This window comes from Molothrus aeneus, chromosome 1 (assembly GCF_037042795.1).
Source record: "Molothrus aeneus isolate 106 chromosome 1, BPBGC_Maene_1.0, whole genome shotgun sequence".
Classification (NCBI taxonomy): Eukaryota; Metazoa; Chordata; class Aves; order Passeriformes; family Icteridae; genus Molothrus; species Molothrus aeneus.
This window is the reverse complement of record NC_089646.1, coordinates 1,193,461-1,262,893: the sequence shown is the minus strand read 5'-3', so window position 1 is coordinate 1,262,893 and position 69,433 is coordinate 1,193,461. Positions and strand designations below refer to the sequence as shown.

Here is a 69,433-nt window from a genome sequence, read left to right as displayed (position 1 = left end):
AATTCCCTGGATTTTACAGCTCCCGTGGTGTCGCGGTGTTGGATTTCATAAATCGTGCATCACCTCGGTTCGTATTCCTGGATTTCAGAGTGATTCACAGTCCCAGGAGCGGGAGTTCAGCAGAATCCGGGAGGATGCTGACAGGACCACTCAGAGCCTGAGCCCCGCTGAGGTTGTTCCCAAATTATCTGGGGGATCTCCTGTCCTGCTGGAGATGAGATCCAGCAGGAATGTGCACCTGGAATGTCCTCACGGCACCAGGAGGCTGAGAACGTGCAGTTGTTGCACTCGAGCTGGGCCAGAGGAGTTTTGGCTGGATTTTGGGAAAATTTCTTCCTGGAAAGAAGAATTCCAGCCCAGGGGCAGCAATGGAGGCCCCATTCCTGGAGGGATTTAAATCCATGTGGAGGTGGCACTTGGGGACATGGTCAGTGGTGGCCTTGGCAGTGCTGGGGACAGCTGGATTTGATGTTGGAGCTCTTTTCCAGACTTAAGGATCCCGTGATTCTATCAAGGATCCAAAGTTCTCCACCCCAAGAGAGGGGGGAGGTGGATCCTGGTTGGTGCTCCCAGCCTGGATCTTGGGCGTGGCCCCTGAGCATCCTGAGAGCCCCAATCCAAGGTCCTGCCATGGAGAACATCTGGACACTCAGACTGGGAAAGGAGGAACATTTAACATCTCATCCCAAAGCTGATCCCTGCCTCACAGCCAGAGGGGATCACACAGGGATTCCCTTCCCAAATGCGGGATGTGACCCCCTCCAGCTCTCCCAGCCCTTCCCAAGGGGCCGAGCTGGCACTTGGAGCTCGTCACCTTCCCCCTGCTCCTCCCCAGCACCCAAAGCCACCGACTGAAAGGAGCAAAGGCCGAGCAAGGGAAGCAGAAGAATCCTGGGATGGTTCTGATCCACGGAGAATCCCAAAGGAAAAAAAGAAAGTTGGAAGGGAGATAGCAATAAAAAAGAATAGTGATAATGATACTGATACTGATACTGGTAATGATAATGATAATAATAATGATAATGATAATGATAATGATAATGATAATGATAATGATAATGATAATGAAAATGAAGCATTTCTTCGATCCCTGTGTAGATGTTTTTTTAAAGCACAGCCAAACCAACCATCAAAGATTTGCAGAGCCAGTTTTCTTTTGAAAAGAAAACTCAAAGGCACAGAAATACAGAAGAAAAATATTTCAATGGCAAATCCTGGGAATTCATTCTGGCCAAAGGACTCTCCTGGTGGGTCCCTCTTATCCAAGCAATGTCGAAAGAATAATAAGGGATGAGGACTTCTCCATGAAGAGTCTGATTACACAGAGGGACAGGACACAGGGAATGGCTCCCACTGCCAGAGGGCAGGAATGGATGGGATTTGGGAAGGAATTCCTGGCTGGGAGGGTGGGGAGGGGCTGGGATGGAATTCCCAGAGCAGCTGTGGCTGCCCCTGGATCCCTGGCAGTGCCCAAGGCCAGACTGGAGCAGCCTGGGACAGTGGGAGGTTTCCCTGCCCATGGCAGGGGTGGCACTGGGATGATCCCTAAATTCCCTTCCAACCCAAACCATTCCATCTACAAACCCACCCATCCCACTCAAGACCTTGGATTTCCTGCAGCTGAGCATCCACCAATGAAACCCAAGAAAAATGACCCCAAAGTTGGGCCAGAATCAAAAAAAAACATTTGAAGCTCATGAGTCCCTGTCATCCTGAACGTTACAAGAAACAGAAATCAGCTTGGTTTTATTCCTCTGACAGCAGGAATTTTTTCCAAATGGATGAGTTTTAAGCAGCTGTCGCAAGCCCAAATTAGCTCCCAATGCGTGATCCGTAGAAGTGGGCAGATAAATCATCCAGGAATGCCAGCTCTCAATGGGAAGAGAAATGGATCCACAGTGTTTTTTCAGGGATGAGTTCTGCAGTTTGGTGAGAGGAGGTGTCGACAAAAAAAACACTGCCTTGACAGCTCTGGAAACTAATTGTTCCTTTTCCAGTCACAAAACTCAGCTGAGGTTTTGTTTCCCTTCATAACCTCCTCCATTCACCCCAAAAAGTCTCTGCCAACCAGGGAAATGTTGTGCAGAGCCCAAATCCTGCCTGGATTTGAAAGAGACCCAAAATTAGAATCATTTACAATGTTCTGGAAGGAATCGCACGGAGCAAAGTGAAAAGAATTTGTGAACGGGACTTTGCTGCTTTTAGGAGCGTGGAGCTGACGGGAGGATGGAATGCTGTGGATCTTCTCCTGCTCCTCAGTCACTCCGGGATGGAGGTGATGCGGGGATGGGATGGGAGGTTCCAGTTTTGGTTGCCTCAGGATCCCTTCCAAGGCCTCTCCCAGTTGGCAGGCTGGGCTGAGGGGGGGTTTGGTGCCTCCCAGACTGGTCTCCCTGAGCAGGTGAGTCACAGCCACAGAAATCCCGGTGGCCAAACTCACTCCTGGCTGTGTTTGTTCCTGTCTCGGCAGGAGGAGAAGTTGAAATATTGGATTTTTCCACCCCAAAATTTCTGCCAAGACGTCAGAGGTTTAAGGGGAAAAGCAGAATTACCTGGATCAGCCTGACCTCCTGGTGGGAAGGAGGGGCCTCACACTTCCCAAATCCTGGGAGCTGTTGATTCCCGCAAGGACAAGAGAGGTCAGGTTGAGCTGGTTTGGCTTTTTGTCATCGTCACTCCAGCCATGAATCCTGAGCTCTCATCCAGGGAAGCGGACACAGTCCATCCCTGATGGGATCGTGGAGCCAGGGCCCATCCAAGAGAACACGGGATGAGCCATGGGAGTGACAGCTCCAAAAGGGATCGGTGCAAATGGACCCAAAAAATGTATCCCAGAAAGGATTTGGGAAAGGAAAAGGGAATTTTGGGAAAACAGTGTTTTATCCAAGTCTGTTTGGACAGGAAATCTCTGGTGTTTGTGTATAACGGGAAATATCCAGGAAATCCCAGGACTGTCCCAGTGCCAGGCACTTGTCCCAGTGTTGGGATGAGATCTCTATCACTCCCTGCCTGTTGGAGGCCAATCCAAGCAGAGCTCCAGAGCTTTGGTTCTGATATTCCCAAAAATCTGGGCCAACGATCAAATCCATCCCTGGTCACTTCACTGTTCTATGGAAAAATCAGATGGAAATTTAGCGGGGAGCAGGAAAACCTCTGGGTTGTGGAATGGTTTGGGTGGGAAGGGATCCCAAGGATCATCCCATTCCATGGGCAGGGACGCCTCCCACTGTCCCAGGCCGCTCCCAGCCCTGTCCAGCCTGGCCTTGGGCACTGCCAGGGATCCAGGGGCAGCCCCAGCTGCTCTGGGCGCCCTGTGCTGGTGTTCCATCACCTTCCTCCTTATCTACACGTCTTTTCTGCTGCCCAGGAATTTTCCAGAACTCCACCTCAGCTGGAGCATCAAGCCAAGGAGTTGGTGGTCATGGTTCCCAAATGTGGACCTCAAAGTGCTTTATTTAGCTTTGGGATCCACCTCCAAACTTTTGGGAGCATGAAACGAGGAGCAGTCACTTTGCAAAGCTCCAGAAACTCCCTCAGGATTCGTGTGGAACCATCAGTGGCTCCCAAGAGAGACCAAATTAAGGCTGGACCTAATTAAACACGGTCATGGAATCTTAAATTCATGGAGTGGTGGGGTTGGAAGGAGCTTTAGGATCATCTGCTCCCAACCCCTCTGCCGTGGGCAGAAATCCCATTGTCCAGCCAGGCTGGAGCAGGGCCTGGGGTCCTGCAGGAAGGGAGAGGTCACAGCAATGGAACATCCACAATCCCCATCCAAGGCCTTGGGAGGCTGCTGACATTCCCTCCAGCCACGGCAGCATCTCTTTGGGCACTTTTCTGTCCCAAAATACTCAGGAAAGTGAGGGACAGGGAAGAGCTTTGCTCATCTTCCACTGATTTATGGCAGGAACGTCAGGACCACGTGGAATTCCTTGTCATTCCTGCAGGGGAACCGCTCCTGGCAGGGAGATTCCCTACAAAGGGACCAACCTCCCTGTGCTTCCCATTCCTTCCTGCCAGCACCAATTGCAGGGAATAGGAGAGGGAACAAATTTTGGAGCATCTGAACTCCCAAGATTTGGTGTCCTGCTCCAGCGGGATCCCTCTGCTCATCCCAGGGACCGAGCAAACAGAGCTCCTCAATCCCGACTGGGAATGCAGGGTGGGAGGGAAGCTGAAGGAAAATAAATAATTTCTGGCTGCTCTGAATCAAAGCCTGTTACAATCAAAACAGTTCCCCGCTGCAGCAGGGCCCTGGGGCCTCGTTCCCAAAAATTATGTGTGTGCTGGAAGCCACAGGGAAAAACTCTCTGACAGAGGAGACCTTCCCGCTGTCCGAGGGAGCCAGGGAATACTTTCAATCCAATATCTCTGTCCAGGCTCTCCCGGAGCTTGTGCAGCCTCTTTGTCCAGAGTCCAAGCCAGAGTGGGTTAATCCTGCAGCTCCTGCCCCTGGGAATGCCCTGAGGGAAAAACGGGAAAGGAAATGAGGATTTGGGGGCTAAATTGAAATGGGAAGTGGACAAGAGAGCACTGAAGGAGTTTGGAGGGGAAAACCCTCGGCACAAATGGCAGCAAGGAGCCCTGAGCCTGGTTTGTCCAAGAGTGTCACTGATTTCATGGGAAATATTCCTGATTTGCAGAAATTATTCCTGATTTTCAGGAATTGCATGTGGATTTATACACGAGGATGCAGCAGTTATTCAGAAATCTCATTGTGAGGGATCTCATGAGGTTCAGCAAGGGCAAGGTCCTGGATCCAGGTGGGAGCAATCCCAAGGACAGTCATGGGCTGGGTGGAGAATGGATGGGGAACCCTGCCGGGAAGGATTTGGGATGATCATGGATGAGGAGCTGGATGTGCCCAGGCCAGAGACCCCTCCTGCCCCAAGGCTGATCCCAAGGGTGGGACACAGGATTAGGGAGGGGATTCTGCCCCTCTGCCCCCTCAGGGGAGACCCCACTGCAGAGCTGCCCCAGATCCACCAGCACAGGCACCTGGAGCTGCTGCAGGGCTGGAGCCAGGCTGGGAGAGCTGGGAATGTTCCCCTGGAGAGGAGAAGGCTCCAGGGAGAGCTCAGAGCCCCTGGCAGGGCCTGGAGGGGCTCCAGGAGAGCTGGAGAGGGACTGGGGACAAGGCATGGAGGGACAGGACACAGGGAATGGCTCCCAGTGCCAGAGGGCAGGGATGGATGGGACATTGGGAATTGGGAATTCCTGGCTGGGATGGAATTCCCAGAGCAGCTGGGGCTGCCCCTGGATCCCTGGCAGTGCCCAAGGCCAGGCTGGATCACCCTGGGGCAGTGGGAGGTGTCCCTGCCATGGCAGGGGTGGAATGGACCATCCTTAAGATCCCACCCAAAGCACCTTGGGATTCTGTGAGAGGATTAAATTTCTGGGATTACACCCCTAAGAGCCACTGATTGATGCTGAATGTCCAGAACCTTTCCCTTTTTCCAAGATAAAGGGTGGAAGCTCCACTTTTCCTCCGAGTCCTTCAGCAGCTCCAGGTTCTTCCCCCGTCCCGGAGTTCCAAAATGACACCAGAGCTTGTCACAGGGAGGGGACTTGGAGCAAAACCTGGATCCTGCTGCTCCAGAGGATCCCAAGAGCAGATCCCACCCCACCAAATTCCAGGCTGTGGGGAATCCAGATGAAAAATCACCAGCAGGATAAAGCAGCAATTCTCCTGATTCCGGAGAACCCCAAGTGCAGCTGGCTCTCCAGAAGTTCCAGGTAAACTTCCTTGGCACCTTGGATTTCCTGAGAGGATGGAGGGGAGAGAAAACAGGGATCAAACTCAGCCACTTGGGGTCCCAATTTCCCTTTTTTCCCTCTCATTGTGCCACTATGAAGACAGAATTCCTTTCATCCTGGATATATTCCAGGTCCTTTTTGTGGATACAGTTTGTTCTCCCTCCATGACCTGTTGGATTGGGCAGTTCTTGTGTTTTTTAACCACAAAAAGAGATGGGAATTCATTCAGATCCCAAATTCTGATGGAGACATCACTGAAAGCAAAGAATTGGGATCCAAGGATATCCAGAGGTGCCTTCCAAGCCCAGTGACTCCGATCTTCCAGCACGAATCCACAAAAGAAGGGCAGAATCCCTCCAGAAAAAAGAAAAAATAAAAATAAAGTGACCAAACCTCATTTTCTGTTGGATTCTCCAGCAACAAGGACATTCCAACGGAGTGGAAATGGAACGAAAGGAGAAGGTGGGAACAAGGAAGGTGGGAATTGGGGCTGAATAACCTCGGAGCAGTTACAATGGATCCTTGTCCTGCCGCTGGAACGTGGCCAGGAGGTGCTGAACAAGGAGCTGCTCATTCCCTTGGTGACAGATAGGATTTCATGGCTTGGTTTTATGGGATGTGGTCATAAATCCATGGATTCTGCACGCCTGGAATGGGCTGGGCTCCTGCTTATTCTTCACTGGCTTGAAACAACTGGTGCAGGGTGAGGAACCAGCTGTGGGCAGATGTGGCACCTTCCAGGGAAGAGACAAACGCCAAGGATGATCCAGCATGGAATTCTCATAGGACAGAGCTTTCCATGGATTACAGAGAAACCCTGGAGCCGTTCTTGATTAAAATGATGAGCTGGACTTAAAACAGGACAAGAAGTTTGGGCCAGCTTTGCCTCAAGCCCATCCTGAAAAATCCAGCTTGTCCTGCCTTGCCCAGTCCTGAGAGCAGGGAAAATTCCTTGGAAAACAAGGAAGGAATTGGGATTTTTCAGCCTGGAAAATTCCAATAGTAAAAATTAAAATGTTGTTGTTGTTGTTGTTGTTGTTGTTGCTGTTGTTATAACTGGAGGGTGCTGTGGAGGATTCAGGTTCTTTGAAATGCCCCCACACTGATTTTCCTGGGATCTCCAAGCTTGGCAGAAATCCCGTTAGGAGAGGTTGGAAAAACAGAATACATTGGGATGAAACCACATTCCCACCTGGAAAGACTTTGGGATTGGCGTGAGGAATAATTGTGAGGCAACTCCCCACAGCTCCTAAATCCAGTCAGAGCTGGAAGTGACTTAGCAGAGCTGCTGATCCAGCTTTTCCCTGAAACACAGGGATTTGGGGCAGTTCCTGCCAGGGATGGATAAAAGGGCATGGGCTGGAGACCGTCCCAGTTTCCACAAGTTTTATGGATGCTGCTGAGGAAAAGAAAGGGCAGAGAGGAGCCTGGATTGGGATGGGGACACCAGAGGGCTCCTACAGGTCCTTGGAACTGGATTTAAGAAGGAATTGAGGGGGGAAATGATCCCAGAGCACAAAGGTTGGATCCATGACTTTTGAGAGGTTTTCCTCATTTTTTATGATGGATTACTTGGCCTCTTGAGGATGGATTGAAACAAATCCAGTGGGAATCTGGTCTGGAAGTCAAAGGAATTGTCAGAGAGACCTTGGCCTTCCAAGCCTTGCTTGGTGCCCCCTCACCAAGCTCAGCTTTCATTCCCTGCCTTTATTCCCTTTTCCCCACTCAGTTTGTAGTGGATTGTAGGAACACAGCCCCCATCCTTTTGGAGCTCCTCCTGCCAGCTGGAATTCCAGGGAGGCAGAGAAATCCTTCCAAGAATATCCTAGAAGGTGAGACGTGGTTATACACGACCCCATTATTCCAAAAATAACCGCTTCCCTGCCAGTGGGACGGGGCCAAAATGTTGGATTTGGGGTTTCCCCCAGGATTTCAAGCATACCTGAGCCACCCTGGGCCTTCAGCTGAGCAAATCCCAGATTTTCTCCTCACCAAGCGGAGCTGGCACAACGCCTCGAGCTCAGCATCCTTTTGTCCTGAAGGAATCGTTCCTGGCAGAGCTTTGTGGAGCTCTGCCTTCCCTTTCCCGCTTTTCCAAGTGAAATTCAATCTCCAGGCTCCCGTGCTCCTGGCAGGAGGTGATTTGGTGGAGGTGATTCCCAACCTTCGTTTGGGATAGGATTGAGCAGCTGAGCCTAAAGGCAGGAAAAGCCACAATAGAAATTCCAACGAGCAGTTTTACCAAGCTTGGAGCAAACCCAGGGATTTTAAGGAAAACCACTGGGTGTTCCCGCAGCTTCCCAGCCACCAGGAACAGCCACATTTTTCCATAGGATTGGGAAGAGCAAAATGTCCTTCAGGAGCTTCAAAGCCTCCAAGGGGCAGGAGGATTTCCAGCCTTTCCTTGGATTTCCCAGCTCCTGACTCATCCCAGAAAGTTGGGAGGTTAAACTTTGTAGTCAGGGATGATCTTTGGATTCTTCCCACTCTCCTCGCTGGGAGCCAGAGCTGTTTCCTTGGTGTCCCTCTGCTTTTCCTTGCCCTGACATTCCATGTCTGCAGCTCTGGAAAAGGCGTTTGAATAAGTCTGACAACAGGAACAATCCAGCAGGAGCCGAAGATCCATTTTGAGGAAAATCCAAGTGGTTTTCCTCAGAGTTTCTTGGGAATACCCCATGTCCTGGCAGTCTGTGACCCCACTGGAATTTGTTTTGTGCTACCTGTGTAAAAGAGGCGCTGCACAATCCTGGAATTCCAGAATTTGGGTTGGGAGGGATCTGAAGGATGATCCCATTCCCACCCCTGCCATGGCAGGGCCATCTCCCACTGTCCCAGGCTGCTCCAACCTGGCCTTGGACACTTCCAGACACTTCCAGCTTCTCTGGGAATTCCATCCCAGCCCCTCCCCACCCTCCCAGCCAGGAATTCCCAGTCTCCCATCCATCCCTGCCCTCTGGCACTGGGAGCCATTCCCTGTGTCCTGTCCCTCCATCCCTTGTCCCCAGTCCCTCTCCAGCCCGGAGTTTTCCCTGGATCCTTCTCTTCTCCAGGCTGAACATTCCCAGCATTTCCAATTCTTCTATTTAATGACTCCACCAGCAAAATCCTGGTTCTGTTTTTCCTGAACTTCTGCCAGCAGGAACAGGAATTTCTGGGGGAAACCAAGGTTTGATCCAGCTGTGGTATTGTGAGGATGGGAATGGGATCAGTCCTGGAGGAAAACTGGTTTTATTGGGAATTCTCAGTCTCTTGGCCAAGGAAGTCCCTTCCCAAGTGGGGGCTGCACCCTCAGCCCAAACCCAGAGTTAGTGAGAATTCCCAAAAATAGGAGGGGAGAGACGAAGCTGGGAAATGAAAAAATTCCATTGGGAATTATCAGAATCCCTGGATGTCAAAACGCCCGATGAATAAAAAAGAAATAATTAAATAAACCTCCCCAGAATTCCCAAACTGGAGCCAAACCAAAGTAACAGCAACAACTCTCCTGCTCCTGCTGAGTCTCATTTTTTTGGGACAAGGATGGATGAAATCCCTCTTATCCTTGGAAGGGCCTTCCCGAGCTCTGAGGAGCTCCTGCTAAATTCAATCCCTGCTGTGCTTTGGATAATGGGTCATAAAAACACAACAAAACCCCACAAATGTCTGGTTTTCCCAAAAAAGCCCTGCCCAGGACATTCCCTGCTCCGAGGGGAAGTGAGGCAGGGAAAAGAATTCCATCTTTTCCAGAGGGTTTCCCAAGGTTTTTGGGAAGGGCCTGAAGGTTTAAGGGATCTGAGCTCCAGCCCCGGGATGCTCCACAGGAATGGCAGAGATGCCCTCTCATGGGAGATCATGGAATTATCCCTCTAAAATCCCCTTTTCCCACATTTTAAAGGCTGCTGTGTCCATGGAAGTGGGAATCCATATTTCTCAACTCTCCTTTTAGGGTTTTGGGAAGGAAAAGCCACCCTGGAGCACCATTGCCCAGTCAAAAGCTGCAAATCCCAGTTTTCCTCTCAATCCTTTTGCTGGGAAAGCCTCTTTGGAAGGAAAAAGAAGGGAAAGATTGAGCCTATGGAATGATAAAGGTCCTGGGAGGGGTGGGAATTGTCCTTGTCCTTTAATAAATCATGGAATGAGTCCTGGAGGTGCCACCCATCCCAGGCAAGGCTGATCCCAAACGTGGAATACCTGATCCCAGTGAAACGAGGGAGGGTTTTCCATGGGGATGGAAACAGTGGGAAGTGTGAGCTTCCTTCTGCTGCTTGGGACTGGGACATGCTCCACAGAGGAGGAATTTTGTACCTGAAATATTTGGGGATATTAAACCACACAAAGGGGATTCATGGTCCAGGAGGATTTGGCTTCCCAAAAATTCCTCCAGGCTGGGAGGAATAGGAGGAATAGGGACACAGGAGTAGGAGAATTCCAGATTTAGGACCTTCATGGCTGGAAGGGATTGGATCTAAGCTGAAGGAAAGCAGGGAGAGATGGGATATTGGAAAGGAATTCCTGGCAGGGAGGGTGGGGAGGGGTGGGGATGGATTTCCTGGAGAAGCTGGGGGTTAATAATGGATTAATGTTTAATAATGGATTAATAAGTAATGATAGGAAAGAAATGGAACAACCTGGAGGAAAAATCTGGAGGGAAAAAAAAATCAGCTTGGACTTGGGTGGAGGATTAGGAAAAGTTTCTGCTCAGTGGCTGAATCCCAGAACCCTGGAATGGCTTGGGAGGGAAGGGGCTGAAAGCTCATCCCATTCCCACCTCCCACTGTCCCGGGCTGCTCCCAGCCCTGTCCAGCCTGGCCTTGGGCACTGCCAGGGATCCAGGGGCAGCCACAGCTGCTCTGGGAATTCCATCCCAGCCAGGAATTCCCAGTTCCCAATCTCCCATCCATCCCTGCCCTCTGGCACTGGGAGCCATTCCCTGTGTCCTGTCCCTCCATGCCTTGTCCCCAGTCCCTCTCCAGCTCTCCTGGAGCCCCTCCAGGCCCTGCCAGGGGCTCTGAGCTCTCCCTTGGTTCTCCAGGCTGAAGGGACAAGGAAACGGATAACCCTCAAGGGATTTTGGAGGGTTTTGGACAGCCTATCCCTATTCCTATTCCTATTCCTATTCCTATTCCCATTCCTCTGGATTTTGCCTTGCCCATTCCCTGGGCTCTTCACCTTTCCGGGATCATCCCTTCCCAGCCTTTCCATGTTTGCTCCCTCCTTGCTGTATCCCAGATCAGAATCCCACTGGGATCTCTTCCTGACCCAATTCCAGCACTCCAAGGCCTCTTCCCACCCCCTCACACATGGAAAAGTCTCTTTGTGGGGAGCTCCAGGAAAAAGGAGGGATCCTTGGAGAGAGAAATCCTTGGAGCAGAAGGTCTGTGAGGGTTTTTCCCTCCCTCATTCCAAGTGCTGCTCTCCCTCCATCCCAGGCTTGGAAATCCATCTTTTCCCTCTGCTCCAGGGATGGGAAGGAGCTCCTGGAGAACTTTCTCCATAGGCAAAGCACTGAGAATTCCAACTTAATGAGGAGATTTTACAGGCTTCCAAACATTCCCTGGCTCCAGGCTCTCCCCCTGTGGTGGATCCCGAGGCCAACGCTTCCATAGGGGAATTATGATTTTGGAAAATTCCATTTGAAAGATCCGAAGGGAATTTATTAAGACTTCCTGTAAAAGGACAGGGAGTTTAATACAGAGGGGGGGAAAAAAAAAAAAAGAACAGGAATTTTGATTTCCACCAGAACAGGGCTTGACTTCATAAATGAAATTCCCTCATGGTCTCCCCCATCCTGTTCCCATCCCATTTTCCCCCCTCCTCATCCCATAAAACAGAGCCTGGGATCAATGGCCCGTGTGTATGGGAATAAAGAGGAATCCTGTCGTTCCCAGGTTTTTCTGTGGGATGGGTCACGGAGCTGGGGCAGGGACAGAACTGCTGGGAAAGGCACAAACCCTGGGCTGGCTGGAATGGGAAATGTTTCCCTTCCAACCAAACTTTTCTGGGATTCTGGAATTCCATGGAGAACAACTGAAATGTTCCCAAAATCCAACGTTCCCAAAATCCAATTTCCTCTTTTCCTTTCCATTTTGTGTGGGGATTTCTCACTCTCAGAGGGAACCATTGGAGAGGGAACAAACCCTCATTCCGTAGGGAAGGGAATCCAGCCAGAGGCATTTCCCTCCATCCCAGTCCACCCCAACAACTGGTGGCTGGTTTCCCTGGTGGATCTGATGGAATCCTAGGATTTTGCAAAGCAGTTTTTCCCAAATAAATTAATTTACCTCCTCAAATCAATTCTCCCAGTAAATCCCACCTTTCCGTAGCCAGGAATTCCCCCCCCCCCCCCAGCACTTCAATTCCCTCATCCCTGGATTCCAACAAGATCAGGATCCGACTTTCCCTTTTCCTCAATAATGTTGGAGTTCTGGCACCTCCTCCTTGGCTGCTCCCAGAGCCCACTCCAAGATTTGGGAATCGTGTTTCACTCCATATTAATGCCTGAAATTTTATTATCCCGGGATCATAAAAGCCCAGCTGCTGATGGCGGCCCCAGCCTCGGTAATTTCACCCGGCTGAATTCCTGGGATTGGATCCAGAGTTTCTCCATCACCGTGTGGAGAGAGCCCTCTGCAGATGGCTGGATAAATCCATCCACTCACAGGAAATATTCCAAGGAATATCAAGACTTCTGGGCTTGATGATCCACCAAATATTCCAAGGAATATCTCCTCCTGCAGGAAAACCTCTGCGAAAGCAGCATGGTTGGACACCAGGATCTGGGATCAGCCCTTCCCAAGACCAGGTCAGCCTTCAAGGACGGGTTTGGTTTTTTTTCGGGACATGGGATTCCTCCTTTTCCTGACCTTTTTCCTGCTCTTATGGAGGAGGAGAGACCTGACAAGGTTTAGGAGCAAGAAAGAATCAAATCCAGGATTTCCTGAGCTTTTTCCTCATTTTGGATGAGGATGCACCAGAATTTGGTGAACTTCTCCTTCCATCATTCCCTTCTGTTCTCCCTAAAACGTTGGTAAGACATGGAATCATAAAATCCTGGAATGGTTTGGGTGGGACCTTAAGGATGATCCCACTCCATCCATGGGCAGGGACACCTCCCACTGTCCCAGGCTGCTCCAAGCCCATCCAGTGGCCTTGGGCACTTCCAGGGATCCAGGAGCAGCCACAGCTGCTCTGGGAATTCCATTCCGGGGTCTCCCCACCCTCCTAGCCTGGAATTCCTTCCCAAAACCTCATCTAAGTCCCAGGAGAACAGCCCCTGTGCTGGTTCAATCCCAACAGCTCCTGGTTTGGAGTAGGGATCAGAATTTCCTGGGATTGCAATCCTGGGAGCAGGGAAATGCAGTCCTTTTCGCTGCGCTGTAGTGTTAATTCCCAATGAAACCCTTGATCCGGAGCTACTGGAATTCCTGCCCTTGCTAATGAATTAATTAAACAAATTGCCCATGGATTTGGTGCAGTGGAGGCGGGGACGGAGCAGAACAGCAGGACAATGAGGGGACACCCCGGGAACATTGGGAGAGAAGCCTCTGGACGTGCCTGGCACCATCTGGGATTTCCAAGGATACCTGGGGATGGATTAGGAACCCAAAATTCCCTTTCCACCTAAATTAATCCACTGAAATTATTCTGCACTTTTCTGCTGAGCACCATCCAGTGAGGGGCATCCAGAGATCCTGGGTCTTGGGTCATCCCAACTTCCTCAAGCCTTGGGACACCTCCCTGTCACTGGATGTGAGCCAGGAAATCTGGGAAAGGCTGGAATTTCAGAGGTGTGGAGCAGGAAGAGCTGATAGAGGTAAGGAGAGGATCTTGGGAAGGACAGGAACAATGGGGAAGGTGGGACAAATCTCCCACCAGGAGCAGGAAGGAACAAAGGAAGCCACAAGTGGAAAAAATCAGAGGTTTCCTTGTGGAAAGATATCCAGAATATTGGAGAGGGTTTTCCTAAAGTCTGGGAACAGCCTGAGCATATCCCATGCCTTTGGGTGCTATTCCAGCTGGAAAAGTAAGTCCTGGAAAAGCCACCATTCCTAAAAACCTCCCAGGAGGTGGGAGAGGGACACCAGAGCCGGGCCCGGGGGATCCAGCTGGATTTCTCTGGTGGCACGAGACATCTCCAGGAGCAGCAGGACCTCGTCATGGAGCAGCTCCTCCCCATCCGCCTTTGGGGTGAAAAGGAATTCCCTGCTCTCCCACTGAAAATTTTGGGAAGTTCTGGGCTTGGTGATCCACCAAAGGGTTTGGGATTGTTTGGGCTGGAGTAGGAGAGGAGCATGGAACGGGATGGTCCTGAAGGTCCCTTCCAACCCAAACCACTCCATGGTTTGATGATGATTATGGAAAAGGACACTCTGCCTTGGAATTCTGGCGTAGCCAGGACCGAGGTGGAACAGAACTCGCTCCAGGACATTCCCAGCTCCCATCTTCTCGTTGGATGAAGAACAAACTTCAGCAAAATCCGAGCACATCCCGGCCCCCTCATCCCACCCTGCTTTACAGCTCCGTGGGGAATCCAGGGCTAAAGCTTCTGTCCATCCCCACACAATCCCTGCCTGGAATCCCGTGCTTTTCCAGCACACACAGCGCGGCTGTGGGGAGGCGGCGGATGAGGCTGGAATAAATCAAGGAGAGCAGCAGGAGGGGCCCGGCATGCGGCTGGAATTAGCGGAGAGGGGAATTGTAAACAACTGGGGAAACGTGCCTGAAATTAATTTTTAGGACCTAATGGGATTTTGCTTGGAGCGGAGTCAAGAATGAAAAGCTTTCCGTGGCAGAACGAGGCACTTTGCATAAATTTGCATCCTGACATTGGCTGGCTCTTCCCGGGAGCGCGCGTGCGTCCCTGCACGGCTGCGAGGGGGATTTGGGAATTGCTCTGGTTGTTATCCACAGCTCCTCTCGGGAAGTTTTCATGGGAACAGACCCTTGAAAGCCAGGATTCCTGGGCTCTGGAATGCCGTGGGATGGAAGAGCGGGAAAGGGAAGGACAAGTCACCTTGGTGTTGTCCTGTATGAACTGGAGGGAATTTTTCATTCCATAGGGAGATGTCTGGGAAATGTGACTCCCCAGGATGGGTTGGACCCTGTGGAAGAAGTGATGAGGTGTTTTGGGAAGGGAAATGATCACAGAATCGGATCAGGGAATGGTTTGGGATGGAAGGGACCTTCAGGATCATCCCTGTTCCACCCCTGCCATGGGCAGGGACGCCTTCCACTGTCCCGGGCTGCTCCAAGCCCCATCCAACCCAAACCATTCAGGTCCCTTCCAACTCAAACCACTCTGGAATTCCATCATTCCATGATCCTATGAACAATCACAGCAGGAAATTCCTGTCAGCTGCCCAAAACCCTCAGTTTTCCTTGATGCTCATCCCAGCTGATTTTGAGGAAAAACCCAGGAATTAAACCATTCACTATTGATTAAGCTGTGCTTTAATTTGCAATTATGTTCATTTACCTCCCATCCCACTTCGTGCTCTGCTTGGACATGGGATCCACATGGATCTGGATCAAACTCAGTGGAAATTTTTCCCTGGGTTTCAAAGGCTCCAGCTCTGCCTCTTTCTCCCTTTACAGGGAGACACCTGGTTGGAATCTCCATCTCCAAAACACCAACCGGGATTAAAGAAGCATCAAGAAGGTTAAAATTCCTTTGCTTTATTATTCCCACAGAATGAGGAAGGGTTTCCATCCTCACTGGAGGCAATAAAATAACCCCCACTGGATCACTGGGAGGTGGGAATGTTCAAACATGACTTCCTGCCAAATTTGAAGGTTCTTCATCAGCCAAAAATCAAAGGGCCTTCATCAGCCAAACTCCTCCTTCATCAGCCAAACTCCTCCTGATTTCCACAAGTTTTAGGCAGCAAAGGGATAAAGGAGAGCAGAATCCTCATGGGATTGAGGTGTGGAGTTACCTCCCAGCAGGACCTTTGGAAGAACCAAAGGTCACAACCCCTCTGCCCAAATACCTGTCCCGATTTTCCAGCTGGGAGAACATGGAAAGAGAAGCTTTTCCTGCTATTTCAGGCCTCCCCAAGACTTCCAGGCATTTCCATTAATAAACTTTCCAGGCACATCCCGACCCCAGCTCCAACAGGGACCTACTGGGAAGCTTTTCTCTTTCCTGACTCCGAGTGTTGACAGGCCTGGGAAGAGCCTTCTCCTTACATCTCCAGCTGCCGGGGTGTTTTGGCTCTCCCAGCTTTTGCTCCATGCAGAGACACGGACAGCTCCTTCAGAAATTCCACACTTCAGCTGTTCCTCAGCTTTCTGAAGGACACAATCCCAGTAGCTCCGGTGCCCCCAGGAAGCGTTTTTGGAAAACATCAAGCCGGGATGGCTCTGCCAAGTATTCCCAGGGCAAGAACCACCCTCGGCTTCCCAAACATCCATAATTCTCCATTAAATGCAGAGGAACGCCAAGTCCTTCCCTCTTTTCTCTTCATGTCATTATTTTTGGGAACAATAGGTCAAAATCCCGCAGCCGGGCAGCTGGAAGGGAAACACTCCCGGGAAAAACCTTTCCTGGTGCTACCTGGGTGGGATGAGCTCATCCAACTCCCACTTTTCCTCAATCCTTCAGATTGCCCAGAGGGAAAAACCCTTAATAAAGGCACAGATTTGCTATTTTTAGTTACATTTACAATCTCCAAACGCCTCCAAGATGTTTTGTTCCTTCCAGCTCCATCTACCACAGATGGAGCCCAGGAAGAGCCGTGGGAGGTTGGGCTCTTGTTGAAAATTCCTTTTTATTGGACGTTTTCTGCTCTCTAACAATCACGTCATAAATTCAGCAGGACTTTTATGGGAACTCCCAGGGCGTTTTTATTTCAAATATCATAATACAAGAGGGAGGAAAAAATCCTTCAGAGCTGGAAGCAGCTCCTGGTTTTCTTGTTTTTACAGGGATTTTAACAGGAAGAGCCATTCCGAACCAATGGCAAAAACTCTTCAGGAACAGCCTTGCTGGGCCAAGGAAAGGGGTTGGGGTTCTGTAGTAAAGTTGGAATTTTCTGCTGGAAAAGAATATCCAGGGGTGGGATTCTGCCCCTCTGCCCCTCAGGTGAGACCCCACTGCAGAGCTGCCCCAGATCCACCAGCACAGGGACCTGGAGCCAGGCTGGGAGAGCTGGGAATGTTCCCCTGGAGAGAAGGAGGCTCCAGGCAGAGCTCAGAGCCCCTGGCAGGGCCTGGAGGGGCTCCAGGAGAGTTGGAGAGGGACTGGGGACAAGGCATGGAGGGACAGGACACAGGGAATGGCTCCCAGTGCCAGAGGGCAGGCATGGATGGGAGATTGGGAATTGGGAATTCCTGGCTGGGCTGGAATTCCCAGAGCAGCTGTGGCTGCCCCTGCATCCCTGGCAGTGCCCAAGGCCCGGTTGGACAGGGCTGGGAGCACCTGGGACAGTGGGAGGTGTCCCTGCCATGGCAGGGGTGGCACTGGGTGGGCTCTGAGGTCCCTTCCCACCCAAAGCATTCCATGATTCCATGACCTTGCAGTGGTCTCAGGGACACGAGTTCCACACTCACCATCCATTAGTGATGGACATGGGACGAGCAGAGGAGAGGATGAAAGGATCCTGCTCCAGCTGTCCCAGCTCCGAGTGACGACTTTCTCTGAACTTCCGTGGAGTGCCAGGGGCAGAAAAGCAGCTGGAAGTGGGACATGGGCAGCAGGAGCAGCTCTCCTTCCAGGAATTGCCTTTGGATGTGACAGACTCTGATCCCAGCAGGAATGTGCTCCTCCCTGGCCAGGGCTCATTGCTCTTCCCAGGAATTCAGAGCAGGTGCAGGAGGAAATCCCATGGGCTGTGTCCAGCCACCTCCGTGCTCCAACACCCAAATTTTCCATTCTTCCCTCCACAGGCATGGGGAAACTTCCCAAGGCAATTCTTGCAACGTTGGCTGGAAGAGTTGAACAACAAAACGGAGCAGGAGGATAAAAGGATGGCAAAATCCTGGGAAAATTTTCCTGAGTGGAAATTCATTGGAGTCATTGGCCAGACCCAGGGCTGGGGGCAGCTCTGCAGTGGTGGGGGGGGTCTCACACCTTTGGAAGGTACCAAAGAATTCCAAGAGCTGCCCTTTCCCACTCCCTCAGAGGCCACTTCCAATGTGTGGATTCCCAATTCCTGTATCTGAGCATCCTGTGCCGTAGGAAACATCCCATGGGATCCCTCCACTCTCCCTGTGCCCAATGCCACAGGTCTCCCAGAGCTCCCAAACCCCATCCATCAACCATCCCAGAGCATCTCAGAGAGCCCTTGGAACCTGCCAAGCGTTTTCCAAGCATCCCAAATGTTTAAGGAAAAAAACTACTCCCAACAGCTCTGCTCAGACATTCCAAAGCAAAAAAAAAAAAAATCCCAGGAACCTGTTTTGGAAGGTTGGGAGCTGCAGAATCAGGCCAGCAGCCCAGCAGAGGGGTCGGTGTCCAGAAGGAGCAGTGATCCCAAATCCCCCCAGAGCTGGACGAGGCAGCACAAACCCTCGGCTTGGGCAGAGTCCGGCCGGGAACGCCACAAAAGGAATTTCAGCAGCTGTCAAAAACTGGGAATTCCTTTCATGTCCCTGCAGCAGATGGACACTTGAAAGCCAGACCTTGGCCGTGGGTGTGACCACTCCAAAACCATGGCCCGGAGGGCTGAGGGCTCGGGATGAAGGCTCCTCTCCATCATCCCAGGAGGTTGGAGAATCCCAACCAGGCCGGCACTCCAGGGCCGCTCCTGCTTTGTGTCACGGAGCCGTCAGAGGCTCCTCCGAATTCCAGCCCACCCTGGTGCCTTTTATCCCGGCCAAGAGCATCCCAGGGCCTGGTTTTTATAGGACAGAGGGATGTCAGAACTTCCAAGGCCGGAGCATGGAGAGCACAGGAGGGAATCCAATGAAAAGAGGCAGGAGGTGGCATTTCCAAGGAGGGCAAAAAGAAACATCCCAGTTTTTAAAAGGCCAGAATGTTGGCAGGGGATAATCCAGAGGGAGTGGCCAGGAGGATCCTGAGGGATGGATTTGACCCCGGTGTCAGTTTGGGGCCGTGTTGGTGTTCTCCACGTTTCCCCCACAAAAGGCAGCGACATCAGGCTCCAAACCAGCCTAAGGAAAACAGGTTTTCCTATGGATGAAGGAATCCCTGATTTTCCATACAGATATTCCTGTTCCTTACCAGAACCCCCTGCACCACAACAGGATCCCTGCCCCATTTCAGGACCATTGTCCCATGGCAGGACCACAGTCCCATGCCGGGATCCCTCTCCCACTCCATGATCCCCGTCCCATACCGGGATCTCTCCTGTACGGGGACCCCATTCCCATGCCAGGATCCCTGTCCCACACTGGGATCCCTGCCCCACTCCATGATTCCAGATTGGGATCCCTGTTCCATGCCAAGATCCCTCTCCTGTACAGGGACCCCATTCCCATGCCAGGATCCTTGTCAGGATCCCAGTCCCACCCCGTGATCCTGCCCTGTGCTTGGCACCCCAGTCCCATTCCCAGATCTGTGTCCCATGCCAGGATCCCACTCCCATCCTTGGATCCCTGCCCTATGCAGGGATCCAATGCTGTACCGGGACACCATTCCCACATCGGGATCCCAATTCCATGCTGAGATCCCATTCCCCCGTCAGGATCCCACATCTATCCAGGGCTCTGGGATTGATCCTGGCTTAATTTCAGCCTGGAATAAATGTGGAAAACACACAAGAAAAGGAAAATTCAGGACATTTCATTTGAGGTTTGTCTTAAATGAAAACATTGGGATTTTTCATTTCCAAGTCAGATTTTCCAGAAGAGCTGAAAGTGAAAATTATCCCTTCAGGAACTGGGAAAAGCTGTGCCTGGAACTGGAGCCAGGTTAAAGGGAATTTTTCGCCTTGAAATGAGGGAAAATTCTTCCGCTTCCCACCTTTGGTCTGGCTTCAGCCAGGGAAGGAAGGAAGGAAGGGATGGATGGATGGATGGATGGATGGATGGATGGATGGATGGATGGATGGATGGATGGATGGATGGATGGATGGGAATTCCAGCTGGCAGCATCCCAGTCAGGGATGCAAAGCCTGGCTTCATCCGGGTTCCAGCTGTTGGGAACAGCTGGACACTGCACAGTTCTGTGCAGGGGATCTGCTGACATCTACAGGGCGTTCCAGAGATTCCATGGAATCAGGGAATTCCAGAACAATTTGGGCTGCGAGCAAACTTTAAGATCATCCCATCCATCCCACTTCCATGGGCAGGGACACCTCCCACTATCCCAGGCTGCTCCAAGCCCCATCCAGCCTGGCTTTGGACACTTCCAGGGATCCAGGGGCAACCACAGCATTCCCTGATGGAACCTTTCCACTGCTTTTCCATAAATATTTTGCCCCAGGACAAGGGTGAGGGGCACTTGGATGTCTCCCATCCAAGGAAAAACAGGGAAAATCACCAAAATCACCCTACAGGGAGATGGTTGGACACCAGCCCAGGTGTTTTCCCACCTGAGAATCCAGAGGGAATCCACAGGCACATCCCAACACCGAGCCTGGCCCCGGTGGGTGCAGCTCTCCCACTGCTCCATGGAATGTCCCCGTTGTCCCCACACACCTGGGAATGGCCCCTCCACGGGGAGAGGATGGAGCAGGAATGGCTGCAAACACCGGGAACAGGAGAGCCAAGGACAGGGAAGGAAGGAAGCTGGGAATGGAGGAAGGAATCAGGGAATTTTCCAGCTGCTCTTTGCTCCCAGGCACCCCCTGGAAGCAGGAACGGGGCTCTTGCAGGTGGAAAATCCTCATGGAAGAGCATGGAGCAGTGGGAGGCAGCAGATCCTGGCACAGGGACAAGGACCCATCGCCCTGGGAATGATCCACCAGGACAAAAGCAGCAGGATGTGGGAATTACCTTGAACAGCTCTTCTTATCCCAGCTGGAATCTTGTGTCTGCAGCAGACGTTTCCCCTTGGGATAAAACCTCTTTGGAATCAAACCCAGAGGATTCCAGCACCATCTTGCAAGATCTCCCAGAGTTACAATAAAGTTTTCCAGGGAAAATGCAGGATCAGCTTGGCAGATTCCATCTGCTCACCTTTTCCAGAGGCACAGGGTTGGGATCGCCCCAGGAACCTGGATCACAAAATAACCTGGATCAGCCCATCCCAGGAATTGTGCTTGACCTGCTGTGGCCACCTCCAGCTTCCATGGGCTCAATCCCACTGCTCCTCCTCCAACTTCCATGGGCTCAATCCCACTGCTCCTCCTCCAACTTCCATGGGCTCAATCCCACAGCTCCTCCTCCAACTTCCATGGGCTCAATCCCACTGCTCCTCCTCCAACTTCCATGGACTCAATCCCACTGCTCCTCCTCCAACTTCCATGGACTCAATCCCACAGCTCCTCCTCCAACTTCCATGGGCTCAATCCCACTGCTCCTCCTCCAACTTCCATGGGCTCAATCCCACAGCTCCTCCAACTTCCATGGGCTCAATCCCACAGCTCCTCCTCCAACTTCCATGGACTCAATCCCACTGCTCCTCCAACTTCCAGGGACCCAATTGCACCACTCTTCAAATTTCTATGAACTCAATCCCACTCCAACTTCCATGGTCTCAATCCCACTGCTCCTCTTCCCACTCCTCTGCAGGACAAGTGACAACTTTTTCCACATGGAATTGTTTTATTAGGAAAAGATCCATTAACAATAAAAAACCCCGAAGAGGAGGAGCGGGACATGCTCCTGGAGGGTCAGGAAATTCGGGAGCGAAGCAAATCCCACATTAAACTGAGCCAGATGCAGAGCAGCCAACGATTCCCGAGCCACGCTGCCCCTTCCCACAGGAATTCCAAGGCTGGCCATCGATATTCCCAAATACTCAGAGCCTCAAGGAGTGTCACAGGAACAGGAGCACCAATTTCCCTGGGAAATGATCCTGCTTTTCCAAGGGCTGCTGGCCTCTCCCTCCTTTCCCAGCCAGTCTGGATTGACCTTTCCAGCCCCAGCCCGGAGTTTTCCCACTTCTCCTTGCTCCAAGGAAATTCCAGCTAACTGGGGCGGGGGGGGGGGTCTGTCCTGCTCCCATCAACCCCCCCAGATCCCAGAGAGTTTTCCATGGAAGTTCCTCAGCAGCCGCCAGGCTCCTTGGATCTGCCTCTCCTCCAGGCACAGCAGGACCGGGGAAGTTTGGGAAAAGGGAGGAGCAGTCCCAGGCAGGGAGGGGCTGAGGGACACGGCGTCCGTGTGAGGCAGATCCAGAGCCCGTTCCTGATGGATTCTCCTCAGTCGGAGTCGCTTCCCTCCTGCTTTGCTGATCCCACAGCCGACGCCAGCTCCCCCTCCTGCCCTTTCAAGCGCTCTCCTGCCGGGAGAAAAGCCATGGAAAAGGGATGGATGGGTTGGATTGGGAGTGACCCAGAGCAGGACCCCAAAACCCTTCCCTTGGCACCATCCAAGTGCTCCTGGAGCCTCCTTGGGAAGCTCCTTGGGACCAACAGCTTCCCAGATCCATTTGGGAAGGGACCAAGCCCCACCAATCCCTCCCTGGCCCAGTGAGCTCCCAGCACGGATCATGGAATCCCTCTGGAATGAGCCACCCTGTTCCCGCGGCTCCGGAACGCACGGATCAGCTCCGCGATGGCTCTCTGGGTCCTCTTCTCCAGCTTTTCCAGCTTCTTGGACACATCCCTCTTCAAATCCCTGGGAGAAGAGCCACAAGGTCAGGACAATTCCATGGCCAGGCAGGGCCCACCTTTCCCTGTGGAAATTCCTTCTCTCTCCCAGGTGCTCCGAAACCAACCCAGCCCTGGGTGACAAGCATTCCAGAGAATCAGCAGGAAAAGGGAATTGTGTCTTCCTCCACAGCCAGGAGGGTTTTCCAGTTCCATGGAATCATGGAATGCTCAGGGTTGGATGGGTTCTTAAAGATCAGCTCCTTCCAACCTCCCATGGGATTTTCCCGGTATTTTAACCCTCAGCTCAGGTTTTCCTGGATATTTCCAGCACAACCTCAAGGGGTTGGAACCGCCCCCCCTGCTGACTCCAGCCCCCTTTTCCCGGGAGCAGCATTCCATAGGCACTCACCAGTCGGGTTTCCTGGGAGCCAAGTTTGCCAAATCCTAGGGAAGGAGAGGAGACATCCAGTGAAAGGCAAAGGCAACATTCCAGCCTGGACCTGGCACAGAGCAGCTCTGGATTTCCAGCTCCAGATTCCCAGATCCGGATTTTCAGCTCTGGATTTCCCAGATCTGGATTCCGAGATCCAGATTTCCTGATCCAGATTTCCAGCTCTGGATTTCCCACCACGGATTTCCAGATCCAGGTTTCCCAATCCCAAGAATTCCAGCTCCAGCTTTACCTACCACCTCATCGATGATTGGCTCCGGCTTGGCCGCTTCCAGCTGCTCCTTCACCGTGTCCTCCACTAGATGGGGAAACGGGATCAGTGTTGGAAAACCGGGAATTCCACCAGCGCTCCAGCCTCGGCTCCCAAAAACTTCCCTAAAATCCCATTCCCACAGCTTTACTTAAAAACGTGATGCCCACACCTGAGTACATCCCCTCGGTATCCAAACCCTCCTGAAAATTATCTGGGAATGATGGAAATCCCACAAACGGCATCCGCAGCTGGAAGCCGGTTGGGATCGAGGCCTCTTTTCCCAACATCTGCAGGGATCAGCTGCTCCAAAGGTCTGGAATTTTGCTCTCCCTGACTCATTTCCAGGCCTGGGACACTTTGGAGGAGTCAGGCTCCAGCCCAGGCCTTGGGGAAAGCTCTGGAGATATCCGGGATAATGAGAAAACGCTCACGGAAAAAGCCACCCATGGAGGGGCTGCGGCACCAGGGAGCACATCCAGCACATGGATTTTGTGGAATCAAGGACAATTTCAGTTGGAAAAGCCCTCTTGGATTGAGTCCAAACATTCCCAGCACTGCCAAGGCCAGCACTGCCCATGTCCCCAAGTGCCACATCCACAGGGATTTCAATCCCTCCAGGAATGGGGACTCCACCACTGTGGGACAACTGGAATTTTCCCAATATCCAACCTGGTTATTCCCCTTCCTCCTGTCCCTGTTTCCTGGGAGTGGATCCCAATTCCCCCTGGGCTCCAGTCAGGGAATTGTGCAGCCCCCAGTGCCTCCTTTTCTCCAGGATAACATTCCCAGCTCCCTCAGGAACTCCCCAGCTCCACTCCCTTCCCTGGACAAGCTCCAGCCTTCCCATGTCTTTCCTTTCACATGGAAGTTTTAAGCTCCTACAAAAACACAAGGAAAAGGGCAGTGCCAGAATTCCCAGCCATTCCCAGCCCTCCCTTTTTATTCAGGGCATTTTTCAAGGGATTTATTCCGGAAAACTCCACATCTCAGGATCTGGGGAACTCCTTCATTTCCCCCCCTCAGGTGATTTAGGGAAGTTCCAGGTGAGGAAATTCCAGCCCAACGCCCTCAACTCCTGCCTAAAATTTCCTTCGAGATAAATCCAGCAAAAAACAGCCGGAATTTCCGGGAGGCTCCTCCAGGGAGGCTCCTCCGAGGATGAATCCTTGGATTTGGGCCTGGGAGCGTTCCCACCCCTCTTGTGCAATGCTGGGTGTGAGAGTGACAGGATCAGATATTCCAACCCCTCCATGGACACCTCATCCCAGTGGATCGCCCACCTTGGGAAGAGCACGGAGCTTCCCAAGCCCTGGTTTCCCTTCCCACATTCCCATCTTCTCCCACCTGAGGCCGGTTTGGCCGGGGGCAGCTTCCTCTTCTTCAGCTCCTCATCCTCGGGATCGTAATTCCGCAGCTTGATCTCCCTGGGAAAAGCGGGAAGAGCAGTGAGGAAAGTCTGGGATGGCCCAGTGGGCACTCAGGAAAAGTGGGAATGTTGGAATCAGGAGCCAGAGGCGGATGAAATCATGGAATTGTTGAGATTCCATGGAAAAGCCTCCGAGATCATCAAATCCAGCCAAGGCCACCAGGGATCTGTGTCCCCTGGTGCCACATCCATGGCTTTTAAATCCCACCAGGAATGGGGACTCCCATTCCCCATTCCACGAGGAATATTCCCAATATCCAACCTGGGGTATCCTCTGGCACAGCCTGAGGCTGTCCCTAATCCTTGGGAGAAGAACCCAATTCCCACCTAGCTCCAACCTTTTGGGTCTAAAAACTGGGATACTCCGGCTGGAGACCCCAGGGAAGATCCAAAATCATGGAAAAAATTATTTCAGGGAAACACAGCGGAAAAAAAAGATTATTTAGGATACAAGGTGGTTATCCAAGCATTTCTGGAAGTGCTAAAATCAGGGAGCAAATCCCGGTTCTGGAATAAATGGATGGTGGAGCGGAGGGAATGAGGGACCCAAACATCACCTGGAAGCTTTTCCATGTTTTCATCTCCTCCAGGGAAGCTCAGGAGTCAGGACTGAATCACAATCCCAGGATATTCCCATCTAATTTGGGCTACAATTGGACACCTTCGTTCCCACGAGTGATTCCTCACTGGAACCAAACCCTTCAAGCTTCAAGAGGAATTCTCAAAGCCACAGCCCTGGAAAATCCAGTTTGCAGGAGCTCATCCCAGCTCCAGGACACTCTGGAGGCTGCAGGATCCATGGAAAAGCTCAGCCCACGGGGATAATGAGGGAGGTGAAGCTCATTAACCACCAAGGATGGGATTAACCAGGATTAAGGCTCCAAGAGAAGCTGGGAAGGTTGGGAAGCAGAGAACCAGGTTTTTATGGAAAGCACCAAAAATCCAACCTTGGAAGTCAGCAGAGCACAGGTGGAAAATCCAACCCTGCCCCACTCCATCCCATTCCAGCTCCTGGCCAAGAGTCTGAGCCACTCCGTGGGAATGCTGGGAACACTGGGATGTGTTCCTGAGGTAAATTATGGAATTCCAGAGTGGAAGTGACCCTTGGGATCAGGGCCATGGGCAGGGACACCTCCCACTGTCCCAGGCCGCTCCAAGCCCCATCCTTGGACATTTCCAGGGATCCAGGGGCAGCCACAACTTCTCTGGGAATTCCATCCCAGCCCTCCCCACCCTCCCAGCCAGGAATTCCCTCCCAAAAAGGAATTGGGAGGATTTGGGGAGTGCAGCATTCCAGAGGGAAGCAATGGACACTGCCAGGGGTGGCACATTCCGTGGTTTGGGTGGGGAATATCCCAAATCCATGTTTCCCTCAGGGCCAGAGCTCCTGGCTGGGGAAGCAGGAGGGATCCCAGCTTTTTCTGGGAGGAGGCCCTTGGCACCGGCACGCCGGGAATGCACGGAATGCCCGGAGTGTTCCCGATGGAAACCAGGCCCCTCCGAGCTTGGCTTGGGCTTCACTGTTCCAGCCCCAAGGCTTTTATGGAACAAACAATTCCACAGATTCCTCCAAGCCTCCTGGCTGTCAAAATCCTTGTGGCAGGAGCACCTGGAACGGCTGTGCCATGAAAAGCTGGAACAGGGATTTCTTCCAGTGTCACGGGTCCCTTGCTCCTGTTGTTGTTATTCCCAAAAGTCACTTGGAGCTGCTTCAGGAGCAGCTTCCCCATCCCACTCCATAAGGATAAGGCTTTCACCTCCTGGAACAGCAGGAAAAATGTATGGAGATCATGGAATCATCCTGGAATGGGCTGGGTGGGATCTGAAGGGTGATCCCCTTCCACGGGCAGGGACACCTCCGCTATCCCAAGGGTGATCCAACCTGGCCTTGGGCACTGCCAGGGATCCAGAGCTTCTCTGGGAATTCCATCCCAGCCTCTCCCCACCCTCCCAGCCAGGAATTCCCAATTCCCAGTCTCCCATCCATGCCTGCCCTCTGGCACTGGGAGCCATTCCCTGGGTCCTGTCCCTCCATCCCTTGTCCCCAGTCCCTCTCCAGCTCTCCTGGAGCCCCTCCAGGCCCTGCCAGGGGCTCTGAGCTCTCCCTGGATCTTTCCCTTCTCCAAGTGAACATTCCCGAGTTTTCCCAGAGCAGAGGGATTCCAGCCCCGGGAGCAGCTCCATGGGATCCCCTGGATTGACTCCAGCAGGTGCTGCCGACGTTCCCGGATTTCTCACCCAAGGCACCAAAGGAGGAGCAGGCAGAGATCCAGGACAGCCCTCCCTGAGGAAAAGCTCTTCCCTGGAAAAGCTGCTCCTGCCCAAGCTCCTGAGCATGTCCAAGCCTGTCCTGCTCCCAGAGTGGCTCCAGAAGGAAGGAATCCCAAAAAATCCCACCCCTCTCCACACCAAACTTGCCAGGCCGGTTGTTTTTCCAGGACGTGCTCCCTGCTGGAGCAGGGACTGGGAGAGATCCAGGGGTTCCAGGAGAGCTGGAGAAGATCCCAAATCCATCAGGATTCCCACAGGGCTTTCCCAAGCACCTGAGCTTTTTCCAGGTGGACACTGGGAATTTCAATATCCATGAATAAAACTGGGCAAAGCTGGATGTGGAGCTGGAGGATATTCCAAACCATTCCCACCCCAGCCATGCTGGGAACACCAACACTGGAACGAGGACAAACTGGAACGAGGACAAACCTCATCCATGTTTTTCCTGCGGCTCCTCCAGGTTGGGATGGATCCAAACCCAACTTCCACCCTTGAGGTTCAACCAAAAGGAGCCCTGGAGGCACCTTGGGAGCAGCGAGATGGCCACGGGATAACAGCTGGGATAACTGCTGGAATTCCCGGGGTCAGATCCACAATCCCAGCACAAGGACTGGGAGCAGAAAGATGCTCCAGACGTGCTCCCATTCCCGGGAATTCTCCCCCAGGATGGGCAGCTGGAAGTCTGAGCACCCAGAAATCCATGCCCAAAACACCGTGGGGTGGATGAATTCCCAGGAATGATCCCTGGAAAAGAGCTGAGCGCTGGGAAGAGCCAAGGGCTGGAAGGAGCAGGGGGAACCTCTGGAGGCTCTTCCCAATCCCAGGGAAAATCCAGGATCACCCAGAGCTTGGGATCACGGGAAGATCCATGGATCCTCCACTAGGGATGGATCAGCTCCATCCTGAGGGAAAATCCTCCAGCTCCAGAGGGAGGAAATCCCAAAGCATGGATCAGGACCTTCAGGATGGAGCCAGCTCAGGGATGTCCCCAGCCTGGATCCCGGCGCTCTCAGATTCCAGGTGGATTCAATCCTTGTCTTCCCTTTTCCAGCTTGAAGCAAAATGCGGCAGCTCCCAGTTTTACCCATTCCCACTCCTTTTCCTGAGCACATTCCCGATGGGAAGGGATCCCTGGGATGCTCCACGTCCGTGTCCAAGCAGGAGCAGATCCCGGGAAGTGTCAATCAAACCCTCCCCGGGTCCCCAGCTCAGCTCCCACCTCCCACATTTAATCCTGGTTTGTTTTTTTTTTCCATTCTTTTTCCTTGTCCTAAAGCCCTTCCCTGAGATTTCCACGCTCCAGGATGAAGGGAATCAGGTCCTGGATTCTCCTGGCGAGCCCAACCCCCTCTGCAGCAGAATCCCGAGGGATTTTGAGGCAGAGATTAACAAACAAAAGCGCTCCGGACCTGTCTGGTGACATTCCAGAGGCAGGAATTCCTCAGGGAGATCGGGTTTCCCAAGCCCGCTCCTCCCCCTCAGCAGGAGCTGCAACTTCCAAGGATAACTCCGTGTCCAAGGGCAGGGCTCCCTGTGGATTCACTTTTCCTAAAGCTGGGAAATTGAGGATTATTTTTGTCCCATCCCTCTCCAAGCTTTTCCTTGGGTTTTTAACTCCATTTTTCCCACCTCTGACGAGCACAAGGAGCCCAATTCCAAGGCTCGGAGCTGCAGGATGGGAATTCCAGGCTCCAGCAGGTCCCTGATTCCCAAATCCAGAGTTTTACCCCCCGGGAATGAGGCGGAAAGGCCAAAATCCTCCCACACCCTTTTCCCAGGAAAGGTGGAGCAGCGGCTCCGCTTCCTGGTCCACACAAAAATCCAAAGGATCCAAGTTTTTCACAGCTCCAGAGAGAATTCCCAGGGTTTGGATCGGGGAATCACAGCTGGAATTCCTGAGAGAAGAGCGGGGCCTGCAGGGCAGGGAATTTGCAGGAAAATGAGGAAGGAAAAAGGGGATGGGGAGGTCGGAGTGGAGCGGAAATAAAGCAGGAAGCGGCCAAAAAAAATGGGAGCACGGGCTGGGAAAAACGTTGGGAAAACCAGAGCCAAGGGGATCTTGTCCTTCCTGCAGTCACTGGAAGAGAAAAGCTGGGAATCTCCATCCCTGGAAGTGTCCAAAGCCAGGTTGGGATAGTGGGAGCTGTCCCTGCCCATGGAATGGCATCATCCTTTGGGTCCTTTCCCACCCAAACCATTCCAGGATTTTCCCTGCTCCAGCTTTCCTGGCAGCACTGGGATGCCACAGAGCAGGTGGGTGTGGGATCTCCCAGGGAATCCTGGAAAAATGTGGAGAAGGGGTGAGAGAATCCCAGAATTCCAGAATGGATTGACTGGAAGGGACTCAAGGACGATCCCATTCCATGGGCAGGGACACTTCCACTGTCCCAGGCTGCTCCAGCCTGGCCTTGGACACTTCCAGGGATGGAATTTGATGGGATTTCCCCATATCCCAAGTGGCTGAGAGGGAATTCCCAAAATCCATTCATAACTAAAGGGAAAAGCAGGAAAAAAATCCTTGGGATGACTCCGTGCCCTGGCAGGGACCTCCAGCTCCTTCTCCTGGAGTTTTCCCTCTCCAGCCATTCCTGGGATCAGCCAGAGCCTGTGGAGAATCCTCAGGATCCCAGGGAATCCAGGAAGGATTCCAAGCCAATCCATCCTGGAATTCCACACCTGGATGGGCTGGGATGGAGCTGAAGTGCAGCAGCCAGGAGTGAAAATCCTGGAATTCTGTTCCACAAACCACGGGATTATTCCCTGAACCATCACATTCCCTATCCCACAAAATTCCTTCTGCCTGGAAAATCCAGCCCAGCTCCTGGAAGTGCTTTGGAGGGAATTCCAGCCACTAGGATTCCTCATTTCCCAAATCCAGGTGAAATTCCAGCAGATTTTCCCCCTTTTCCCCAGGCCAGCAGTGCCCAGCAATTCCCTTTTCCATAGGGAGATCCTTGGGAAATCCAAATCCAAGAGGAAATGAAGGGATGGGTTCTTCCAGATCCAATTCCCATGGGAAAAGTGGACATTCCACAAGAAAAGCAAAAGGAAATCAAAAGTTGGGAATTATCCAGGCAAAATTTGGGATTCAAACACTCCCAAACGGAGCAGATTTTTCTCCAGAAGATGGGAAGGGTGGGAAAAACAGGGAAATCCATTGGGAAGTGAAGTTTTCCCCCAAAAAAGAGGGGAATCCCAAAGAATTCCATGAGTTTGAGGAGAAAGCCAGGATGGAATTTCCCCTCTCCACCTGCAACTTCCTTGGATTTTCCAGGAAATCATCCTGAGGCAGGGGAAGGATTTTGTCTGGATCTGCCACTGGATGAAGGAAAATCCATAGGAAAACCAATGGAACACCAGGAATGCCACAGAGCCCTCAGATCCCTCCAGGCAACCCCAGCAGTCATTCCCAGGAGAAAATCTGCCCAAACCAGGATTTTCTTGGGATTTGGAGGATGATTCCCAGGAAAAATCAGCCCAAACCAGGATTTTTTGGGGATTTGGAGGATGAATTTCTCATTCCAGCCAGGCCCGGATCCACAGGGGTGGGAAAACCAACCCAGATTCCATCGGCTCCAGATCCGGTGGCAGTGCTGGAATCTGAGAGCTCCTGATCCATTCATTTTTCAGGAGCTTCCCGAGCTTTGGTTTCACCTCTGGAGCCTTTTCTGGCACAAATTCCAAGCACAGACATTTCCCTCTCCCAAGAAATTTGGCTCCTCCGGCCCCAAATCCGTGTGGGATTTTCTCCACCGGGATTTGCTTTTTCCAAGGAGTTATTCCCAAAAAAAAAATATTTTTAAAAAGGAGGATTTTCCTCATTTTTTTTCCTGGTTCACTTCTCCCACAGAGGAGGTTTTTAGGGATAAATCCATGGGAATAGGCCACATTCCACATTTTCCACCCAAATTTGTGATCCCAAAAAAACTCTTGGTGGGAATCAGCTGGATCTGCCTCAGCTCCCATTTTCCAGGGAAAACAGTCACAGAAATCCATGGAAAAATCCCAATCCCAGCAGGAATGGCTGGGAATTGAGGAAAGCTCCCAACATTCCTGCTGCCTCTGGAAACACTCCAGGTTTTCCCTCCTGATCCACGGAATTTTGCCTCCAAGATGAATCCACCCATCCCTCATCCCAAATGATTTGCACCAAATTCCCATGGAAAATTCCTATTGAATCACAGAGATCCAAGGGAAAACCCTCCTGGGAAAAGTGGGAATGAAGTAGGAATCACCTGTGCTTGACTGGCTCCTCCTCCTCGTCTTCTCTGGGGATTTTGGATTCGGGTTCTCCACTCTCCTTGTTCTGCAAAAAAAAAATGGGATAATCCGTCAGATTTTGACTTCTCTGGAAAACCAGGAGAACAAACAGCCCCAAAATCCTCTGGGACTGGGATATTTCTGGGATACTTCTGGGATACTTCTGGGATTTAGGAGTGAGGGATGAGAAGCCATAAAAAACTGGGAATTCCCAGAGCAGGATTCTCTTTTTTCCCCCTAATTTATCATTTGGGATGGAAAACATGGAATCCCACAGGGAGCAGCACAACAAAGGAATTCCAGCTCCAGGAAAACGTTGGAGCAAAACCTAGCTTTTCTGGAATAGGGAAAGAGGCTCCATGGGTAGCACCAGATCCCAGGAAAAGCAGGAATTCCCTCTTCCATTCACTGTCCAGGCAGGAACAGGGATGGAATGGTGCCCAGGAGGAGCTGGGAATGAGCAGCCATGGAATTCTGGAATCCTGGAAGGAAATGAACATCCCAACTTCCCAAAAAAAGCAGGAGCAGCTCTGGATTTCCCAGGAATGGACACAGCAAACACTGCTAACCTCCATTGATCCTGACTTTTATTGCCATGGAAAATGATTGGGAATGAGGAGAGTTTAGCCCTCTCCATTCCCAGAGCTGAATTCCCAATTTTCCCTAAAGGCTTGGATGGGAAGGGATCCTAAGGATGATCCTATTCATGGGCAGGGAATTCCCACTGTCCCTGGTGCTCCAAGCTGGCCTTGGACACTGCCAGGGATGAGGCAGCCATGGAATTCCCTGGGAATTCCCAACATCCCACCTCTCCCTGCCCTCTGGCACTGGGATCCATCCCCTGCCTCCCATCCCTTATCCCAAGTCCCTCTCCCAGCGCCAGCTCCAGGATCCTGGTATTATCCAGGAGCTCCTCTAGGCCTGGGAATGTTTCCCAAACTGCTGACTCATTCCCTGGATCCCTCTTCTTCCAAACTCTGTCCCACAATCCGGGTTAAAAATTACATTCCCAGCAAACAGGGGAGGGAGCCAGGGCTGGAACTGTTCAGGTTCAGCTCCTGCTCCGAGGGCAAGGAAAATATTCCCCTTTTTTTTCAAAGGAAAACCAACAATAATCATCCCAAAAATCCCAATTTAATCCCATTTTCATTCCCTGTTTTAAGTCCATTAAAACTTTGGGATACTCCCAGGAATTCCCTGCTCCTTAAATTCAATAAAACTGGGAAGAGCCCTCTGGAATTCCCTGCTGCAGCTCCGAGCTGGGTAATGTTTAGCCACCCTTGAATCCGTGGAATTCCAAGTCTGTTCCCACTCCTCTCCTCTCCTCGTGCTCCAGAGCTGCATTCCCCTCACTCCTGCTGGAATTTTATCCAGAGGGCTCCAAGATAAGGAAACACTTGGCACAAATATTCCCAGGGAGCCCTGGCTGCTCCCACTCCTGACAATTCCTGCTTTTCCCTGGGTGTTGGAATATTGGATATTCCAATCCTGCCACAAGCTTGCCAGAAATTCCCAATTCTGGCTTCCTTCCCATTAAATCTGGAGTTTTTTAAAGGCTTGGAGATATTCCTAGAAAATCGAGGCAAAGAATTTCCAGGGAAGCTGTGGGGGAAAAGGGAGGGAAAGGAAAAAGGCTGGGAAATAAAAAAGGGCAGGAAGGGAAAAAGGGGAGGGAAAAACACAGGGAAACAGAAATGGCAGGGAAAAAGTGGTGAGGGAAAGGAAAAAAGGGCGGGAAGATAAGGAAGGGAAAAAACAGAGGGAAACAAAAATGGCGGGGGGGAAATTGCGAGGGGAAAAATGGGGCGGGAAAGGAAAAAACAGGGAAACAAAAATGAGGAGGGAAAGGGAAAAAACGGGGAGGGAAACAAAAATGGCAGGGGAAAAAAATCGTAAGAGAAAAAAATGGTGAGGGGGAAAAAATGGTGAGGGAAAGGAAAAAAGGGCAGGAAGACAGGGAAGGGAAAAAACAGCGGGAAACAAAAGTGGTGGGGGAAAAAATCATGAGGGGAAAATGGCGGGAAAAAGGACGGGAAGGAAAAAGAGGAGGGGAAAAAACAGAGGGAAACAAAAATGGTGGGGGAAAATCATGAGGGGAGAAAAATGGTGAGGGAAAAAGGGTGGGAAAGGAAAAAACAAAGGGAAATAAAAATGGCGGGGGAAAAATTGTGAGAGCAAAACAGGGCAAGGGAAAGGAAAAAAGTGCAGGAAGAAGGGAAGGGAAAAAACAAAGGGAAACAAAAATGGTGGGGGGAAAAATGGTGAGGGAAAAAGGGTGGGAAAAAAGGGCAGAAAAGGAAAAAACAGAGGGAAACAAAAATGGCGGGGGAAAAAATCATGACAGAAAGATGATGGGGAAAAAAAGACAGGAAGGAAAAGGCAGGAAAGAAGCTGGCACAGCTCTGGATTTCCCAGGAATGGCAGCAGGGATGGGCACTGCAGACACTGCTCTTATCCCAATTTTATTCCTATGGAGCAGGGCACGGGCAGGAGGAAGGAGATTGGGGCACTCCTGAATTCCCAGAGCTGAATTCCCAACATCTCCTGAGCCCACGGGCACAAAGGCTTGGACTGGAAGGGATCCTAAGGATGATCCCAGTCCATGGGCAGGGAATTCCCACTGTCCCAGGCTGCTCCAGCCTGGCCTTGGGCACTGCCAGGGATCCAGGGGCAGCCACAGCTGCTCTGGGAATTCCATCCCAGCCAGGAATTGGGGTCTTCCTGTCACTCTTGGATGGAATTTGGGGTTATTCCCACTGAAAACAATGGGAATGTTCATGGAGAAACCTGGATTGTGTCCTGCCGGTGGAAAAAATCCATTTTTTTCGGATTCTCTCCGGGTTGGAGGCAACAAAAACAGGGGAAAAGGGAATTGCTTCTGTCTGATCCTTCAGTTTTTCGATCAGATTCCCTCAAGGAAAATTCTCCAAAAATATTTAGGTGGAAAAAATAATGGGAGAGGAGAACAAATCAATGGAATAATGAGATTCCTGTGTGGAAATTCCACAAAAAAATGGGAAGCTGCTCCTTTGTCTGCAGTGCTTGGATTCCTGAGGGAATCCAGCAGAGGCTGGGCTGTGGGAAAGCTTTTTGTAGGAATATATTCCAGGATTATCCAGAGAATTTAAGTGAAAATCTGGGAATGTCGGGATTCCTGCTTTGGGATTCCCACTTTTCCTTTCTTTCCGTAGAAATTGGGGGATGAGGGACTTTTCCCATAACTTAAGGAGAAAATTCCTTGCTGGGACAATATTTGGCATTTCCCATTGGGCACTTCCCAGATTTCCAGCTTTTCCCCTTTTCCTTTTGCCCTTGCTGTGAAATTCTGTGGGATTTGATGGCTCAAAGTCCCACTCTGAGGGAATTTCCCAGGAAAATTCCCTGGGAATTCCTCTCCTTTTAAGATCTGTGGGGATGCTGCTGGATCTTCCCAAAGGATCCCTCAGCAAAACCCCGGTGAGCTCACTGTGGGAATTCCAGGCTCAGATTCCCTCTCCCATCCCAAAACTCCTCATCCAAGACCCCCACATCTCCTTCTCCTGCTTTTTTATCCCCCAATCCTTAAAAAGCCGGAGCTTTGCCCTGTTTTTGTGGGAAGGAAGGGTCTCCCATTGCTCCCTCCCTCCTCCCCGCTCCGAGCATTCCCTGTGCTGTTCCTCGAGCTGGAAGAACTCCTCTGGCTGCATCCCAAGCTTTTGTTCCTGGCTGGATTTGCTCCAGAGCCACATCCCTGCCCCTCCACACCTTCCCAGCAGGAGGAAGGGCTGGCACTGCTCCTTTCCTCAGGCTTTTCCTGCTTTTCCGCCCTTTCCCTGCTTTCTCAAAGCCCCGAACAGTCCCACACTTTGGCTCCTTCTCTCCTTGTTTTTCCTGGATTTTTTTTTCATGCTGGGATTTGTTTTTCCCCAGAGCAAAGCTCCTCGTGATCCAGAGCCCAAGGCTTGGGAAAAGTGTTGCTGTGGAAACAGAGCCCAGGGAAGTTTTTCCAGCCAGGATAAAACACCCGGAGAGCTCCGAAGGATCCGTTCCTGTCCAGGCTTTTTTAGGGAAGTCAGAAAGGGCTGGAGCACAGGAAATGCTTCATCCTGGAGGTTCTTCCCAACAATTCCAGCTCGGGAATGTTGGAGATATGAGGGGGGCTGGATGGGATCCCACAGATCCAGGGGTGGGATCCTCGGGGCAGGAAGGGCTCAGAGCTGCTGGAGCAAATCCAGAGGATTCCACGGAGCTGCTCCCAGGGCTGGAGCCCCTCTGCTCTGGGAAAACTGGGAATGTCCAGCCTGGAAAAGAGGCAGCTCCAGGGAGAGCTCAGAGCCCCTGGCAGGGCCTGGAGGGGCTCCAGGAGAGCTGGAGAGGGACTGGGGACAAGGGATGGAGGGACAGGACACAGGGAATGGCTCCCAGTGCCTGAGGGCAGGCATGGATGGGAGATTGGGAAAGGGGAATTCCAAGGATTTTTTTTTCCCCAGTGAATATCCTTTGACTTTGAAATGTTTCCCAGAGATCTGAAGCTTGGGATCATTTGCATTGCTGGAATTAAGGCTGGAAAACAAAGGGATGAGCTGTCAAAGGGAATGGAACCAACTGGGAATAAAGGAAAGGGATAAAAGCCAGGAAAAGCCTTTCACATCTCCCCCCAAAAAAAGGCAGGAAAAGCTTCCCAAGGACCTTGAGCTGCTCCACAAAAACTGCTGGAATTTTCACCAGCTTGAGATTGTCCTGGGGTGTTTCCTCCTGGAATACCCAGCATTCATTCCCATTAAAAACTGGGATCCTGCTGGAACCACAGCCTCAGGTTTGCTCCCCTATGGATTTCAGGCCTGGAATGTTCTGGGTTCCCTGCCCATGGAACTGGGTGAGCTTTAAGGCCCCTTCCCAAAAGAAATCTGGGATTCTCTAAGGTTTAATAAAGCAGGAATTTCAACCCAGATACTTTCCACATCAGAACTCCCAAATTTCTCCACGAGGGCTGGGAATGGCTGAGCTCTCCCAGAATCTTCCAGCAAAAGTTTCCCTCTATATCCCAGCTCTTTTCCAGGAGCTTGGGGCTGTCCTCCATCCCTCTGGAGTGACACTGGATCCTCCCAGTTGGAAAAATTTCTTTCCCACCAGTTTTTTTCTTTTCCACCATATTTTTCCCACCATTTTTCCTTTCCCACTCTCAGCTTTCCATCCTTGGAAAACCAGGAATTCTCTGTTAAAAACCAAAAAGCTGACTGGAATTCTCTGCCCATTGAACTGGATGAGGTTTAAGATCCCTTCCCAAAAGAAATCCAGGATTTCAGGATTCTCCAAGGTTTAATAATGCAAGAATTTTGACCCAAATCTTTTCCACATCACAACAGAATTCCCAAATTTCTCCCTGAGGGCTGGGAATGGCTGAGCTCTCCCAGAATCTTCCAGCAAGGTGGGAAAAGTTTCCCTCTATATCCCAGCTTTTTTCCAGGAGCTTGGGGCCATCCTCCATCCCTCTGGAATGGCAATGGATCCTCCCAATTGGAAAACTTTCCTTCCCACCATTTTTCCTTTCCTGCCCTCAGCTTCCCATCCTTGGAAAACCAGGAATTCCCCATTAAAACCCAAAGAGTTGCTTGGAATTCCCTGCCCATGGAACTGGGTGAGCTTTAAGGCCCCTTCCCAAAAGAAATCCAGGATTTTGAGATTCTCCAAGGTTTAATAAAGCAGGAATTTCAACCCAAACCTCTTCCACATCACATCAGAATTCCCAGATTTCTCTCCAAGGGCTGGGAATGGCTGAGCTCTCCCAGAATCTTCCAAAGTTTCCCTCTATATCCCAGCTCTTTTCCTGGAGCTTGGAGCTGTCCATCCCTCTGGAATGGCACTGGATCCTCCCAGTTGGAAAAATTTCTTTCCCACCATTTTTTTTCCCACCATTTTTCCTTTCCCGCTCTCAGCTTTCCATCCCAGGAAAACCAGGAATTCTCTGTTAAAAACCAAAGAGCTGCTTGGAATTCCCTGCCCTAGAGGAATGGGATCACCTTGAAGGTCCTTCCCACCAAAGCATCCCATGAAAGAAGCAGGAGAAGCCACAGAGAATTCCCACTGGGAATTCTGGCACAGCATCCCCAGCCCTGAGCTCATCCCAAAGTGTCACTCCTCATTTCCATGGATCCCATCCCAAAGCTCTGGCAAAAAAGGGCAAATCCAGCTGGAATTGCAGGAGATGAAAGGAGCCTGGGATGGGCTTTGGGATCCCAAGGAGATTTTAATCCTTTTTTTTAATGGAGAGGGATGAGAAGGGGGAATTAGGGAAATCTCCGTGTGCATTGCCATGGAGATGGGAATGGCAGCAGGAAAATCCAATCCTGGGGATTTTCTGCTGGGTTTTTTTTAGGAATTAACCCTCCCTGGCAGGAAACAGGGAGATCCTGTTCAAGGAAAAGAAAGAAAATCATTGGAATGGGGCTTTTCCCAAGATTTTGCCTCCATTGGTGATGGGAAAAGAGTTCTGGAATCGTGGAATTCTCGAGGCTGGAAAAGCCTTGGAATGGAGTCCAACCATTCCCAGCACTGATCCAGGTCCCACACCCACCCATGGGATTGGGAATTCCACCCTGTCCCAGAATCAGCACCCCAAATATCCCAGAGGCTGCACATGGAGGGGCTGAGGGCTGGGAAGGGCCAGATCCTCTTTCCCAGCACATCCCAAAAAATTCGGGATCCATGGGGGACCCCTCTGACACCCCCAGTCCCTCTGGGACCCCAAAAGCCTTAAATCCCTTCCCACCACATCCCAAATAACTCAGGGTCTGTCTGGGATCTTCTGACAACCCCCAGCTCCTCTGGGATCCCAAAATCCTCTAATCCTGTCCCACCCCAAACCACTGGGGATCCCAAATATCCCAAATAACTCAGGATCCACGTGGGATCCTCTGGGACCCCAAAACTCTCAATTCCTGTCCCACCCAAAGCACTGAGCATCCCAAAAATCTCAGGATCCACATCAGGCCCTCTGACACCCCCAGCCCCACTCCAGACCCTCTGGGACCCCAAAATCCTCAAATCCCGTCCTACCCAAAGCACTGAGGATCCCAAATATCCCAAGAATCTCAAGATCCTCAAACCCTCAAACCCAACCAAATAACAGAGGATCCCAAATAACTCAGGATCCACATGGGATCCTCTGACTCTCCCCCAGCCCCACTCCAGACCCTCTGGGATGCCAAAATCCTCAAATCCCATCCCACTGCATCCCAAAAATCTCAGGATCCACGCGGGACCCTCTGGGACCCCCAAACCCTGTCCCACCCAAAGCACCGAGGATCCCAAATATCCCAAATAACTCAGGATCCACGTGGGACCCTCTGACACCCCCAGCCCCACTCCAGACCCTCTGGGACCCCAAAATCCTCAAACCCACCCAAAGCACTGAGGATCCCAAATATCCCAAAAACCTCAGGATCCCCAAACCCTGTCCCACCCAAAAAACTGAGGATCCCAAGTATCCCAAATAACTCAGGATCCACATGGGATCCTCTGACTCTCCCCCATTCCAGACCCTCTAGGACCCCAAACCCTCAAACCCTGTCCCACCCAAAGCACTGAGAATCCCAAATGTCCCAAAAATCTCAGGATCCCCAAACCCTATCCCACCCAAAGCACTGAGAATCCCAAATATCCCAAAAATCTCAGGATCCTCCGCCTGTCCCCGGCACCCTAAGGCCTCTGCCCAGGCCCCTTCCGCAGCCTCGGCCCCAGCGCGGGCCCCTCCGGGGGCTCCCCCCGCCCTCGCAGCGCCCAGCCCGACCCGACCTGCAGCGTGCGCTGCCTCAGGGCCTTCAGCCGCTCCCGTCGCTTCAGCGCCTCCTGCTCCAGCCGCCCCAGCACGAACCCCTCGGGCTCCTCCGCGGCTTCCATGCCACCCCCGGGCGCCGCCATCTTGTACCCCGCGTCCCGCTGCCGTACAGTGCGCAGCGCGCATGCGCGGCAGGCCGGGCGCGCCGAGCGCCGAGCTTATCGATGCGAGCAATCGATTGGGGGGTTTGGGGAGGGGGAAGGAAAAAAATTCTCCATTAAACATTTGGAAACGCTTTAAAAGGAGATTAAAAGGGAAAACGAGGCGAAAGCGTCGAGTTCTGTTTGTTCAGGGTATCTCCGATGGAGAGCAAGGCTCAGCTGCACTAATTAGGGTTAATTATTTGGGGTGGGGTGGGGCTTTGCCTTCCTCCCCCCATTGATGAGCGCGGGGATGCGGGAATAGGGAGGGGAAGCGGAGAGCGGCCCCGGCAGGTGGAGGGGAGGGGAGGGAGGGGGAGTCCCCGCCCCCCACACCTGGGGGAGGTACCGGGAGGGGGGGTCCGGGGGGCGGAGCCGCCGCTCGTTCCCAGCCGGGCCGGCCCCGGGCATGGCTTCTTCCCGGGAGCGCCTCTGCGAGCTCTGGATGCTCTACTTCGCCAAGGTGAGCCGGGCACGGCCCCGGGCATGGCCACCGGGCACCGCCACCGGGCACCGGGCACCGCCACCGGGGACCCCCCACCCCCGCGGGCTTCCCAACCCCCCCCGTTTCCAACCCCCCCCGTTTCCCTGTCTCCATCCCCTGCTGTCCCCCTTTGTCGCATCCCCCCCTGCGCTGTCACACCCCGCACCCCCCCCCCGTTGTGTCCGCGCCACCCCCCGTTTGTCACCGCGTCCCCCCCGCACCCGCCGTTGTCTCACCCGCGCCTTGGTGTCCCCAAGGCCACCCAGCCCCCCGTGTCCCCTCCCTGGGGACAGCGCATCCCGCGGGGACCCCCCCGCCCGGCCCGCTCCGCCCTTCCCCGGGTGAATTTGGGGTCCCCCCGCCCCTCCCAGCCCTCCCCGGGGCGGTTTGGGGTCACCCCGGGAGGATTTTTGGGGTCCCCGTGTCCCCCCCGCTGCCGGCGCCACCGCCCGGCGACAGGTGCGCGGTGACATTGGAGCGGCGACAGGGTGGGGACAGCGGGCTCGGCCGGGGGCGGGGAGCGGGGTTGGGGACCCTGTGCCGGTGCTGGGGATGTCCCCAAGGGGGTCGCTGCGTGGGGACCCCCCCGCGCTACCCCCTAAAAGTCGCTCGTGCGTCGTTTTGTCCTTAATTACCCCGGGTGGGGGCGGGTCCTGCAGGGGAGGTGGCACCCGAGTGTCACCACCCCCCCTCCGTGTCACCCCCAGGTGGGTTTGGGGGTGAAACTGCTCCTCCAAACCCCGCTGTGGCCCGGGCTGGGGACATCCCTGGGGCCTGTCACCTCAGCTGGCCCTGCAGTGTCACTGGGAGCCTCCTCTGCACCCCAAAACAGGGCCACCCCGCCTTGGGGGGACAGGGCCATGTGCTGGGATATGGGGGCGTGACATGGGGACAGTGCCACTGCATCCGGGGGGCTGTGTGGGGACAGATACCACCTTGTCAGGGTGGCCATGGGGACAGGTGCCACATTGTCAGGGTGGCCGTAGTGCTGTGGGGACAGGTGCCATTGCAGCGGGGTGGCTGTGTGGGGACAGGTGCCACAGCACTGAGGTGACCGTGGCCATGTGGGGACAGGTGCCACATTGTCAGGGTGGCCGTGGTGCCGTGGGGTCACTGAGGTGACCGTGGTTGGACAGGGACAGGTGCCATAGGGCTGTGGCTGTGTGGGGACAGGTGCCACCCCACTGAGGTGTCTGTGGTTGTGCAGGGACAAGTGCCACATTGTCAGAGTGGCTGTGGTCCCGTGGGGACACTGAGGTGACCGTGGTTGTGCAGGGACAAGTGCCACATTGTCAGGGTGGCCATGATGCTCTGGGGACAGGTGCCACCTTGCCAGGGTGACCATAGTGCCATGGGGTAACTGAGGTGACTGTGGTTGGACAGGGACAGGTGCCACACCACTGAGGTGTCTGTGGTGTTCTGGGGACAGGTGCCACAATGTCAGGGTGACCATGTGGGGACAGGTGCCACACCATCGAGGTGGCCGTGGCTGGGTGGGGACAGGTGCCATTGCTGAGGTGTGTCAGGGGCACAGGTGTCACTTGGTGGCACAGGTGTCACTTGGTGCAGCTGTCTGTGGCTGTGTGGGGACAGGTGCCACTCTGCCAGGTGCCCGTGGTCACAGAGGGGACATGGATGAGGACAGGTGCCATCCATCAGGGGGTGTGTGGTGGCAGGGGACGTGTGTCACACTGTCCATGGGGACACGTGTGGTGCCACCAGGGTCTGATGGCCCTGCAGGGACCCATCGTGCTGCCAGGGCACTCACAGGGGACAGGTGTCACCCACGGTTGTGTGGGGACAGGTGCCACTTGTCGGGGTGTCCCGCTCACTGTGCCACACCAGCGGGGTGGCTGTGCCACCTCTGAGGCACCAGGGACAGGGCCAGACCCCGGCGTCACCTCCCCAGCCAGGTGACAGCAAAACCCTGTGGCCTTTGCCACAGCCATGTCCCCAAGGCCCTGGCGAGGACAAGGCTGGGGGGACATGGCCCAGTGATGGCAGTGTCCCCTCCATGGCAGTATCACTCGATGGCAGTGTCCCCTCCATGGCAGTGTCCCTGTCACCCTCGATGGTGGTGTCCCCTTGATTGCAGTGTCACTCGATGGCACTGTCCCTGTCCCCTCGATGGCAGTGTCACTCGATGGCAGTGTCACTCGATGGCCGTGTCCCTGTCCCCCTCGATGGCAGTGTCACTCGATGGCAGTGTCACTCGATGGCCGTGTCCCTGTCCCCCTCGATGGCAGTGTCACTCGATGGCAGTGTCACTCGATGGCCGTGTCCCTGTCGCCGCCCCCCAGCCGGTGGCCCGGGCATGGCCGCGGTGCCTGCGGTGGCTTCAAACCAGGACAGAGCCGCTGTCCCCGGCCTGGCAGGGACAGGGGACAAGGACAGGGCTGTCCCCAGGGGTGGCCGTGCTGTCCCAGCCGTCCGAGGGGGGCGGGAGCGTGACCCCAGCGGTGTCACCAGTGGCGATCAGTGCAGGGGTGACATCCCTGCGCCTTTGTCATTGTCGCTTTTTGGGGGCTCCCAGCAGAGGGGCTGCATTGCCGGCTGGGCATTCCCGGTTCAGCATTCCCGGTTCAGATTCCTGGTTCGGATTCCAGGCTGGGCATTCCCGGGTCAGCATTCCCGGTTCAGATTCCCGGTTCGGATTCCAGGCTGGGCATTCCCGGTTCAGCATTCCCGGTTCAGATTCCCAGTTCAGATTCCCGGTTCGGATTCCAGGCTGGGCATTCCCGGTTCGGATTCCCGGTCTGGGCATTCCCAGTCCGACATTCCCAGCTGGGCATTCCCGGTTCAGATTCTCGGTTGGGCATTCCCGGTCTGGCATTCCCAGTTCAGATTCTCGGTTCGACATTCTCGGTCTGGGAATTCCCGGTTTGGATTCCGGGCTGGGCATTCCGGGCTGGACATTCCCGGTTCGGATTCCCGATTCCGCATTCAGGTTGGGCATTCCCAGTTCGACATTCCCGGTCTGGGCATCCCGGTCTGAGCATTCCCAGTTGGACATTCCCGGTCTGGAATTCCCGGTTCAGCATTCCCGGCTGGGCATTCCCGGTTCGGCATTCCCGGTTCGGATTCCGGTTGGGCATTCCTGATTTGGATTCCGCTTCGGATTCCCGGTTCGGATTCCCGGCTCGGATTCCCGGCGCTCCCAGGCGGCTCCGCGCCGGCCGAGCCCCGAAGCGGCCGAACCGGCTCTGCCAGCCGGGAACCGGCTGCGACAGCTCCGTGGGGTGGCACCGCCACCGCCACCGGGAGGGACCGCGGCCTCGGGAGGGCACACCGGGAACGCGGCGCCGCCGCTCCGGTGGGCGCAGCGGGAATTCGGGTTCGGGATGCAGCTCCGCGTGGGCGCCCCGGGAGTTTTGGAACAGCAGCTCCAGGTGGGCGCACCGGGAATTCCGGGACAGCGGCTCCGGGAGATCCCACCGGGAATTCCGGGCTGCAACTCCCGGTGGGAGCCCCGGGAATTCCGGGGCAAACTCAGCGCTGGGGCAGGATTTGGGGTTGGATTTGCAGGGAATTCCGGGATGAACCCACGCAGCTCCTCGTGCTGCCACCGCCGCGGGCTCGGGGACATCCCGGAGCCGCCGGGGGGGCGCAGGGACGGGGGCGGCGGTGGCACCGCGGTGTCCCCAAGCGGGGCCGGTGTCCCCAAGCGGGGCCGGTGTCCCCGGGCCGGCAGCAGGGCAGGAAGCGCCGTTGGAGCCGCGGGTGACTTGGCATTTCCTGAGAGCTCTGGGGCTTTTTCTTTGGTGGCTTTGCACAAGCGACAGCGGTGACAAAAAGGGGGGGCCCCCCTAAGCACCCCCTCCCCGCAGCCCGTTCCGGCCCCGCTGCGCCGGCGCCGCTCCCACGGCTGCGGGGCCATGGAGGGCCACGGCCACCCCCAGGGACAGGTACCGGCTCTGGGGACATGGGGACACCCCCGGCTCGTCCCGAGGGACGCTCGGGGTGGAGCGGGAAGCGCGGGGGAGGCGGGTTTTGGGGTCCCCCGCCCCGCTGTGGCGGTGCCTGCGGGATCCCGGAAAAGGGGGGACGGTCCCCGTGGGAATGGGGGGACACCCCAGGTATGGGGGACTCGGGGTGCTCAGGGATTGGGGTGACCCCAGGGTGCTGCACTGGGGCCTGGGGGTGCCCAGGGTGCCGCAGTGGGGTGCACAGGGAACGTGGGTGACCCCACATTGATGCATTGGGGCGCCCAGGGCTGTGAGTGACCCCAAAGGGCGGCACGGGGTGCTCAGCGATGGGGGTGACCCTAAAAGGGCCACCCTGGGGTGCTCAGGGCTCTGTGTGACCCCAAGGTGCCCTATTGGGGTGCTCAGGGAAGGGGGTGACCCCAAGGAGCAGCAGTGGGGTGCTGAGTACATAGGGCACCCCAAAGGTGCCACACTGGGGTGCTCAGGGACTGGGGGTGACCCGAGGTGCCCCATGAGGTGCTCAGGAACATGGGACACCTGGAGGTGGCACCTCAGGGTGCCCAGCCTGGGTGAATCCCCGCTGTCCCCGCTGCCCCCCGCTGCCCCCCACTGCCCCCCACTGCCCCCCACTGTCCCCCCACTGTCACTGCTGTCCCCACTGTCACTGCTGTCCCCCCACTGTCCCCCCACTGTCCCCCCACTGTCCCCTCTGTCCCCACTGTCACTGCTGTCCCCATTGCACAACCCCAGCTGGGCCGGGCAGGGCCCGCTGTGCCCTGATTGGCTGCAGGGACAGGTGCTCTGCGAGCTGATTGGCCCGTGAGTTCCACAGGTTGTGCTGTGCTGGGCTCTGATTGGCTCAGCACCTCCACAGGTTTTGTGCCTCTGACTGCTGATTGGTCAGCGAGCCCGCAGGTGGCTGTGCTGGGCTCTGGTTGGTCAGAGGCTTTACAGGTTGTGCAGTTCTGGGTTCTGATTGGTCAGAGGCTCCCAGGGGTGTGTCACACACCTGAGTGGGCAGGGCTGGTTTCTCTAACTGTGATTGGCCAATCCCTGCGGGTGGGGGCCACGGAAGGCTGTGATTGGCTGCCGGCCCCAGCCCCGCCCTCCCTTGCAGAAGGACCTGTCCTACCTGCAGCAGTGGCTGGAGGCCTTCGTCACCAGCTTCGAGAGGGTCATCGCCCTGCCCTCGCTGGAGCCCCGCAGGTGGGACCCCAAAACCCTGCAGTGACCCCCCTGAGTGACCTCAAACAGCCCTGAGTGATCTCAAACAGCCCTGAGTGACCCCAAACACCCTTGAGTGACCCCAAACAGCCCTGAGTGACCCAAAGAGCCCTGCGTGACCCCAAACAGCCCTGAGTGGCCTCAAACACGCTGGAGTGACCCCTCATCCATGGATGACCCCTCTGAGTGACCCCCAGCAATCCTGGGTGGCCTCCAACACCCCCTGGGTGACCCCAGCACCCCTGAATGACCTCCAACACCCCTGAGTGACCACACTGGATGACCCCCAGTACCCCTGGCTGATCCCAACACCCCGAGTGACCCCTCTGAGTGGTCCCCAGCACCCCTGGATAATCCCAACACTCCTGAGTGACCCCTGTAGGTGACCCCCGCACCTCAGAGTGCCCCCCAACACCCCTGAGTGACCCCTGTAGGTGACCCCCGCACCCCCAAGTGACCTCTGTAGGTGACCCCAGCACCCCCGAGTGACCCCTGCAGGTGACCCTCAACTTCCCGGAGTGACCCCTCTGAGTGGTCCCCAGCACCCCTGGATAATCCCAACACTCCTGAGTGACCCCTGTAGGTGACGCCCGGACCTCAGAGCAACCCCAGCACTGCTGAGTGCCCCCCAAAGCGCTCGGGTGTCCCCAAACCCCGTGTGGGGCCCCAGCCCCGCCGCTGTGGGTGTTGTGGTGCCTCATCCGCCCGCCGCGGTCGGAGCCATCCGGTGCCTCGGGCGGGCGGGGGCCCTGGGGACAGCGGGGTGACATCCTGCGCCCCGATGCCGCCCAGGCCCGAGGAGCCGGGCTCCGAGATCCCGGCGCTGCCGCGGGAGGTGCTGCAGGTGCTGAGCCAGAGGCTGGGACACTGCGTGGCCCTGGGGACACAGGGGCTGGGCCAGGCCCTGCTGCTGCTCAAGTTCTTCATCATCATCTGCAGGTGGGTGACCCCAAATCCTTCTGGCCCCCCCTTCCTCCTGGTCCCGGGTTCCCAGCACGGAGCAGCCCCAGGGATGGGGGTCCCATGTACCCCCCCCAGGTCCTGGTTTGTCCCAGGGTGGCTTTGGGGGAGTGCGGCCCCCACCCCAAAAAAAATCCCATAGAATTCCTCCCTGAGGGGAGTCACCCCACTGTGAAATCTGGGATCCCCCCAAATCACAACATCCCCTCTAAAGTGCATTAAAAATTTTACAAAATTTTCAAAATATATTAAGAAGAAGAAGAAGAAGAAGTAGTAGTAGTAGTAGTAGTATAAAAATATATATTTATATATATATTATATAAATATTGTTATATGAATAATATTATTTATAGAATTATATAACTATTATTATATAAATAAATATATTATAATTATAACAATAATAATAATAAATTAGTAGCAGTGAAAATAATATTATTTTTAATAGTAGTAATATTAATAGTAATAATAATAATAATAATTGTAGTAATAATACTAGCCGTAACTATAATAATGCAAAATAACAAAATATTTAAAATATATAATAATAATAACAACTTAATAATTGATATAAAATATAAATATTTTATATAAAAGATAAATATTTTAATATAATATATGTATTTTATATTTTTATATTTAAATAATAATTATTAATATAAAATAGTTTGCATTATTAATAATAATAATGCAAAATAACAGAATATTTTTTAAATATAGTAATTAAGAAATAACGTTATTGCCCCTCAAAATTGTCATTCCTCCAATGTAGTGCCTCTCCAAAAGTGCATCACATCTCTAAAAATAATAATTAGAAAATCGTGATTATTAATAATAATATTATCTAATAATGTAATATAAATAAAAATATGATAATTTAAAACCACCATTCCCCCCAAAATTCCATCATTCCCTCCCAGTGGAGTATCCTCCCTAAAATGCACTATATCTCTAAGAAAATTTTTTGAAAATAATCAATATTATTAATAGTTAATATATTTAACAGTAATCGTGGATATAATAATAAATAAAATAATGTAATATAGTAAAAATATACAAATAGGAAACCCAAATTCTTCTCCCCAAAATTCCATCATTCCCCCCAAATTGCATCACATCTCTAACAACAAAAATTAATAACACAATGTAATATAATAAAAATTGTGTAAAATATAAGAAATTTTTATGGCATTTTTCCTGCCCCAAACACTTTGTTCCCCGCCAAATTTTCCTGTTCTCCTTCCCAAATTTCCTCCCCCAGCCGTGCGGGTGAATTCCCGATGTTTTCCGTTCCAGGAACCTGGAGAACATCCAACCCGACAGGAGCCCCGGCTGCCTCCCGCACGTCCTGCGGTTGCTGCGGCTCTGCGGGAGCCAGGTGGGAAAGGGAGCGGGAATGGGAACGGGAGCGGGAACGGGAATGGGAATGGAAGCGGGAACGGGAACGCGAGCGGGAATGAGAGCAGGAGGGGGAACGGGAATGGGAACGAGAGTGGGAGTGAGAACAGGAGAGGGAACGAGAGGGGGAATGGGAGTGGGGGTGAGAATGGGAATGGGAGTGGGAACGGAGATGGAAATGGGAGTGGGAACAGGAATGGGGAGGGGGAACGGGAATGGGAGTGGGAACAGGAACAGGAGTGGGAGTGGCAGAGGGAGCAGGAGCGGGAATGGGAGCGGGAACGGGAATGGGAGCAGGAACGGGAATGGGAGCAGGAACGGGAATGGGCGCAGGAATGGGAAAGGGCGCAGGAATGGGAAAGGGAGTGGGAAGGGAAATGGGAATGGGAATAGTCATGGTAACGGGAGTGGGAATGGGCACAGGAATGGGAACACGGAGTGGGAAGGGGAATGGGAATGGCAATGGGAATGGGGACAGGAATGGGAACAGGAACAGGAACAATCATGGGAGTGGGAACAGGACTGGGAATGGGAATGGGCAGGGCGTGATTGGCTGGGAAGGGGCTCAGCACTGATTGGTCACTGAATCCACACATTATGTGAGTCTGGGCTCTGATTGGTCAGGAGCTCTACAGGTTGTGCTGTGCTGGGATTTGATTGGTCAGTGAGTACACAGGCTGTGTGACTGAGGTCTGATTGGCCAGTGTCTCTATAGGTTGTGTGATTCTGGATGCTGATTGGTCAGGGAATCCACAGGATGTGCTACTCTTGGATCTGATTGGTCAGCAAGACGATGGATTGTATGATTCTGGATGCTGATTGGTTGAGAGCTCTGCAGATTGTGCTGCTCTGAGATTTGATTGGCCAGCATCTCTAGGTTCTGTGATTCTGGATGCTGATTGGTCTGTGAGTCCACAGCGTGTGTGACTCAATGTTGATTGGTCGAGAGCTGTACAGGTTGTGTTGCTCTGTAATTTGATTGGTTCATGGGTCCACAGCTTGTGCTACTCTGGTGCTGATTGGCCAAGAGCTTTGCAGAGCCAGGTGCTGATTGGTCATTGCAGCTCTGGATTCTGATTGGTCATCAGCCCTACAGGTTGTGTTACTGGTTGCTGATTGGTCAGTGCATCTCAGCTTGTGCTGCTCTGGGCTCTGATTGGTAGATTGGTTGATTGATTGATTGATTGATTGATTGATGATCCCATTCTCCCTACAAAGTGGAGTTTCCCCCCCAAAAAAAAAACTGCATCCCATTTTTGGAGTGTGTCAGGGATTAAAGCTCGGCTTTCCCGGCAGCTGCGGAGCATCCCGGGGGACGAGCGGAGCCAGGCACAGCTGGAAAATGGGGCACAGCTGGAGAAGGGGACACGGCCGGAAAATGGGGCACAGCTGGAAAATGGGGCACAGCTGGAAAAGGGGACACAGCCGGAAAATGGGACACAGCTGGAGAGCCCGGGAAATGGGGCACAGCTGGAAAAGGGGACACAGCTGGAGAAGGGGACACGGCCGGAAAATGGGACACAGCTGGAGAGCCGGGCACAGCTGGAGAACGGGATGCTCCATGCCCTGCACCTCTGCGAGTGCTTCCTCGACCCCTACCAGACCTGGCGGCGGCAGCTGAGCGGGTGAGGGACCCCTCCCCCCACCGCATCCCAAAATCCCTCCCCCGTCCTGGATCCCCCCCTCACCCCTCTCTTTCCAGGGAATCCATCAGTGCCAAGGAGAAGAGCAAATACAAGTTCGCCCCCGCCCCGCTGCCCCCCGAGTTCGGTGCCTTTTTCCAAGGTAAAAGTGGGATTTGGGAAAGGGGAAGGTTGGTGTGGGATCCCTAAGTGGGGACAGCGTCCAGGGATGGGGGGGTTGGGATCAGGGAATATTTATAGGATCTGTGGAGGGATGTTGTATCCAGGGGCAGGTATTGATCCAAGGACCTTAAAGGATCCTTTATCTGCTCCAGGTTATCCTGTGCTTATCCCACAGATATGGGATCCCACACCTGCTCCAGGTTATCCTGTGCTTATCCCACAGATATGGGATCCCACCCCTGCTCCAGGTTATCCTGTGCTTATCCCACAGATATGGGATCCCACACCTGCTCCAGGTTATCCTGTATTGTCCCACAGATATGGGATCCCACCCCTGCTCCAGGTTATCCTGTGCTTATCCCACAGATATGGGATCCCACACCTACTCCAGGTTATCCTGTGCTTATCCCACAGATATGGGATCCCACACCTGCTCCAGGTTATCCTGTGCTTATCCCACAGATATGGGATCCCACACCTGCTCCAGGTTATCCTGTGCTTATCCCACAGATATGGGATCCCACACCTGCTCCAGGTTATCCTGTCCTTATCCCACAGATATGGGATCCCACACCTGCTCCAGGTTATCCTGTCCTTATCCCACAGATATGGGATCCCACACCTGCTCCAGGTTATCCTGTGCTTATCCCACAGATATGGGATCCCACACCTGCTCCAGGTTATCCTATACCTATCTCAGGATTATTATAGGATGCTGTTCCAGCTTATCCTATGCCTGCCCCAGAAATTTAGGATCCTGTACCTGCTCCCGTGCCCTGGGAAGAGGAACAGGATCCCAGAGCAGGAATTAAGCCCAGCACCACCTGCAGAACCCGCAAAAATCAACACAAAGGGGGATTTTTATCAGGGAAGCCCCAAAAATCCCCTTTTAGAGGCAGCACCATGGCAAAAATCCCCTAGAACTCCGCCACATAAACCCCCAGCTGAACACGAGTTTGGCAGAAATCCCCTTTTTTGGGGCCAAAACCCCGTTCCTGGCACAACCAGAGCTGGAAAACCTGGGGCATCCTCATCCTCTCCATCACCAGCAGGGTCCAGCACCCCCATGGGGTGGATTTGGGTAGGAAAGGGATTTTTTCCCTATTTTTGGGGGTGGAAAAATTATTTTTCCCTATTTTTAGCTAGAAAAGGGCCTTTTTCTGTTTGGTTTTGGGGTTTTTTTTGTTTTGCTGTTTGCTCCTGTGATGAAATCTTTCCCTCCTCATCCTCACAGAGAGCTTCCAAGGCGGGAAGCAGCTCCCAGAAACAATCCAGCTCCGGATTATCCATCTTTTTGGAGCCATCCTCTCCGGATCCAAGGTACCCTTGGGAGCTCCTCATTCCAGGGATAAGCCCCAAAGTTTTGTTCATTCCAAGGCTGGAATTAAACCACTGAATTTTCCAAAGCTTTTTAAAATCCTGTTTAATATTCCAGCCTTGAATTTGGTGGGATCAGCTCAGAAATGTTAAATTAAGTAATTAAATTGAAGACTTGAATTAAAGATTCAGAAATTAAAGATTCAGATTTCAGAAATGTTAAATTAAGTAATTAAATTGAAGAACTAAATTGAAGTATTACAATAAATAAAATAAAATAAAACAAAATAATAAAACAAGACAAAATAATTAAAAATTAAATAAAATTAAAGTATTAAAATAAATAATAAAATAAAATAAAGCAAAATAATAATACAAGACAAAATAATTAAGAATTAAATAAAATTATTTTAAATACTTATTAAATTAGGAATTTAAGAATGAAATAGCACAAATAAAATAATAAAATAAAACTAAATAAGTAAATTAAATAATAAAATTAATGAAATAAAGTAAATAACAAAGCAAAATATGTCAATAATTAATTTAAATAATTAAATTATTGAATAGTTAAAGTACTGAATGAGGCATTTTTAAACTTAAATAAATTTAAAACTTTATATTTAAATATATTTAAAACTTTATAATACTTAAACTTCATTTAAACTTAAGTATGAAATAGTTAAATATAATAATTAAATTACTGAATTAAAATATTTTCTTGGACTATTACATTAAAATATTAAAATTAATTAAATAATTAAGTTATGGGGAGCTTTTAAGCTGAAGCTGCTGCTTCACCTCCAGTTCACCTCTGGGCTGGAAGCTGGAAAATCCTTGGATTAATAATTTGGACCCAAAATCAGTTTTAACTTCCGCAGCAACCATAAATCAATTCAGTCAATAATTCCAAAATTGGCTTTAAGGCAATTCACACCCCCAGGGTAAAATCTGCAGCGCTGGAGGTCCCGGGGTCAATAAACACCGGGATCAGTGCAGGGCTCAGTCCCATGGGTGACGGAATTCCCGCCTGTTCCCGACCCCGCAGCCCAACGCGCTCGAGGCCATCACGCCCGCGGCTCTGGAGGTGCTGCTGGGGGTGCTGCAGCGGGGTGGCAGCGGCGCCGCCCTGTCCCCCGCGCTGCTGGAGGTGACGCTGCGCTCCGTGGTGGCCGCGGTGCACGTCCTGCACGGCTCCAGCCCCGGCGCCGGCCCCGTGTCCCTGCGGAGCCTCCTGGACGGATTCTTCAGGGTGCTCAACTCCCACCTGCCCGGGGCGGCCGGCGGCGGCCTCATCGCCCTGCGGGTGCTCATGCTGGGTAGGTTGGGAGCAGGGTGGGGTTTGGGGATGTGGGGTGGGATGGGATGGGGCTGAGCCAGGCTGGCTGGCTGTCTGTCTGTCTGTCTGTCTGTAGATGCCATCCCGGCCATGCTGAGCTGCCAGGACCGGCCGGTGCTCCAGGCCGTGTTCCTCAGCAACAACTGCTTCGAGCACATCATCCGCCTGCTCCAGAACAGCAAGGTAGGGGGTGGCACCTCCATGTCCTCATCCCTGTCCCCTGTTCCTCATCTCCCTCCTCCATCCTCATGTCCATCCTCCATTCTCATCCCCATCCTCATCTCCATCGTCATCCCTATCCTCATTTCCATCCTTATCACCTTCCTGATGCTAACTAAACAAACCTGGGATAGAGTGGCACCAATTTTGGACACATTCATCTCCATCCTCACCCTCTCCCTCCCTCCCTCCCTCCCTCCCTCCCTCCCTCCCTCCCTCCCTCCCTCCCTCCCTCCCTCCCTCCCTCCCTCCCTCCCTCCCTCCCTCCCTTCCTTCCTTCCTTCCTTCCTTCCTTCCTTCCTTCCTTCCTTCCTTCCTTCCTTCCTTCCTTCCTTCCTTCCTTCCTTCCTTCCTTCCTTCCTTCCTTCCTCCTTTCCTCCCTTCCCCCCTTCTCTTCCTCCCTCCCTTGTTCACCATTTCCTCTTTAAATGACCCTGGGACAGTCATTTGGTGACATCAGGGTTGGGCACCTTCATCTCCATCCTTACCCTTCCCAATTCTAAATGACCATGGGACAGGGTGATGTGTCCCTTTTGGGGACACCAGGATTGTGCACCTCCATCTCCATCCTCACCATTCCTGGCTCTGAACAATCCTGGGACACATCCCTGGGGTGGGGACCCTGCAGAACCCCTCCCAGTGTCCCATGCCCACCCGTGTCCCACAGCTCTACCTCGGCAGCTCGCGGGAGGCGGGTGAAGCCCGGGAGGAGGTTCCCACGCGGAACGGGGATGGACTCCAGCAGGTACCCATGACCCAGGCACCACCCCTGGTGGGCTGTGTCCCCTCATTCCCACGTCCCAGCAGCTCCTCCATTCTCGTGTCCCTGTAGGTCAGTGCCAGCAGCTCCGACGCCATCGCTGTCCACGCCCTCAGGGTGCTCACGGCCATCATGAGCAACTCGCCCTCAGCCAAGGTGGGCAGGGGGGGCCTCCCCTGAGGAGGACACCCTAAAACCAGAGGGATTTGGGTATTTTCACCCGGGTTGAGGTGGCTCAGCCCGAGGTGACAGCTCACACTGTCCCTGTGCCTCCAGGAGGTGTTCAAGGAGCGCATCGGTTACGCCCACCTCTACGAGGTGTTGAGGAGCCAGGGCCAGCCCACCCAGCATCTGCTCCAGGAGCTCCTCAACATGGTGAGCATTCCCACTTTTCCTGACTCTGGGCAAAGCTCTCAGCACTGGGGGTTCCTGTGGATCTCAGCCCCCCATTCTGAGCCCCCCCATCCTCTCCACTCTGCTGGTTTCTCAGCAGCTTCCTCCCAACGGGTCCTGGGTCCATCTTTCACTCGGAGTTGTGCTTGGGTTTGGGAGTTTTGAGCCCTTTTGGATGTGGAACTGCTCACTCTGGTACTGCTGGACACAGGAGGGTCTCCAAGGTGCTTCATGCATGAGAGTCTCTGAGATCCTTGATTCGTGGAGGCCTCCAAGACACTCCATGCACAGAGATTCTTAATGCTCCGAGATTCTGGATGCACAAGAATCTTCAGAATGCTTGGTGCATGAGGGCCTCCAAGATCCTTGATACATGGAGGTCTCCAAGATGCTTGGAGTCCCCAAAATTCTGGATGCACAGTATCTCCAAAAATATTAATGCATGGGAGTCTCCAAGACCCTTAATCCATGAGGATCTCCAAGATCCTTGATGCATGGAGGTACCTAAGATTCTTGATGCATGGAGTCTCCAGGATTCTTCATGCACAGGATCTCCAAAAGGATTGATGCATAAAGGTCTCTGACATACTTGATGCACGGGGGTCTCCAAGGTCTTTGACCCATGAGACCCCTTGATGTCTGGGGTCTCCAAACTCTGGCTGCATGGGAGTCTCCAACATTCTGGATGCACAAGGGCCTACACAAGGTCTCTGCCTGGGATGGATCCATTCCTCTCCAAGCACTGGAGCTGCACCAACCCCCTCTCGTGTCCCTGCAGGCAGTGGAGGGTGACCACAGTTCCTTCCCAGTGCGTCCCATCTGCAACGAGCAGCCCCTGCTGATCCTGCTGGCCTGGCTGCCGGTGCTGGAGTGCCGGGATCTCCAGCTGTTCCTGTCGGCGTGGCTGCGGCGCCTCTGCGAGGCCTCCCTGCCCAGCCGCCTCACCTGCGTCAAGGCAGGCATGGTGGGCTCCCTGCTGGCTGCCTTGGCCACCGAGCCAGCTCTTCCCAGCGCCTGCTCCCAAAACCTGCTGGAGCTGCTGCGCTCCTTGGGCAGCCTCTCCATCCGGCCTGGGGAGCTGCGGCAGCTCCTGCGGCTGCTGCGGCGCGAGCCGGGCCGGGGGCCTCATCCCTACGTGGCTCCGGTCATCCGGGCGCTGTCTGGCATGGCCAGGGGCGAGGGGCCTCCCCGGGCACTGCAGAGCTTCGACCTGAGCCCCGGCATGGCCGGGATCATGGTGCCCACCATCCAGAAGTGGCCCGGCGGCGCCTTCGCCTTCCACGCCTGGCTGTGCCTGAGCGAGGAGGAGCCGGAGCCACCGGCGAGGCCGAAGAGGAGGCAGCTCTACAGGTGATGCTCGCTGGAGGGGGTGAGGTGAGGGTGGGGAGGGGCAGCAGCACCATCCCCACCGTGGTTTTCTCCATGGTTTTCTCCACCAGCTTCTTCACGGCGGGCGGGACGGGCTTTGAGGCGTTCTTCACCGCGGGCGGCGTGCTGGTGGTGGCCGTGTGCACCAAGAAGGATTACATGACGGTGGCACTGCCCGAGTTTGCCTTCAACGACTCTGCTTGGGTGAGGATCACCCCTATCCCTGTCCCTGTCCCCACCAGGGACACCACAATGCCCTGATGTCCCTCTCTGCCCCCCCAGCACTGTGTTGACATCGTCCACGTGGCCGGCCGCCGGCCCTTCGGCCAGAACATCGTCAGCATCTACGCTGATGGACACCTGCGGAAAACGGCACAGCTCCGCTTCCCCTCCCTCCACGAGGTGGGGGATCCTCCCAGCACCCACCCAGACCCTTCTGCATGGCCTCACTGGGGGCTGAGTGTGATCCCTTCTCCCTCCCAGTCCTTCACCTCCTGCTGCATCGGCTCCGCGGGCCACCGGACCACCACGACGGCCGCCACCGCTGCCAGCCACCCTCCGGCACCCCACGGGCCAGAGCTGGTCTTCACCCAGCACCCTGTGCTGGGACGCTCCCAGTCCGTCCCTGCCACCCTCGGTCCCCACTCTTGGACCCCCACCCAGCTGCCCACGGAGGGGGTGGTGGCCACCACGGCAGCCGGAAGCCAGGACACGGAGTGGGGCAGCCCCACCTCGCTGGAGGGTCACCTGGGCTCCGTGGCCATCTTCTGTGAGGCTCTGCAGCAAGCCCAGGTCAAGGCTCTCTTCTGTGCAGGTGTGTCAGGGTGGGACATGGAGGATGTCCCCAAGGTGACCGGGGTCTCCTCCACCATGTCCCAGCTCACCCCAGCCCTCTCCTCCAGGACCAAATGTCACATCCCCGTTCACACTGGAAGGGGACTTGGTGGAGCTCAGCAGTAAACTCTTGCTGTACTACACCCCCCAGGTGAGGAGAGGTGTCCCACCCCCCTGGGGACAGCAACAACACTGGTGGACCCTGTGCCACCAAGGACATGTCCAGGAGCATGAGGATGCTCCCACGGTGTTCTCTTCCAGGCCTGTAGGAACAACATCTGCCTGGACCTCTCCCCCAGCCACAGCTTGGACGGGAGGCTGACGGGACACAAGGTGGTCAACTGGGACATCAAGGTAGGCTGGGCACAGGGTGGGTGACCTGTCCAGCCCATGGCCTGGAGGCAGGGGGTCCCTCCTGGGGCACAGTCCCAGGGCAGGATCCCCAGAGGTCCCCTGGACCCTGCAAGGACTCTGCCCGTGGTTCTGGGTCCACCATGACCCCCATCTGTCCCATGGGTTCTCATTATCCAGGATGGGCACTGTGGGTGGTGCAGGGGAACAGGTGACTTCTGGGCACCCCAGGTGCCATGGACCTCCTCCTCCTCCATGCTGCTGTCACCACCCAGCAAAGCCTCTCCCTCCCTCCCCCAGGACGTGGTCAACTGCGTGGGTGGGATGGGGGTGCTCCTGCCCCTGCTCGAGCAAGTGGTGTCCAAGACAGAGGAGCCCGAGGATGAGCAGGAGACCAACGACCTGGTGGGGCCGGAGCTGACGTCCTCCAGGAACGCCCAGGGCATGCTCATCCCGCTGGGAAAGTCCTCAGGTGAGGAGTTCAGGGGATGTGAAGCAGGAGCTGTCCTGCTTGGGTGGCTGGAGGTGACCATGGAGGGGTTCCTGGGCCTGGCCAGTGTCCACCACGGGCAGGAGAGGTCTTGTCTGAGGCCCCAGGAGTTACAGGGTAATGGAGGAACCCCTTGGGATGTTGTTATGACCCAGTTAGTCACAAACAAACAGTTCTGGGAAGGTGAGGATGGCTCCAGGAACATTTGGCATGGGTGGAATGTGCTTTCTCCCGACATCCAGCTGCTCATTCCCAAGCTGAGAGCAGCAAAGACTTCCATCTCCTTAAATCTGGGGAAAGCAGAACAGGGTGAAAAGTTTGGAGAGACAGCAGCGTGGGATCTCCAGGCAGGGGTTTGGGTGGGCCTGGGGCTCACAGGTGCTGGTGCCCTGCAGAGAGCAGGCTGGAGAGGAACAGCGTGGCCGCCTTCCTGCTGCTGGTGAAGAACTTCCTGCGGAACCACACTGTGAACCAGGAGAGCCTGGTGCAGTGCCACGGGCCGGCCATCATCGGAGCGCTGCTGCACAAGGTCTGGGAGGCTCCCAAAACCCCATCCCACCACCCTTGCCGTTCCCAAGGGGCTGGAAGATGTCCCCTGTCACCCGTGACAGGTCCCTGGCACGCTGCTGGACATGAGCACCTTGGTGGCCTCGCAGATCCTCATGGAGCAGGTGGCTTCTGAGGGCAGCGGGTTCCTGCTGCACCTCCTCTACCAACACCTGCTCTTTGATTTCCGCATCTGGAGCAACAGCGACTTTGCCGTGCGCTTAGGTGGGAGCAGGGACCGCCTGGGAATGTCCATCCCACGCTGGCTCCATGAGATCCTGACACCTTCCCCCTGCAGGTCACATCCAGTACCTGGCCAGCGTGGTCAAGGACCACAAGCAGCGCATCCGCAAGAAGTACGGGGTGCAGTTCATCCTGGACTCCATCCGGACCTACTACGGGTCAGCTGCCCCACAGGGCTGGAATCCTGGAATGCTGGCAGGGTGGGCTTCACCCCTGGGAGCTGTGGTTTGGCTAAACACCATTTTTGGGGGGTAATATCCTTCCTACCAGAGTGGGAGCATTGTGGTGGGTGCAGGACCACACATGTGCCATCCCTGAGCCTGTGCCCAGCTCCAAAATCCACCCCCAGCAGCCACCAAGAGTGTGGGGCTCCTGCAACAAGCAGACCCAAATGTGTGGGGTGGACATGTTCCCAGGGCTAGGAGATCCCTGGAGCTCCTCGGGCTTTGTGTTTGGATTTGGGATGATGCTGGCAGTGGGTGGTGGGTGACAAGGGACACATACCCACACGTGTCTGTTGATCAACACCTCCAGGGAGAAGACCACGGCCACCGATGACATCAGGACGGTGCAGACATCCCTTTTCAGCCTGGTGAAGGATTTCTTCTGCAGGAGCTTCTCCGGGGAGGAGATGCAGAGCCTGCTGAACTACCTGGCAGGGGCACAGGATGAGCAGCAGGTGTGTCACCGGCCACGCTGTGGTCCCCAAACCCCTCAGCGTATCACGGGCTGGGGAGAAGCCATTGAGATCCCAGTGGGTCACTCAGAGGGCAGTGGACAACCATCTAGGTGTCCTGCAGGTGTGTGGGGCGCTGGAGGTGATCCACAGCCTGCTGAAGGGCTCCCCAGCCCAGGAGCAGCTCTTCGCCTTCCTCTTCGAGCCAGGCCACGTGGAGCTGCTCTTCTCCCTGCTGGTGCAGAAGAGGTTCTCGGATGAAGTGAGGGAAAGGGTCTTCAAGGTAGGGCAGGTCCCCAACGCCCACCTCCTGCTGCCCCCAGCAGGGATGTCACAGCCAGGTTGCCTCCTGTCGCTGTCCCACCAGGTCCTCTACAAGATGCTGAAGTACGAGAAGGTCCCCGAGCGCAGCAAGAGCCGCCTGAAGCTGAAGGACATCGGGTACCATGGGCTCATCTCCTACCTCAGCGACATTCCCGGCTCCATGCTGCTCTTCCGCTGCCTCTCGGAGCAGGTCCTGGGGGCAGGTACCGTGTGCCAGAGAAACCAGGCCACCATCCCATCCATGTGCCATGGCATCATCGCTAGTGGCTTCCCACGAGGCTCAGCTGGGCTGGGTCTTTGATGGCTTTTGGGGACAGCAGGAAGTGTCCCACCACTGTACTGACTCTCCTTGTCCACAGACCCTCCCAACTACAAGGACCTGGTGGCCGTGGTGTACCTGTCCCACAGGGCTGAGCTGAGCATCCGACTCGACATCTGCCGCAAGGTGAGCGGGGCCGGGACACAGAGGGAGGTGACAGAGGTGTCACCCCGAGGCTGAGCTCCTTGGACACCCAGCTGTGCCCGAAAGTGGTGGCCTTGGGGATGGTGGTGACACGGATCAGCCAGCATGGAAATGGTGCAGCTCCAGCACCCCATGATGGTTATGGAGAATCTGGGGTGCTCCTGTTCCTGGGAGAGGAAGAGCTGGGGCAGCAACATCCAGTGTCCTTCATTTTCCATCTCCTTTTCCATCTCCTGCAGCTCTTCCACCTGATCTATGCACAGCAGGACCTGGTGAAGCAGCTGGCCAGGCTGGCTGGCTGGCAGGACACGCTCACCAAGCTCTACGTGAAGGAGTCCTACGAGTGCCGCCAGCACAGCCTGAGCCCCGCGGGCTGCCCGGAGCTGCTGCGCCTCTCCGAGCCCTCTGGGACGAGCCCGCCGCCCGCCGAGCTCCAGGAGCTCGATGTCTTCCTCCCGCTGGGATACGAGGCCTCGGACCAGGAGCTCTCCGAGGGCTTCTCCGACCTCTCCATCTCCCCGAGCGGCCGCACCAAGTCCTTCCACTCCTACAATTTCAAGTCCTTCGACTCCTCGGACCGGGCCAGCCGCTCGTCCTCCAACCCCGGGGACGGTCCCGCCTTCGATGGCGTCTACCACCCGCTGTCCCCCTTCTCCACCTCGCCCTTCGACCTGGGGCTGGACCTGGCCAGCACCAGCTCCATGGCCACGGCCGAGAGCGGCACCCAGACCCCGGCCAGCGGCCCCGGCACCCCTTCACCCCTGGAGAGCTTCAAGCCCTTCCCGGGAATGCGAGCGCGCAAGAGCTCCAGCCTGTCCAACGTCCTGGACGAGAGCAGCTACCAGGACGTGCTGCCCAGCGACAACGTCTCCAACACCAGCAACCCCCAGGTGAGCCCCAAACCCTCGTCCCCACCATCCCGGGGCGCTGCGGGCGCCTCTCACCTTGCTCTCCGCTGGCAGCAAACCCCCGAGGAGGAGCTGTGCAACCTCCTGACCAACATCATCTTCTCGGTGACGTGGCGCGGGGTGGAGGGCTGGGATGAGGCGGCCTGGAGGGAGCGGGGCCAGGTCTTCTCCGTGCTCACCAAGCTGGGCACGGCCTGCGAGCTGGTGCGGCCCCCGGACGAGATCAAGCGCAGGTGAGGCCCTCCCGTGTCCCGGGGTGGATCCCGAGGGAAGGGCACCCTCTGGAGCTGCTGCTGCTGCTGTCCCACAGCCTGCTGGAGATGATGCTGGAGTCAGCACTGACCGACCTGAAGGAGTCGGGCCCGGCCGCGCTGCCCGGGCTCACCCACAACGCCCTGAAGCTGCTGCGGCTGCTCCAGGATTTCCTCTTCTCCGAGGGACACAACAACCAGGCCCTGTGGAGTGAGAAGGTGGATGGGAGTGAGCAGGGATTCCTCTGCTAATCCCTAATGTCAACCCTGGCCCGAAAACCAGCCCCACCTGCAGAACTTGAACATAACCTCAGACTTATTCCTAAATTGAAATCAAAGCCTAATCCTAACCTTAGGAAATAACCTCGGCCTCAATCCTAGATTTAAATCAAAACCTAATCCTAATTTTAGGAAATAACCTCTGCTTTATTTGTAATCGTAAATTGAAACCCAATCCTAATCATTAAACCTTAATCCTAACCCATAAATCTCAATTTAACTGTTCCTCCTAGATCATGATCCTAAACCTTAACTCCACATCTTCGTCATAAAACTCATCCCTTAATCCTAATCTTAACCCTAACTCTTTCTGTAAGCCTAAACCCTAACCTTAACTCACAGCCTGTAATCTCACTGTACTTCCTACATCCCAATCCTAAACTTTACTGCTATACCTTTGTCCTAAAGCTTAATCCTAACTCTAGTCCTCTACCCCTAAACCTGACCCCTGAACATAAATCCTGAGCCCCAACCTCACGCCAAACCCGGTTTGTCACGAGTTGTGTTCTACCCTACTCCTAAACCCAAACCCGAATCCGAGGAGGGCTGGGTGATGGGGCCGGTGGCTCGGCAGGGCTGGGTTCCTGCCCGGGCGGGGGCTCACAGTGTCCCCCCAGATCTACGAGGGGGTCAGCAGCCTGCTGGACAAGCTGGGCGTGTGGCACCACCTGGCCAACGGCACCTCGGACCTGAAGGAGATGGCGCAGATGGGGCTGCGGGTGCTCGTGGGGTACATCCTGCTGCAGGACCCCCAGGTGGGTCACCCCTCCCTGGGCACCGCTCTCTGGTACATTTGAGCACACTCTGAAGTCCATTTGCTACTCATTTTAAATGGAGGTTTAATGTGGTGATAGATTTGATCTAAACATGGTTCCAATTACCTGCGTAGTTTGTCATAATAAATTGGGTTAGCCCTCATCATGTTACTTGAGAGGCACAAAACAAATGAATATAAACTGGCATAACGTGCAGTGTACTTAAAACACTTTGCTAAATCTTACATGTTAATGAAAATGAATGAGGAAGTGGAACAAATCTTCCCCTAGGACAGCAATTTACCTCTAATTACGGCTTCAGCTCTTTAAGACCTCCCTTCTTTTAAGAAATTTGCTTATAGTGAAAAGAAGCAAAAGGTGGCCCCGCCTGACGTCCCCTGTCCCCCCAGCTGCACTCCCTGGCCTACGTGAAGCTGCACAGCCTCCTGCAGACCACGTCGGCCCCGCGCAGGGACGAGGCCTGTTACCTGCTGGGGAAGCTGGAGACGCCCCTGCGGCGCTCCCTGGACTCCAGGTCGGAGACCTTCTCCTGGCTGGTGCCCATCATCCGCACGCTGATGGATCAGTGCTACGAGACCCTGCAGCTGCAGCAGTTCCTGCCCTCGCTGCCCCCCACCAACGGCAGCCCCACCTTCTACGAGGATTTCCAGCTCTTCTGCACCACCCCGGAGTGGAGGGGCTTCATCGAGAAGCACGTGGGTGCCGTGGGGTGGGATGGTTGTTGTGGGGTTGCCTGGATGAGGGGTGCTGGGTGCCGAGCCCTGGGAATGCCTCTCTGCTCGTGCAGGTGCAGCCCACCATGGCCCAGTTTGAGATGGACACGTTCGCCAGGAGCCACGACCTGATGTCCAATTTCTGGAACGCCTGTTACGATGCCATGATGAGCAGCTCGCAGCGCCGGGAGCAGGAGAAGACGGCCAGCCGCAAGTTGTTCCAGGTACTGCCACCTCCTTGTCCCCAGGATGTCACCCTGGGGGGTGCTCTTTATCCTGGGGACACTCTGCTCACCCCTGGGGTGTCACTCTGGGTGCTCCTCAGCCTGGGGAGCTGTTCCTCACCCCCAGGATGTCATCCAGGGGATGTGCTCCTTATCCTGGGGACAGGTTCCTCACCCCTAGGATATCACTCTGGGTGCTCCTCGGCCTGGGGAGCTGTTCCTCACTCCCAGGGTGACAATCCAGGGATGTGCTCCTCAGCCTGGGGACATGCTTCTCACCCCAGGGATGCCATCCAGGGGATGTGCTCTTCAGCCTGGGTACATGCTCCTCACTTCTAGGATGTCTTTCTGGGTTCTCCTCAGCCTGGGGACATTCTCCTCACCCCAAGGATGTCATGCAGGGAATGTGCTCCTCACCCCGGGGATGTCATTCTAGCAATGTGCTCCTCTCCCTGTGGTATTAATCCTGGGGTTGTGCTCTTCACCCCATGAGGACTTTGCCTTCAGGAAGTACTCCTCCTCCTGGGGACACTGTCCTAGGGATGTGCTCCTCGTTCCAGACACATTATCCCTGGGATGTGCTCCTCATCCTGGGGATATCATCCCTCATCCCAACCACATCATCCTGGCGATGTTCTCCTTACCCTGAGGACGTCATCCTATGCATGTCCCCAATCCCCAGCCCTGTTGTCACCTCACTCTGGTGCCCCCCCGGCAGGAGCTGGTGCTGGAGCCGGCGGCGAAGCGCTGCAAGGCGGAGAACGCGCGGCACGCCAATGTCCTCAAGCAGGCCAACAACCAGCACAGCACCGTGCTCAAGCAGTGGCGCTCCCTGTGCCGCCTGCTCACCTCGCCCCGCTCCGCCTGGGCCGACCGGTGAGTCCCCGCCCCGTCCCCAGGGAGGGGTGGCACAGCCAGGGGGTCCCCAGGGTGCCTCACCCCCAGCTGTCCCCCAGGAACCCACCGGAGGTTCGCTGGAAGCTGTCAAGTGCCGAGACCTACTCCAGGATGAGGCTGAAGCTGGTGCCCAATCTCAATTTTGACCAGCACTTGGAGGCCAGCGCCCTACGGGACAATCTGGGTGAGGTGGTGGCACTGGGGCGCCTGTGGGTCCTCCTGTGCCACAGGCAAGGGATGTCACCGGTGGGGTTGGGCTGGGAGATGACATGGACAGCGCTGAATTTGGGGGCCCTTCACAGGAGTTGCCCCCAGCTCAGGGGGGTGGTGGATCCTGCTGACCCCCTCCTCATTTCAGGAGCTGACCACCTCCAGAACCCCGCCGAGTCCCTCCCGCTCGCCATGGCCAAGGAGGCCAAGGTGAGCGAGCTGGAGGATGACCAGCTGGCCGAGGAGGACCTCCCTGTCCTGGACAACCAGTGAGTGACCCCACCCCTGCCAGAGCGCGGGCTGACCCGGGCTGGGGGTGTCACCAGAGTGTCCTCACCCCACTGTGCCACGCAGGGCTGAGCCCAAGGAGCAGAACCAGCGGGAGAAGCTGGTGGTGTCGGAGGACTGCGAGCTCATCACGACGGTGGCCGTGGTCCCTGGGCGCCTGGAGGTGACAACCCAGCACGTGTATTTCTACGACGGCAGCAGCGAAAAGGAGGAGACGGAGGGAGGTAACGGCGGGAGCTCCTTGGGGGATGTGAGGAACCCCTGCCCCACCCCATCCCTGCCTCGGGAATGGCGGGATGGTGATCCCTGGGGGGCTCTGCATGTCCCCACCCTCGGCAGGGATCGGCTACGACTTCAAGCGCCCCTTGTCCCACCTGCGCGAGGTCCACCTGCGCCGCTACAACCTGCGCCGCTCCGCCCTCGAGCTCTTCTTCATCGACCAGGCCAACTACTTCCTCAACTTCAGAAAGAAGGTGGGGACCCCTCATCCCCTCCCAGCTCCCTCCCAGGGCCTCAGTTCTGCCCGAGCTCCGGCAGCTCCTTCTGTCCCCTCCAGGTGAGGAACAAGGTGTATTCCAGCATCCTTGGTCTGCGGCCCCCCAACCAGACCTACTTTGGCAGCCGGTCCCCCCAGGAGCTGCTCAAAGCCTCGGGGCTCACACAGGTACCAGCTCCACCCTGCCCATCCATGTTCTGTGTGTCCCCTTCCCAGGTGGAAAAGGGAGGGTGACAGCATGGGGGGGCCATGGGACCAGGGATGGCCATGGACGTGGACATGGATTTGGACAGAGGATGAAGGATGGCTGTTGGGAGTGGCCATGGGACCTGGGTTGGCAATGGGGTGAGGACAATCATGGGACAAAGGACAACTGTGGGATATGGGATGGTCTGAGAGCAGGGATGGCCACGGAACAGGGGATGGCTGTGGGATGGACATGGCCATTGGACCAGAGGTGACTGTAGAACCAGGGATGGCCATGGGGTGGACATGGCCACAGTTCTGGGGACAGCTGCAGGACCAGTGAGGCCCATAAGACTGGGGACAACTTTGGAACCAGGGATGGCCAAGGGACAGGCACTGCCATGCGGTGAGGGGTGTCTGCCCTGTCTCCTCTCCCTGCAAGCCCATCTCCTCCCTCTCCCTTCTCTCCAGAAATGGGTCCTGCGGGAGATCTCCAACTTCGAGTACCTCATGCAGCTGAACACCATCGCGGGCCGCACCTACAACGACCTGTCCCAGTACCCCGTGGTGAGCCCCCCTGTCCCCCACTGTCCCCACACTGACCCAGTGCCCCTGCAGCTCACCCACCTCCTGCCCCCACCCAGTTCCCCTGGATCCTGCGGGATTATGTCTCGGAGACCCTGGACCTCACCAACCCGGCCGTGTTCCGGGACCTGTCCAAGCCCATCGGGGTGGCCAACGAGCGGCACGCCCGCGACGTCAAGGAGAAGTGAGTACCCCACAAACCAAGGGCAGGGGATGCAGGGAGCACCTGGCCAGCTCCTGGTGGACCCCATCCCACCTGGCCTGCAGGTACGAGAGCTTCGAGGACCCCACGGGCACGGTGGACAAGTTCCACTACGGCACTCACTACTCCAACGCCGCCGGGGTCATGCACTACCTGATCCGCACCGAGCCCTTCACCACGCTCCACATCCAGCTGCAGAGTGGCAGGTGGGCGCCCGGCAGGTGGGTCCTGCAGAGGGGACATCGTGGGGACAGCCAGGCTGCAGCCAGGTGTCCTGTGCCTCCAGGTTTGACTGCTCGGACCGGCAGTTCCACTCGGTGCCGGCGGCGTGGCAAGCCCGCATGGAGAACCCGGTGGATGTCAAGGAGCTCATCCCGGAGTTCTTCTACTTCCCGGAGTTCCTGGAGAACCAGAACGGTAAGGGACACCATTGTGACCACCAGGGGAGCACAGCAGGGTCTGTGTCCCTCACTGTCCTCATCCTGCCCGCAGGCTTTGACCTGGGCTGCCTCCAGCTCTCCAATGAGAAGGTTGGGGACGTGGTGCTGCCGCGGTGGGCGCGCTCCCGCGAGGACTTCATCCAGCAGCACCGCAAAGCCCTGGTGAGATGGGGGGAGCCCCTTCAGCCCTGGGGGTCTTCCAGGGCCATTCCCACCGCACCCTGACGCCCCATCCTCGGACAGGAGTCGGAATATGTCTCTGCCCACCTCCATGAGTGGATCGACCTCATTTTTGGGTACAAGCAGCGCGGCCCGGCCGCCGTGGAGGCTCTCAACGTCTTCTACTACTGCACCTACGAGGGTGAGCTGAGGGGCAGAGGGAGGGGGACACCTTCCAGGGGTCTGTCCCTCCAGGACTGTGACTGTCCCCACCCACAGGGGCCGTGGACCTGGATGCCATCACCGACGAGACGCAGCGCAAGGCTCTGGAGGGCATCATCAGCAACTTTGGGCAGACGCCCTGCCAGCTGCTCAAGGTAGCTCAGACCCCCAGCCCCCAAAACCAGCCGCTTTTGGGGGTTCCTCCACTTCTGAGGGGTGCCCTGCCCCCCCAGGAGCCGCACCCCGCCCGGCTGTCAGCAGAGAGCGCCGCCCGCAGGCTGGCCACCCTCGACACCCGCTCCCCCAACGTCTTCGAGAACCTGGGCCAGCTCAAGTCCTTCTTTGTGGAGGTGAGGACACCCCCGGGGGTCCCTGGGAGGGGTGGGGTGGCCAGGAGGGTGCCCAGCAGCTGCTGTGTCCCCACAGGGCATCAGCGATGGGGTGGCCCTGGTGCATGCCGTGGTCCCCAAGAACCAGGCACATTCCTTCATCACTCAGGGATCCCCTGACATCCTGGTGAGTGTGGGGAAACTGAGGCACAGGGATGTTTTGCTGGTCCAGGGGGGCCCAGCACCAAACCAGGGAGGATCCCAGCAGTGAGAGCGGTGTCACCTCCCCTGCCCCTCTGCCCAGGTCACCGTGAGTGCCAACGGCTTGTTGGGGACCCATAACTGGCTGCCCTACGACAAGAACATCTCCAACTACTTCAGCTTCACCAAAGACCCCACTGTCACCAACGCCAAGTGAGTCACTGGGCACGGGGTCCCCAGGGATGGTCCCTGGAGGTGCCACCAATCCACCACCACCTTCCCACATCCTCCCCACAGGACCCAGCGCTTCCTGCAGGGCCCCTTCGCCCCCGGGGCCGACCTGAGCTCGCGCACACTGGCCGTGTCCCCCGACGGGAAGCTGCTCTTCAGCGGGGGACATTGGGACAACAGCCTCCGTGTCACCTCGCTGGCCAAAGGCAAGGTCGTGGGGCACATCACCCGGCACATAGGTACGTCCTCCTCCCGTGGTGATGATGGTGATGGTGATGATGATCTGATGATGCCCTGATGGGTTTGTAGGGAGGCAGGTGACACCATGAGGGGCATCTCCCAGTGTCTCCGTCTCCTGGGACTGGCTGGCACCCAGTTCCAACCTCAGATCTGCAGTGGGGTGAGGAGCAGCAGCATCCACACCCCAAAATACATCTTGGAATGGGATTGGCAGCAATTCCACGTCCAAAAACACATTATGGTGCCATCCCTGGGAGTCAAGGGGCCGAGTGTGGTGGGAGGGGACCGACACCTCATGGTGTCCCTCTGGCTGTCACAGATGTTGTCACCTGCCTGTCACTCGACCTGTGTGGCATCTACCTCATTTCTGGCTCACGGGACACCACCTGCATGGTGTGGCAGGTCCTACAGCAGGTAAGGGCTCGAGGAGTGGGGAAGCTCGTGGTGGGCACTGCCACAGGTCACTGATGTCCCCATGTCCCCACCACCAGGGTGGCTTTTCCAGCGGCTTGGCTCCCAAACCCGTCCAGGTGCTGTATGGCCATGACGCCGAGGTGACGTGTGTGGCCATCAGCACCGAGCTGGACATGGCCGTGTCCGGCTCCAAGGTGAGCTGGTGGCGCCGTGGGGTGGGCGTGGGATGGGCTGTGCCACCACCACCATCACCCCGTGTCCCCTTCCTCCCCCAGGACGGCACCATCATCACCCACACCGTGCGCCGGGGTCTCTTCATCCGCTCCCTGCGGCCGCCCGGCGAGAGCTGTCCCCCCGCTGTCCTGTCCCACCTGGCCGTGGGGCCCGAGGGACAGGTGGTGGCCCAAACCTCCGTGGGGCAGCCCTCCTGCTCCAAGGTACGTCCAGGTGTCCCCATGGTTCCCTCCCGGCCACCGGCACCACCCCACGGTCCCCCTGTGCTCCTTGCAGGAGAGGTTTGCGCTGCACCTGTACTCGGTGAACGGGAAGCTCCTGTCCTCCGTCCCGCTGGACCGGGAGGTGACAGCCATGTGCCTGACCGAGGACTTCGTGGTGCTGGGGACCTCGGAGTGCGGGCTGGAGATCCGTGAGCTCCAGAGGTGAGGCATGGCTGTGCCCTGTCCTGTCCCCAGCACACCCTCAGGGTGTCCCATGCCGTAGTGTCCCATGCAGTGGTGTCCCATGCCGTGGTTTGTGTCCCATTCCGTGGTGTCCCATGCCATGGTTTGTGTCCCATGCCGTGGTTTGTGTCCCATGCAGTGGTGTCCCATGCCATGGTTTGTGTCCCATGCCGTGGTTTGTGTCCCATGCCGTGGTGTCCCATGCCATGGTTTGTGTCCCATGCCGTGGTTTGTGTCCCATGCCGTGGTTTGTGTCCCATTCCGTGGTGTCCCATGCCATGGTTTGTGTCCCATGCCGTGGTGTCCCATGCCGTGGTGTCCCATGCCGTGATGTCCATGCCATGGTGTCTTGTGCCATGGTGTCCCATGCCGTGGTGTCCCATTCCATGGTGTCCCACACCATGCCTCGTGTCCCACGCCATGGCTCGTGTCCCCAGCCTGAGGGCGGCCGTGCCCCCCGTGCCCATGCGGGTGCCCGTGCACAGCGTGTCCGTCACCAAGGAGAAGAGCCACATCCTGGTGGGGCTGGAGGATGGAAAACTCATCGTGGTGGGCGCTGGGCAGCCCGCGGAGGTGAGCGGGACCCCCAGCCAGGGCTGGGTGGGACGAGGACGTGGCTCAGTGTCCCCTGGGTGTCCTCTGGGTGGGGACATTGGTGTGTCCTCTGCAGAGCTGAGGGGGACCAGGGTGGGGTGGGGAAGGGAATGTGGGATGAGGATGGGGATGGGGATGAGGATGTAGAAGAGGATGAAGGTCTGGAAGGAGACAGTGATAGAGAAGGGGATGAAGATGGGGTTGGATAAAGGGTTTTGGGAAAGAGATTGGGATGGAGAAGAGGATGAGGATCTAGAAGGGAATGGGGATGTAAAAAAGGATGAGGATCGGGAGGAAGATGAGGATGGAAATGGGGAAGGAGAAGAGGATGGGATGGAGAAGGAGATGAGTATCTGGGAAGGAATGAGGAGGAAGAATGGGTGAGAAACTGAGAGGAGGTAGGGGTGGAGAAGGGAATGAGGACCTTGGAATGGGATGGGGATGGAGAAGAGGCTGAGGATCTTGGGATGGAACGGGGATGAAGAAGGGGATGAGGAGGAGGATGGAGAAGGGGATGAGGATATTGGAATGAGAAGGGGATGAAAATCATGGGATGGGATGGGAATGAAGAAGGGAATGAGGATCTGGGATGAGATGGAGAGGGGGATGAGGACATTGGGATGGGATGGGGATGAAGAGGATAAGGATGGGGATAGAAAAGGGGATGGGATGGGGATGGAGAAGGAGATGAGGATCTTTGGGATGGGATGGGGATGGAATGGGGATGAGGATCTTGGGATGGGATGGGATGGGAGGGGATGGGATGGGATGGGATGGGATGGGATGGGATGGGATGGGATGGGATGGGATGGGATGGGATGGAGAAGGCAATGAAGACCTTGGGATGGCATGGGGACGTGGAAGGGATGGATAAAGGATTTGGGGATGGGAAAGGCGCTCACCCCGTCCCCAGGTGCGGCCGGGCCAGTTCCACCGGCGGCTGTGGCGCTCCACGCGGCGAATCTCCCAGGTGTCGGCCGGAGAGACGGAATACAACCCCGCCGAGGGCAGGGCCTAGGCTGGCACCCACCACCACCCACCCAGCCCCGGGGGCCCCGTGCCCCCCACACGGACTGGGGACCCCCGGGCACCGAGGGGGGCCCGGAGAGCCCCGTCCTGCCCCGCCATCCGTGGCCTTATCCAGCCCCGCTGGGGTGTGCAGCCCCCCTGGATTCTGGGGAGACGCCTCCCGCATTGTCACAGCGGGGTGGGGACAGCAGGAGGTGGGGACCCCTTGCTGGGAAGGGGGGTGGCACAGCCCCCCCGCCGTGCCCGCTGGCCAGGAGCCGGCAGCGTGTGGGTGTCCCCCCCCCCTTATTTTTTATTTCTATCCATTTTTAGAGGTTTTACAGAAAAAGAATTGTTATTAATAATAATAATAATTAATAATAATAATAATAATATATCTGTGGGAAGTCAAGGTGTGAGGCCCGTGGCTGCCCCAAGATGGGGACACACCCCCTCCTGTGTGTGTCCCCCAGTGTCCCCCCACTCTGGTGTCCTGCACAGGCTGTGGGACGTGGGGACTCAGCAGCTCTGTGCCCACCTGTTATGGGCAGGGGGGCTCAGCGGCTGCACACACACGTGTCACGCGTGTGGGGGGGGTCTCAGCAACCCTGGAGTCCATGTCACAAGTCATGGGGGGGGGTCTCGGGTGCTCTATAGCCAGGAGTGACAAGTGGGGGGGTCTCAGCCCCTGTGAACCTCCATGTCACGAGTTGGGACAGGTTTCAGCAGCTCTGTACCCACCTGCCACAAGTTTAGGGGGTCTCAG

At 55.0% G+C, this 69,433-nt stretch overlaps 2 protein-coding genes across 2 annotated transcripts; one reads left to right on the top strand and one right to left on the bottom strand.

Annotated features, from left to right (window-relative positions):
• Nucleotides 1-21,382: 21,382 nt before the first annotated feature.
• On the bottom strand, nt 21,383-38,973 carry CCDC12 (coiled-coil domain containing 12). Its single transcript, XM_066552846.1, has 7 exons — nt 38,832-38,973; nt 31,034-31,104; nt 24,446-24,525; nt 23,085-23,146; nt 22,807-22,841; nt 22,346-22,422; nt 21,383-22,084 (listed from the first exon to the last, which is right to left on the bottom strand). Exons 1-7 carry the CDS (start codon nt 38,955-38,957, stop codon nt 22,005-22,007), a joined length of 531 nt encoding a protein of 176 aa, XP_066408943.1. The 5' UTR covers nt 38,958-38,973; the 3' UTR covers nt 21,383-22,004.
• Nucleotides 38,974-39,423: 450 nt separating this feature from the next.
• NBEAL2 (neurobeachin like 2) lies at nt 39,424-69,030 on the top strand. The gene is given in 57 exon segments (XM_066549427.1): nt 39,424-39,477; nt 44,542-44,630; nt 45,441-45,587; nt 46,905-46,986; nt 48,303-48,631; nt 48,709-48,791; nt 50,046-50,131; nt 51,177-51,447; nt 51,544-51,650; nt 52,354-52,431; nt 52,519-52,602; nt 52,723-52,821; nt 53,618-54,189; nt 54,279-54,411; nt 54,490-54,609; nt 54,691-55,021; nt 55,110-55,192; nt 55,303-55,395; nt 55,693-55,864; nt 56,278-56,411; nt 56,494-56,653; nt 56,727-56,829; nt 57,206-57,350; nt 57,472-57,630; nt 57,715-57,874; nt 58,031-58,116; nt 58,374-58,468; nt 58,605-58,755; nt 58,758-59,024; nt 59,097-59,275; nt 59,353-59,512; nt 60,190-60,327; nt 60,738-61,043; nt 61,136-61,285; nt 62,004-62,161; nt 62,242-62,366; nt 62,541-62,661; nt 62,747-62,904; nt 63,020-63,231; nt 63,234-63,344; nt 63,834-63,929; nt 64,007-64,131; nt 64,215-64,355; nt 64,436-64,566; nt 64,642-64,751; nt 64,833-64,950; nt 65,028-65,125; nt 65,204-65,320; nt 65,397-65,486; nt 65,604-65,713; nt 65,798-65,970; nt 66,291-66,385; nt 66,463-66,579; nt 66,661-66,822; nt 66,896-67,044; nt 67,503-67,638; nt 68,573-69,030. Coding segments are annotated over 57 exon segments (8,364 nt in total). The 3' UTR covers nt 68,678-69,030.
• Nucleotides 69,031-69,433: the final 403 nt, after the last annotated feature.

What these genes read in the sequence shown, in the direction of transcription:
- CCDC12 (XM_066552846.1), bottom strand. Translation starts at nt 38,957, where the DNA reads ATGGCGGCGCCCGGGGGTGGCATGGAAGCCGCGGAGGAGCCCGAGGGG. An exon ending in CCCGGCCAAACCGGCCTCAG is followed by an intron (nt 23,147 to 24,445) that starts GTGGGAGAAGAT and finishes TTCCCCATCTAG; the next exon opens with TGGAGGACACGGTGAAGGAG. An exon ending in GCTCCCAGGAAACCCGACTG is followed by an intron (nt 22,423 to 22,806) that starts GTGAGTGCCTAT and finishes CTCTTCTCCCAG; the next exon opens with GGATTTGAAGAGGGATGTGT.